Genomic DNA, 61,867 nt, shown 5'->3' with positions numbered 1-61,867 from the left:
TAGGGTGGACGCCCAAACCGTAGCCTGGACGTCCAAGCCGGACGCCAGAACCACCAGAATGGCGTCCAGACGCCTTGACCACCAGACTGGCGTCCTGGGCAGACGCCACTCCACTGGGTGAGGCGGCCCTGCCAGGCGCCAGTCCAGTGGCTGTGGCAGCCCTGGCAGACGCCACCTTTAATAATTATTTTTTTTTCTTTTTTGATTTTGTTGTTGTTTTTTATTTAATTTTTTTGTAAAAAAAAAATCGAAAATGATTTTTTAAAAAAATTCGAAATGGGTTTTTTGTAAATTAAATTTGAAAATTCGAAATAGGTTTTTTTAAAATTAAATTTGAAAATTCGAAATGGTATATTTTTAAATTTAGTTCGAAAATTCGAATTGGGTTTTTATAAAAATTAAGTTTGATTATATATAATTATGTTTTTTTGTGTTAATTCTGTGGAAATATAGAAATTAAATGTATTATCCGTTAAATGTATTTATTGTAATATATAATTGATGCAGGAATATGGTGGAGACGGAAATGATTACAGTGGGATATTTGGACATGATGGTCCATTCGAAGAAGCTCAACAGGCGATTGATTGGGCAAAACAGGTTGCAATTGCAGCTGGATTTTGCTTGGTAGTAGCAACTCATAAATCTCAACGGGATGGTAGAATGGATCGCATTTTGAGATGTGACCGTTATCGCAAAAGAGAAGAAAGAGATTTTCGTACAACCACTCGGTTTGACACAAAGCGGAAAGGTTGTGGGTGTGAGTTCAGAGTAAAGGTTCGACAACTACGGAGTCGTGACGGTTGGGAAGTGAGAGGTTACTCTAAATGGGGGTATCACAACCATGAGATGATAGTATATGAAGAGGGTCATCGACAACTGAGCGGCTTAAGTCCTGCTGCGAAACTAGTTGTGAAAGAAATGAGTGATGCTCAAGTGAAGCCTGCTAAAATATTAGCATCTGTGTTAGAGAAATTTCCAGAAGACCATCCAAACCGAAGACACATCTACAACGTCAGACAGCAACTCAGGTTTGAACGGTCAGAGGGAAGGAACCCTATACAGCAGCTGCTACACCAGGCACAATCACGTGGTTACCTGTTCTGGTTTGATTTTGATGAAGATACAACGGAGGTGACTCATCTTTTCCTTGTGCATCCTGATTGTGCTGATATGATCAAGTCTTGGCCATTTGTGATTTTGATCGACTCAACGTACAAGACAAATAAGTACAAGTTCCCTCTGGTTGAGATGGTTGGGATGGCTCCAACGAACCAGAACTTTCTGATTGGTCATGCAATCATCAGGGATGAGACGGCTCCAAGTTATTATTTGGTGTTGGAGAAGCTGAGAAACTACATCGGGCCTAATGTTCATCCAGCAGCCATCGTCAGCGACTGTGAGGGAGGTCTCTTTGCCCCCATAGCAGAGCTGTTTCCCGAATCGAACCACTTATTGTGCACATGGCACATCAACAACTGCGTGAAAGTGAAAGCCTACAACCTTTTCAAGAAGAATTTGGAAATGGCAGAGAGATTGGTGAATGGTAAGTGGCGGAAGATCCTACAGGCTACCACAGAGGAAGCGTATGAGCGAGCATTGGCTAACTTCAGGGATTCGTACCAGTGGTGTCCGGCACTGGTGGACTATGTGATGCATCAATGGGTCCCTCACAGGGAAAAGTTTGTCAAATATTGGACAAACCAGGTACTTCATTTTGGGAACACTACAACATGTAGAGTTGAGAGCGCTCATAGAGCTACCAAGGAATGGATTGATTCATCGACCGCTGCTTTGGATACACTGTTCGCTAGACTGAACAAGTCAATTGAAACTCAGAAGAACGACATCAGGAACTCTCTAGAGGACTCCAGACGATGACATGGTACGATGTATAGCCATTTTATATTTAAGATTCTCCAAGGTCGCGTGTCGCACTACTGCTTGGGTTGATTCTCACTGAGCTGAACAGGGTGAGGGACTTGGCTGACGAAGTGTATACTCGGTGTGGGTGTACTATTTCAGTAACTCATGGATTACCTTGCGCATGCACCATTCACCGCGTTATTACAGAAGAAAGGGCGTCGTTACATGTTGATCAGGTCCATTCATTCTGGAGGACGCTTGTTATTGGTGAGCATGCAGACAATCAAACGGCCGACCGTGAACAGGAGGAGTTGGAGCAGTTCCGTTCGATGTACGACCGAGTGTCCTCCAGCCATCCTTCTATTATTCGTGACGCTACTCATGTACTTCATGACATGTTCCACCCGTTTAACTTAGATTATGAGGAACCAGAAGGAGTTGACCGTCCTCGAGGTCGACAACGGCGGAACAGGAGTGCGTTTGAGTATATCCGTGGTCTTGGTCGTGGTCGTTCTCGTGGTCGGACATCGTCATCTAGTCGTAGTCAATCTTCATCGTCTGTGAATATGCCCCTGAGAACTGGTACGTTTTGGTTGTTTTTATTGCACATAGTTTTAAAGTGTTACTCTTGCCTTCTAAACTGTCTATAATTAATTATATGGTGAATAGGAAGAAACGATGTTGATCAGTTTCCGTACAAGGAAAGGATACCTGCGATCATCATGTCGTACTTGGAAGGGTGGAATGATGTAATCGGAGATGGTAACTGCGGATTCCGGGTCGTGGCTGATGTTTTTCAAATGGGCGAAGACAACTACGGTTTGGTGCGTGAGTTGATGTACAGCGAAATTGCCTCTAACCGAAATGTTTATCGTCATGTGTACCAGGATGACTTGGATGGCGCTCTGCGGCGTATCCGGTGGGGAGGTGGACCTTGCGGCGAAAATCATTATTTTGACGCGCCCCTAGATCTGTTTGCCGTTGCAAACATTTACAAATGCGCAGTCATGCATTTCGGCCTGGGAGTGCATAGTCAAGCTTATTATCCTTGTACCACGGTTCTCCCTTGGCGGTCGCGTGAGACTGTCACCACACCGGTCAGAGAGCTAGCTATTGCGTTTCTTGGGTCGTCATACAGACATTTCATCCGACTAGACATGTCAATCGATTTTCCGGTGCCACCGATTATACCTTGGTGGTACAACATTCGCACAGCGAGCGTAGAGGGTTGGGATGCGCTATATAATGACCGGATCCACGAATGGAACACCCTAGCTGCATTTTAGTTTTTCATGTTTACATTCTTTATTTGTAATCTTATTTGTACGTTGCTCTTTTAATGAGAACATTAATATTTTATATTGTATTGCTTACTGCATTCTATATGTTGCATGGGTAAGTTGCGCGGATCCACGAACGGTTATATCAAAATTTAAAAACAGCACTGATAATATGTTTAAGTTGGAAGCTAAAAGAACAATCTAAAATGTTACAATTTTACAACATAATGTCCAACATAACTCTCTATAAATAAAATACAATAACCATCAGTAATCCCTCCTCGACGACGACTCCCACTGCGCAAGGGTCTGTTCCAGACTATCAACAACAGCTCTCCCTGTTGCACTCATGCTGTCCTTCTCAAGAGAGAGTTTCTGTACGTCTTGCATTATCTTTCCCATCCACTGCATACAACAAAAAACAGAAGATGAAATACAATAACAACAAATAAAACTTAATTAAAAGACAACGATAAATATAATAAAAGACATACCGCTTCCGTGGCTGTAGGCGGTGGCACATAATCATCATCGCTGTGGTCGAGATCAGCGATCAACCTCGGGTGCGAATACCGGTTGAACCATTCCATGTAGTAATGGTCACACATGGGAGTAACCCCAGAGGGCGGCCGCTGCAACTCCGCAGTCCATAAGCGGGCCACCATCGGAAACTGGTCCCACGTCCCGGTCATGATATCCGGCCATTCCACGACGTAGTCCCTCGACGATGCAGGTCGGACCGCCTTCATCGGGCACGCCGGGGGAGGAGGGACAACTTGGACAAATCCAAGCTGGCGAAGACAACGCTGGGGCATGTACGCCTCGACGATGTCACGATACTGAATGAGTCCCGTGTACAGGTAGGGATGTCAGTGGGGCGGGTCAAGTAGGAGACCCGCCCCATCCCCGCCCCAGTGGGGCGGGGATGGGTCTCGGTTTGGCGGGTGGTGGGGCGGGGATGGGGATGAAAACGATACCCGCCATGGGTGATGGGGCGGGGGTGGATTTTAAGTTGTACCCGCCCCATCCCCGCCCCGCCCCACCCGCCCCACTTCGTACCCGCCCCATCTCCACCTCATACCCACATCTATATACTTTTATATTATTTTATAAAATAATTACGTGAAGTAAATATTAATTATAATATTTGTACTACACTTATATTATAAACAAAAATGTATGTAATATTAAGAATTTTTTTTTAATATTATAATCCGTATTAATTATGTAGGATTGTGTATTTGAGACACGGAAATTTGGTGGGTCTTGAGTGGGGATTAGGCGGGTATTTGGTGGGGATTAGGCGGGGATGGAAATCCAAGTGGGGGGGTGGGGCGGGGATGGTTTTGGAGTTGTACCCGCCGGGGCGGGGATGGGGATGAATATTAGACCCGCCGCGGGGATGGGGATGGGGATGGGGATGAAAATGTTAGGTGGGGATGGGGATGGGAAGGTCAACATCCGCCCCGCCCCGCCCCATTGACATCCCTATGTACAGGGTCCTGGGTACCCTAACACTAGGGTTCGGGCCGAAAGGCATCCAGTTCACTAGGAAAGTACTCGTATATCCAGGTCTGCAATAGAGTCAGACACCCAGTGATACCTGCCGCGTCAGCCCGACTCACAAATCCTAGTTGGCGATACAAATACGCCAACGTAGCCGATCCCCAGGAAAACTGGCCTACACTGTCGGGGTCACACGCCTCTACGATGTCGCGTGGCCTGAGCTTGTTTCCGCCGCTCTTATCCGGAAACAAGGTACATCCGAGGAGTAGAAAAACATAAGCACTCAGCTGTGCGTCGGGCGTCCTACGTGCACTCGGGTACAAACACCGCTGCAACACGGATGCGATCTTCACACCTCCGTGTTCCCAAACACCTAGCGCCTCGGTGTACAGTGCAGCCCTGTCCACCGCCAACAACTCCGCCAACGAATCTGCCTGATCCGCATCAGCCACAGCACAAAGTCGTTTACCCTCAACACGAATCCCCAGAATGGCCTCGACGTCATGTAACATGATCGTCATCTCACCGAACGGAAGGTGGAAAGAGTTTGTATCCGGCTGCCATCGCTCAATGAAAGCCTTGATCAGCGTACTGTCAATCTTATCGTGCATGGTGGCAGGAACGTGCTTCACCCCAGTGCCCTCCAGTCGCTCGAACATCTCGCTCTCCGCCGGCCAGGCCTCAGCCCATGTACGCAAAAAGCTACAAGTCTTTTCCCGGGTATGACATTTCAACAACCCCGTAACTGAAGGCCTCTCCTGGTCCTCCCAAATACGGGCAGCTATGTGTCCTAGAAAGCTAGGAATCACACTCCCGTCAACAGGCCCACCGGGCACCTCACTCCTAACAACCCAAGAATCATTACCGGCCCTCGACCGTTTCCTGCTTGCCCCAGATACAGTGGACGCAGATGATGTGCCAGATCTACTAACAAACCTATCACCCCTACCCTTACGCACCTCCACCATATGCGTCTCGTACATGTCATCAACCCTCTGACTGAATGGACCGTAATCATCATACGGTCCACTGCCATCGTCCACATCCTCATCCTCATCTGCGCCCTCCTTCTGCTCCTCCTCCTGGTCACCCTCCTCAGCATCATCATCGTCATCCTCATCCCGACGGTGGATCCGTTCTCTACGAACTGAGGCCGAAATACCACGGGATCTGACATGTCTATGCCCCGACCTCTCCACTGAATAACTTCTACTAAGAAGCTCTATATTCTTCCCCGCACCATGACGACCCAGTGAATTCTACACAAAATTTTAAAATATATAAACATACAAAAATTTATACGATAAATAATCATCATCGCAAATCAAATAAACTAAAAACATACAAATAATTGTAAACAAAATATAAACGTAGAAAAAATACAACGAAATTGAAAAAAATTTATAAAAATAAACAACAAAATATAAAAACAATTCAAAATTATATTACAAAAAAAAATAAAAATAAATTAAAAACAATTTTTTAAAAAAATAAAAAAAAAATGGGGGGGGGGGCGCCCTGGCTGGACGCCCAGCCAGCGGTGGTGGCGCCAGCTGCAGACGCCGCCACCAGTTGGCTGGCGCCTGGGCTGGACGCCACAGCCACGGCTGCGGCGCCTAGAATAAACGCCACAACCGTGGCCGTGGCGTCCAGCCCAGGCGCCAGCCAACTGGTGGCGGCGTCTGCATCTGGCGCCACCACCGCTGGCTGGGCGTCCAGCCAGGGCGCCCCACCGCGTTCACGGCGGTTTTTCCCTTTTTTTTTTTTTTAAACAAAATGTACCTTTCCTCCTTGGGACATCCTTCCCTCCGCCGCCGCCGCCAATTCCTTGCCTTGCCGCCTCGACATTGCCGTTATTTGAATTTTTTTTTTTAGAGAGGTTGAAAGAAGATGAGCAATGAGAGTGTGAGTGATGAGAGTGTGAGTGATGAGAGTGTGAGTGTTTTTTTTAAGGTCAAGGGCAATTTTGGCAAACCAAGTGAATTTTGTGGGCTTTATGTAGTAATTTGTGGGCGATGTTTAACAAATCCCAAATTTACTCCTTGATAAACATTTATCTAGAGGAATAAAAATTCAATTACAAGCAGTAAAAATTCAATTATAAACATTTACCATCAAAGTTTATGTTTGCAATTACAACCATAAAAGTCACCTAACATTTTAAATTACATAATACCAAAATTTGATTTTTGGCCACTTTTACCGGAATATGACGTCATTAATCAACTATTATATAAAAAATAAAGCCAAGTCAATACTAGTTTGTAATTATCTATTGGTATAAAAAATAACCCCAAGTCAATACTAGTTTATAATTTTTCAATCAGTTTTTTCAATTGTTTTATTTACTTATTTTATGAAGAAGAGGTTGCAATTTACAAGTACCAAATAAGTTGTACTTCATCCATTTTTAAATACTTGCTCCACTTTTTATTTCCGGTCGTTTTTAAATATTTATCTCCTTATTAGGAAAACTTTTACAATATTTAATCATTTCACTCAATTACCCAACATAAATAATATTTTATTAATTTCATATTATCTGTCCTAATTCTATCAATAACTTTTGTTTTTGGATGCAAATTGTAGCCATTTAAAGTTAGTATTTTGCAAATTGCGGTCATTTAAAAAAAATTGCAAAGTGCAGCCCAAAAGTTCTTAGAATTTGTGAATTGCATCCTGATTTAACTTTTTCATCGGTTTACGCATTGTAAATTATTCGGTTAAGGTTTTAGGGGTCATTTTAGGTCTTAAGAAAGCGCATCGAGCTTGAAATTAACAAAAAAAATAACGTAAGTGTCTTGTTTTGCGTAACAAAAATGTATTGATTTGTGGGCAACTATTTTTTGCTGTATAAGCAAGGCACTTACGTTATTTTTTTTTCTAATTCCGAGCTCAATTCGAATATTTTTCGACATGTAAATCGATGAAAAAGTTGAATCGTACTACAGTTTACAATTTATAAGAATTTTTGGGCTGCAATTTGCAAAATACTAACTTTAAATGATTTTAATTTGCAAATTTTCCTTTTTTTTACTATTTTTTATTCTTCCATTTATCCCACTACTTTCCTATTTTATTATTATTATTTCAAATTTCTTCTAAAATTTCGCAAATAGAAAAATAGAACAAGTATTTAAAAATGGAGCAAAATGGTATGAAAGGAGATAATCGTAGAAATCCCTTTCAAATAGTACAATCAAAATATTACTCCTACGACTCTTGTGTCGTAAGCTTAGAAACAAGAAGCTAACATGGCAGACGATAAGCCAGAGACTCTGATATGCACCATTGTAGCAGTAGACACCACCAACGACTTCTCTTACTTGGTTTGTTCAGTCTGCGAAAAGCCCCTTCACAACCCCATTTCACCCTGCAATTTCTGCAATCGTAACGCCTTCAATTCCTCTTCTTTTCCTTCCAAACGCCTCTTTCGCCTTCTTGTAAGTTTATCTTCCTGCAAATTTACCAATCTGATTTTGAAATTTCAGAGATAATTATGTGTCAGATTACATACGTTTCGTTTCCGGGTTAGGTTCACAATGTAGGAATTGTAGCGCCTAAACCCGGATCAAATTCCGTCTACATCACTACCTTTGCGAATGTGTGTGTATTTTAATATTTCTTGGTGGGGGGGGGGGGTTTATGGGTTTTTTTCAAATTTAGGCTTGAAATTTGGAATTTTGTTGAAAAATGTCTAATTCTTCAACTGATGATTATGGGTTTTTGGTGAATTTTTTGGCAGATGTCAATAGCATCAGATACAAAGGTATTTAGGGTGATATGCTTTGATAGGGCTGCTAAAGTTTTGCTTGGTTGTTCTGCTGGTGAATTTTTCGATTTCGCCAAGCTTCATCCTTTTGCAGGTACATTTTTCCCTTGTTAGCTAAATTTTGAGTTCATTCAGTTGTTTTTAGTCATGCCCTTCTTATGATAATGTTATTGTAGTTGATGTTGCATAGTAATTGCAAACTTTTGTATTTAGTCATGTTAGTAGTGATCTGTGGTTCGGTTCTTACAGCTGCAAATGCTGGAAGGATTCTTGAAGGTGAAATGTGTCGGATGACATTGGCGAAACCAAAGAATGGTAATGCTCAACATCTGCGCGTTGCATCAGTTGTTCCTTTGAGCTCTGGCTTTCAGCCAGTAATTCAGTCTTTGAAAGAACACTATGGAGTGCACTAGTTCTTGATTTCTCTACGTGGTATATTGGAGCTTAGTTACTGACTTACAGATGTATTGAAAGTCTTCTTGTTAGCAATGGATAGTTGTGGGAATTTGAGTGCATTTAAGGCTTATTACTGTCCTTGAGACTCAGAGAGTTTTAACAGATAGGGTTATCCTGTTACATAATAAAACAGACGATGCTGGTCTCTGCAAGTTTTCTACAGCTTTTCTTATCCAAACTTGTTCGCGGTTGAACTTTAGTTGTACCAATTTAGTGATGAACTTGTTATTGTAGAGAGTTGATGATCGACAGTAGCAACGGCCTACAGATACATATGTGTGGTTTGTGGTTAGAAGCCACTTTTGTATTACTGTGATTTGCTAAGTGAAATGAATTTGTGTATTTTGAACACTAGTACGTGAATGGATTGCTTAAACCAGTTTGGGTTTTGTCAAAAGGGTTATGTTTGAAGTTTCAGTGATGGCTTCAAGTTTCAATTGTTGTATGACCTGGAACTTTGTTTTATTTTCCTGTCATAGTGTTAAGGCTGAACACTCTTTCTTATTCACTGTTCCTTTGAAACCTTTGTTGTCCATCTTACAAATTAGAAATCTGAAGCTTTGTGGAACACAGGGTAGTATAATTTATTTGTATGCTTAAAAAGAATTAACTTGAAAATTCATGCCTACATAAGATCTTAGGTACTGCACACTGATGTCTATATGGGTCAAAGTAGTAGCTCGTTCATATCAGACTGTACGTTTGATTTTACTACAAGTGCTTCTGACCCATCAGCAACGGGCAGAGTATCAAACGGGTGAAATCTTATCTGTAATATCTGCTGAAGCCAGAGTACCTTTAGTCCACCTCTTGAGCATCTCTAGAGCAGCCTTAGGCTGGTCCATTGGGACCATGTGTCCAGCATCATGCACCTGTCTCATAAAAATTCCAAAGTTAGCTACTACATTGTAGTAAAGACGAAGATTAGGTTATGGTTGATTAAAAATCAGGCTCAAAATTGAGCAAACTTAGATAATTGGCACCATGTTTAAAGGATGCAATGCCCTTACTCTTTTTCTCAGTCATCCTAAGACTCCCAACAGTAAGAACATAAGGTAAATTTATGCCATTATATAGAAACATAAGTGCAAGAGCTAGACCTTGAGGAAAGCAAGGGAACCATGACTTTTCATTTGTCCTGCTTCTTTGTTATCAACAGTGAAGGATACAGTAGGAGCTGCTGTAAAATCTTTCTGTCCAGACCATTCCACGGCATGCACCCACCTAGAGTTCCCTGCAGCAGATAGAAAGACAACTCATTTATATGATGAAGGTTAATGACTGGTAAATCTGGATAAGATTAAAAAGCTTCTGGTGAGCAATAACTTACCAAGCCAGTTGCATATCAGATCATACTCCCCAGCATAAACCAGCAACTTGATTCCATCCTCCAAAAGGGCAGGGATACCAACTTCGAGATTCCTCATCCAGTCCATTTGCATGGCATCATAAACCTCGGTACTACATGATACGAAGTCAATGTCCCCAACACCAAGGGCTTTTCTTACTGATTTCTGATTCAGTAATGTCTCCATATTCGAAAAGTCATAACACAAGCTGGTCTCACACTTCTTCCTGATGTCATAGTACTGCATATAGAAGAAATAGATTTTTCGCAGTTAGTCCATGCTCAAGGCAGGCTTTTCGAAATGTTATGTTTCCATTTCCATTTCTATTTCTAAAATGTAATACAGTGTTACTTACGTTTGTATCTCCTGCATAGTCCATGATTTTGTTGAAGATGTTGGTGCAAGCAAAGTACGCATTCAAGCAAGAATCTTTACCATCAGTACCTGAAATCCCCAAGGACGAGAAAACACTTCATATACGACTTACAGAAGTCTTAATAGCTGCGTTTAGCAGGAAACAGGAAGACACAGGATAAATACCACACTGCTTGATTGCTTGTTCACAAGCAGGAACCATTTCGCTGATACTTTTGTGCTCTGCCTGTTTGATGATCCCATTATCCAAAGCAAAGTCCGGGTATGCTTTGTATTGAATTTCTGGATGGGTGAGGCCGTTACCAATTGCAAAACCCTGATTACAAGGAAAACAGATTGAAATTAAGTCCTTGCAAGTAATTCAAAGATCGAAAAAGAAAAGTAAAGGGGAGATTGAAGTACCTTGAGATTTATGGGAAGTCCTTCTTTAGCCTTGTTTCCGTTGTGAACTCTAGCAGCAAAGGCAGGGATGTAGTGCCCAGCATAAGATTCTCCAGTGATATAGAAGTCATTCTTGGCATACTGAGGATGCGCCTTAAAGAAAGCCTATAAATTTCCAAAAATATTTCGATTTAGAACTGGATTGTAGTCCCTTACTAGTACGAGAAATCAATTTGAACCAACAGCAGCACACGCACCTGCAGGAAGTCGTACAAGTCATTGCTAACACCATTCTCGTCGTGTCGAATGTCACCAGAATTGGAAGTGTAACTAAAGCCTGTTCCTATTGGCTGGTCGACGTAGATGAGATTAGAAGCCTACAAAAGTATCAACAAATCTCATGTCATGAATCATCACAGGATCAAGACTAAAAATTCAAAGAAGTTGAATGACCAAGGATTAGAATGATACCTTATCCCAACCATAATCATTCCAAATCAGAGACATATTGTTGGCAATTTGATAAGGTCCATTCTCATAGAATAGAGCTAGCTCACTGCTGCACCCTGGTCCTCCTGTCAACCAAATCACGACGGGATCATCCTTGCGATTTCGTGATTCAAAGAAGAAGTAGAACATCCTGCAAAGATTTTTGTTCATTAAGTCATCAGAACTATGTCACTTTGATTTAGAATTTTTTTTTAAAAAGAAAAAAAAAATCAAAAAAAAAAAAAAAGGTACATTTACATTTTTTTTTTTTGAACACAAAATAGGTACATTTACATTGATGGGCTTAAAATTAACTTTTGTACTGTAAATCTATCTATCTATAACTAATACTAAATAGCAAACGCTGATGTCATATTTATTCAAAGCTGTACACGTGGCACTATTTTATGAAAAAATTCCCCGCTCAAATGTTTTTTTTTTTTTTTTTTTTTTTATAAAAAAAAAGGTACATTTACATTTTTTTTAGCACAAAATAGGTACATTTCATTGATGGGCTTAAAATTAACTTTTAAACAGATTATAGCTATTTTTTAGGTAATTAATTTAAAATAAGTACCTAAAACTTTGGTGATTTATGTTGATATTAGGTTGTTGGAGTCTTTATAGGAATAGTTAGCATAATTGAGGTCAATTAATTGAACTTTTGAACATTTTAAACTCAAAAAAAAAAAAAAAAACATTCAAAAATTCAAAGATAAAATACTGGTAAACCTGTGCATCGCACGGGTGCTAACCTAGTTTTTCATTAAAAAGATGGCCTTTTTGTCCCAGAATTAATTTTTAAAGAGACTTGTACGTATATTGATAATTACAGTAATAAAAAAAATTGTCATCTTTACAAGTTATTCCAAAACAATAAAAAAAACCAAAAAAAAAAAAAAAAAACATTGATTTCCTTTTTGTGTATGCAACATTGTTTGATGCTTTGTATTATTAGCAAATTCTTTATTTCTGCCTATTCTCTTTTTATGTAACATGTGTTTATGCTTTGTTTAGCAAATACACTAAACCTTGAATTGTGACATAAAATGACTGTTTTTTCGTCTCATAATATAATTCCTTAACGAAAAATATAAAAATCACTTTGTAACTTCCCGAGGAGTAATTTAAGGAGAAATATGACATTACTTTGTAACAAATAAAATTTCAAAAAAAAAAAACCAACTTAAAATAACATAGTACAAGTTCTTTCAAGGATAAAACTAGTATTAAAAATGTACCGAGTAATCAAAGTGTAAAAGGTACACAATTGCATTATCTAGCAAAATATAGAATTCAATCATTTCAACACAAAAACAACCAAACATTGATTTCCTTTAATTATCCTTTATCTCTTTTTATGCAACATTTTTTTATGCTAGCTTAGTATGGCCGTCAATTATTCATGCTTGCATATGCAGAAACCTTTAACGAAATATATATCACACATAATAATCACAACATCATGACTCATGAGTATTCTTTACTATATTATTATATACAATTAAAACCTCTATTCAAATAAATAAATATGTATACAATTAAAACCCATTTAATATATTATTAAGTTAATACATGTATTTAGTTAGGCTTAGGCATGAACTTCACTTTTGTTCTTAAAAAAGAAACATCTTTTTCTTTACTTTACTGTCTTTTCCTTGCTTCTTAGAAAGTGTACCATTAATTTACTCCATAGATTAAGGCAAGCAATCACATGTAATTACAAGGCTTTGCGCGGTAACATCAACTCAACATTAATAATATTGATCAACGCGTAATTTAATTTAATTTGTACCAATATCGCCAAACATATCAAAACCATAATTATTGATTACGTACTCCCACGCAATTTTATTTCATTAAAAAATAACATAAGTCATTTTATATATATATTCTGGAAGAGGATAAAGGATATTTTATGCTTAATTGTATATAATATGACCGTTGTATATAATTTTATTTATCGTATGATAATTGAACGCCACAAAAACAAAATGAAAATTATATATGATCATGTGTGAATATGCGATGTAAACCACTATCGTGCAAAAGTATAGTATCCATAAAATTCAAGCAAATAGTTGAACTAGGATTACAAAGTCAAAAAAATCTGGTAAAACTAATAAAAACAAAACCAACTCTTGAAAAAAAAAAGATAGAAAACACAAAGAGCACAAAAACACACCTGGCATCTTTAGAATGAGGAAGACGATAATACCCTGCATGATGACCCAAATCCTCAACACTAGTACCCGGGTCACCACCCAATTCGGATATCTTAAACCTCTTCTCTACCAAACCCGATTCCGAAACCGATAACCCGGTTTCGACATCGTCGTGGTGGTTATAAGGGTGTTTTGGGAATAAGTTAAGTTGCCTTATAAGTCTCTCTGCTTGAAGTTTTGGAAATGTTGTGGTAGATGATAACTTAAAGTGTTCTTGTTGTTTATGGTTTGGTTTAGCATTTGTTAATGATTGTAAATTCAATAGACAAAAAAGAACAACAAAATAACTAAATTTATGAAAAAACTTAAACCCCATTTTTGTTTTTGTTGGTTTTTAATTTTTGAAATTTGAGATAAGAAAAAGAAGAGAAGTTTGAAGGCTATTTATAGAGTTTGGAATTTAGGTATAAAGTGGGGGGAAATAAAATGTGAGAAAAAAGAGTGCCTTAACGGTCTAAGGGTTGTTCAGTTGTTGCACTAAAAGTAATGTATTTCTTACTTTAAAGCTATTTGTTTACAAATTAATATTATGTATTATTATATTTTGGCTCTTTGTTTCCTTTGTTTTTTTAGTTGTCATTCTTTTTCTTTGTCTTTGCTCCTACTTATCTTTTGCTTTGATGTGCCATCATTCCCTTCCCTTGTTTGGATTTCTTTACATTAGGTGATATATTTATTTTATTTTATAAAGGGATTTCAAAATTTAGGAAATATATATATATATATATATATAAAAGTAATGTTATGTAAATTATTTGATGCAATTAAGAGAATGTAATTACTTACACACTATGCAATGAATGTGGCTATAGCGTTTAAAGCTAATTAAGAAAGGAAGGCTATTATCTTTAAAGCCATATTCTTTTGCCATGTTTTACTTCTCTATTTAGTGTTATAGTACTAGTGAGATGTAAATCAAATTTAATGTTTACTATAATCTTCAAATTCAGGGAATAGTAAGATATCGATAAATCATTAGATGCATTTGAGAGAATGGATATGTATATTTCAATATTTGCAATAAATGCGAACATAAGTTTGAAGGGAAAAAAAAATCTATGTAATCCTTACTTTTATAATTCTTTCTTATGTTATCTCATTATTGGGGGATAAACAATCTTTGTCACACCTAATAAGACATTTCTTTATTCAAGAAACTTCTTACTTTAATTTTTGTCCATGTCTCTTATAAGGACTTTTATAATCGAGTTAAGGAACGCTTAAGGGCTTTCAATTTTACATCCACAAATTCTTGTTTAAACTACGTATACTTTGGTGTTTTATTGCAAAACGAATGGACTATATTATGCTTCTAATTAATCAAGTGAACCTACACTTTTTTTTTTTTTTGATCATAGGCTCTACACACTGTTGAGCCACAAACCACCCCTAATGTTTTGATAAGGTAAATTAGTTGACATCTACGATACGAGTGTGTAAGAAATATAATCAAAGAAAGGTAGAGTAATTTACTACCTCTAGATCATAATATTATATGCAACTTTGAAATTTTTTATATTTCACAAATAATACCCCAAAGTTGCATATAATACGATCCGGAGGTAATATTACTTATGTAAGGAAAATGTCACTTCTTAAATCTAGATAACTAATTAATAATCCCATGACAAGGTAATTACGGAAATTAGAGCAAGTACAAAAATTTGCTTTGAATCATGGCCTTTTCGATCTTTTTTTTTTTTTTTTTTTTTCATATTTGAAAGATTAGCTCTCAAAATTTTAAACATCAAACACCCACACTCTCCAACGCCAAAAATTGGAATGCTTTACTTAGCTTTATTTATCAACTTTGTAATATATAATATACTAGGTAAAATGTATAGAGTATTATTATTTTAAAAATCACAATATAATCAATACTTAATTAGTCAATTTTTCTATCTATTAGGACAATGCTTAAAGTCTATGCTAGTTTAGAGCCACCGAATAAGAGAATCTCCCTTTCCAATAATTACAATTGTTGGAGTACTCTTCTAACAATGGTTTTTTTTTTTTTTTTTTTTTTTTTTTTTTTTTAAATGTTGGCCAGTTGGGTGTTTGTCCTACGCTGGAAAGAAAAAGAGTTTTTACTTACTTTATACTTCGTATACATTGACTTGTGGTGTAAACATGAATAAGTTCCTAATAATATAGAATGTATAAATTAAATAACCTTAATCTTTTTTTTTTTTTTTTTTTTTTTTTTTGTTATTGAAAGGAATTAAATAACCTTAATCTCTAGTAGTGTCACAAAGTACTATTCCTTAATCTCTACTAATACTTTGTATTAAATTAACATAATTATTTGTCATATCATGAGTGAAATTTTAATATGTATGTTACATACTTCCTCCGTTATAAATTACTCATAACAAAGGGATATTATTTGTGAGACATAAAATATTCCTTTGTTGCGAGTAATATGTAACGGAGGGAGTATATTATTGGTACATGCATGTATTAATTACGTGAGCGATCACATTTTTGTCTACTACGTAGAATTCGTTGTGTGAGATTAATGCATGTAGAGAGAGTGAGGGATAACTCAAGTGGTTAGAGCTCTCCTCTCGTTTCCAGGTGATCTTGGGATCGATTCTCATCACCCGCCTGGGAGTCTTTAAAAAAAAAAAGATTAATGCATGTAGAACTTGCCCTTCAATGAAGTTTTTGACTAACATACCAACCCAAAGTGGAATTAATAGCTTCCTTAATTTAATAACTTTACAACATGCTTAGCTTCTGATATTTATTGTAGGTTTTAGTGTTTTGGTGAAGTCAAACACTATAGTTTAAACTTTAAGGTAATGATTAGCCTTAAGTAGTAATAACATTATTCAATTCGATTCCAACTTTACAATAGAGTAAAATAAATCTTAAATTTCCTTAATTACTTATCATATAATATAAGTAATTTATATATCTACCTCGGCTCTAATACAGGTTAATAATAGTGAAATCCAACCAACGCTACGTAGTACGTACTACCCTATATATATTATGCACTACTAGTAATTAGTTTTATCGAATATACCCTATCTACTAGTTTGATGATGTGAAATGGTTATTTTTTGTCCGAGTGTTAAATCTGTTGAAAGGTAAATGACGAATGAAAAAACGGCTTGAAAAAAGTACCAAAATGAGCTAGCTAAGGAATACATACATAAACCGTCAACGTCATATTAGAGACAGTTTGATCCCTAAAACATGGAATATTGTTGAGTACACACAAAAGATGCAGAAGATAGATTAAAGGGTATGTTTTGGTAAGCAATTGCGTAAAAGGAGCCACCTTTCTAAACTAATTAATTTAATACATACATCACAAAAAATAATGGCCTTTTTTTTTAATAAATTAAGCAAGCTTAACAAGCCAAAAAAAAAAAAAAAAAAACAAAAAAAGTGTAGTTGTCAGTGAATCGGTAATTAAGCGTGAAGTGAAATATAGGTGGACCTTTTATTGTTTGTTTAATGACGAGTTGATGACTGATCTTCCATACTTAGTTGACGTAAGACTACCTAATTATAGAGCTTATACTAGAATACTTGTTTTATTCTCTCAACACTACTACTATATGTTCAATTACAACAAGATAAGATTATGTCTTGATATTTAAAGTTTGCTCATTTTCATTGTCATTTTGTATAATATTGCCATACTCCGATCTCTAAGCTTCCTCCTTTTTGTAAGGCCTTGTTTGGTTTGATGTAAAAGGTTTTCATGGAAAATGAATTTTTCATTTTTTCCCATTTTCCTTTGTTTGGTTTGTTAAAGGGTGGAAAACAATTTTTTCAAGGGTGGAAAATTCCATCCTTAATGATGACAAACATTTTCCTTCCTAAAATTAGGGAAGCCACATTTTCCTCTCTGCTCCTTACCTCTTTTTTTACTCCCCTCTCATTCATCCTTAAATTTTCACTCCTATTTTTTTTATTTTTCTTGGACTTTTCTTGTATGCAACCAAACAAAGGAAAATTAATTTGTAATTGTGTTTTTCCTTGAAAATATATTTTCCATGAAAACTAATTTTTCATTGAAAATTTTTACATTAAACCAAACGGGGCCTAAGTGACACACTAGTTTTCCAGCGGAGTGAAGTTGCATATATAGGTTATCAGATGAGATAAATATATAAGTGGTGACCACAAAGTGGTTTTAAATAATGTGGTACTGGACGCCAAAAGAAAGATATAGTAAGTCCCTTTAAAATAATCTTTTTGTATCCCCTTTTTTAAGATGTTCACAAAATACTTATTACCTACATTAGAATGAAATTTGTTTTACCCACACATATAAAACATGTGATTTGGGTCTCTCCACTAATTTTCTTTCTCTCACGACTTACATAACCCTATTAAATTCCTTAATTAATTTGCATGTCCCAACATATCTATAACATGCCTTATTCATTTAGTAATAATCGCGACAATTTCTTTTACATTCATTTTATAATAATTGCAAGAGTTACCCATCTAGTAAGGACTCACTACTGTTGTATTAATTAATTTCTTCTCAGGGATGAAAGTTCGGTTTGCGGTTTAGATTATAGCTAAAATCAAATCTTATATATCCGAATTAATTCGATTTTGGATTTCTCAAATCGAATCCAAACCAAATCAAGATTCAGTCCAATCCAAACCAAACCGAATTAATTTGGTTTTTCTAATTAGAATCCAATCCAAATTAAAATTTAATTTGTTTTCTTCTTTTGCAACAATCAAACCCAAAATTTGAACTTCACTCAGAATTTATTGCAATCATTCAACCTTTTTTTGTTGTTAAAAATAAGTTCTCTTTTTAATATCCACTACCAATGTTGATGAAGAAATTGAGAGAGGATGGAGAACTGGAGAAGATGTGGCTGATGAGGGTGGCTGGTAAGCCAATTGAAGTGTGAAATGAGGGAGAAAAGTGAGAAGATGTGGCGTGAGGCCATGAGCGATGAGTCGTGACTTTTTAAGAGAGTGAGTTAGTACTGAGAAAGGAGAATTGAAAATCAGATATTTTTATAATTTGGGTTTATATATGAAAGAAGAAGGGGTTGGGATATATACTTTGTAAAAACAAGCAGGCTTAATGACTTAATGTAATGGGTCAAAATTTCGGTTTATAATTCAGCTTTCTGTTTTTTAAGGGCTATTCCCAGTTAATTCCTCAGATAAACAAAATTTGTTTATCACGGGGCATAATTGTACGTCTTTTCAGGTACTAGTGGAGGGGTATATGTGTCTTTTCATGTACTAAGCTAGTTGAGGGGTACATGTGTAATTTCCTCACCAAACAGTAAAAGCAAAAGGCAAACAGTAATTGGACAGCTCATCAAAAGTATTGAATAAATGACCTTACTTTTTCAATATATTTACAAAAATGCCATCACATTAACAAAATTCGTTTATCTAGCAGAATAACTTGTATTTCCATTTTTTAAACCCCAAATCAAATCCAAACCCTAATCCATAATTTTTAATTTTTTCCAAACCAAATCCAATTCGAATTCAAAAGAAAAATCAAAACCGAATTAGTAATTTAGGGTTCGTTTGGCATTGCTGTGGTTTTCTGTTTTTTAGTTTTTTGTTTTTTAAAAGTATATTATATATGTCACATAATGAATCAAAAATTATTTAGACTTATTAAAATCATGATGATTTTGAAAACTGACAACAAAAAAGTGGAAACACCTTTTTCTTGTTTCCTGTTTTTGGTTTTTAGTTTTCAAAAAAACAGGAAACTAAAAACAAAAAATGATGCCAAACAAGCCCGAGTAATTCGGTTTGATTTTTGGTTCGGTTCGATTCGATTATAATCCGAATTACTTTAACCATACCCTCTCCTAATAACTCCACTTGCACATTATTTCTTGATCCTATCAACCTTACTTATAATACTTTTTGAAATGCTTCGTATTCTCTTTGCTACTAATTATACTTAAGAAACTCTATATTGGGTGAGACTTGCTTTACTAATGACTTCGTCCGTAAGACAAGTCCAAAATAAGAAAAAAAAACCTTCAAAAATGCTAAATAAACATATGAGATAACGTATATATATACACTTAATCATATTATCTAGCCAATTAGCCATGTTATTTAGCCAATTAATCATATCATCCAATTTAAATGCTTGAAAATCGATATCATCCAAACAATTAATCATACCATCCAAACAATTAACTATGTCATCCAGTTAGCCAACCAATCATATCATCCGATCAAGGCAATTAATAATATCATATAAACAATTAATTAATCATATCATTCATATCATTCGGAATAATCTCATCAAAACAATCTTTTGAAATTAGTTTATTAAACAATTAACTTTTTGGGTATTACAAACACTGAAATAACTAACGATTACCAATGTTTACCATTTACTTTTTACAAAATCACCTATTAACAACTGGCTAGTTAAACCAACTAATTAAACCTGTTAACACAACCAGATATATCAATTAGCAGCTAATTACTTCCTCCGTTTTTTTAAGTGCCCTATTGGGGATTTTTGACACACTATTCATTAAACATACTTTGACCAATGTTTCTGAATTATACATAAGAAAAATATAGTCTATTATAGGTACTTGTTAGAATCTTCTGGATGAGTAGATAATTAATATTCAATTGTTATACTTCCTCCGTTTTCTTTTAGATGCAACACACCCTTTAGCGTGGTAATTAAGAAAGGTGAGATTTACATGATATAATAAACTTTAAAATAAGATGAGTGGTTGTTAGGAGTGTAATTTAGTGGGCCATGTGCTTTAAATAAGGGAAATAGTATAGTTTTTCCCTAAAGTAAGTTTCCTTTTATAGTGTGTTGCAAGTATTGTGACATTTCCTTTTTAGGGAAGTGTTGCAAGTAAAAGAAACGGAGGAAGTATAATTTATAGTTAATGATAATTAATGATATTATTAGTCAAAATTTTGCATCGAAATACGTATCATATCACTATAGGGTATGGATGGTAATTCGGGTTAGCAAGTCGGGTTCAAGCCAGATTTCGGGTTATGCTTGAAAACAATAAAAAAAAAATAGTGTAAAACTTAATATTGTTATGAAATAAGAAATTTTGGTCAAATCGGGTCAAATCCGGGTTGTTTGGGTTCAGATCGAGTCGGGTTTGGTTTTCTCTCGATAACTTCGGGTCGGGTTAATGGGTCGGGTCAGGGATTGCCAGCCCTACTATGGGGCATTTAAAAAAAACGGCGGGAATATCAAATAGCTTAAGGCGATTTAATTGTTAGTAGGAAAGAGAAATAATAAAAAGATGGTGCAAGTGGGTTGGAAGGAGAGAGAAATAATAATATAGTAGTGGTTCCACACCAAATATGAAAATGTTGCAATTATTATGAAATGATGAAAATGTTGCATTTCTTACAATACGGATGAAGTACTCCTAAAACTCTGCGTCCGAAGAAATGGAACAAGTACTAAAAAACGGATGAAGTATTAAACTCCCGCTCCGACCCCACCCTATGATTTTAACAAAATTACGTGTCATGACGATTACTATGAAACAAAGGCAACACATTATTACAGACTTGTTCACTTCAGCTTAATTTCAGTTCAACTCCAATCATTTCAGTTCAGATCCTAATTTCCTTCGTTCATAAAATATTCATTTCACCTCAATTCAATTCAGTTCAGTTCCAATCAATTCAGTTCAATAAATATGAACAAAGCCTAACTCCATAACCCCTAACCTTTACCCTAAGTCCCTAACAACATGCTCCGTAACGGTGTAATCCTGTAACACTAACGACCTGTAATATAATTTTCATAAGTTTTTAAAAAGTTAACGAACTTTCAAATATAAAACAAACAAAAAAAAAAAAAAAAAAAAAAAAAAAAAGGGTGATTCATGAATGAAATTAAAATGGCAATCACCAAGTACCAAAATTCTGCGTTGTGCATACATTGCAGGCTTGCAGCAATGCACAGAAACTCTCTCAAATCTCTTATCTATTCTCACACTAGTTTCCACACTTCATCTTCCTCAATTTCCGTCGATTTAAACAACCAAATTCCGACGCTTCCATTTTCGTCGCTTCAATGTCGAGCTATCCTTCAGTCCCTTACCAACTCCAAATCCTTAAAAACAGGCAAAGCTCTTCATGCCCTTATGTTATCTTCTGGTATTCTTCATAAAAACACAAATTTAAGCACTAAACTTGCTGCATTTTATGCAAATTGTGGAAAAATGTCAGAAGCCCAGAAATTTTTTGATCGAATTGAGTTTAAATCTTCGTTTTTATGGAATTATATGATTAGGGGTTATACTGGATGTGGGTTTTATCTTAAATCTGTGTTGTTTTATCGTAAAATGATTAATTTTGGTGTTCAACCTGATAATTTTACATACCCTTTTGTAATTAAGGCTTGTGGTGATTCTTTGCTTGTTGGGTTTGGGAAGATAATTCATGGTGAGGTTGTGATTAGTGGGTTTGAGTCGGATGTTTATGTGGGTAATTGTTTATTGGCAATGTACTCGAAATTCGGGGAAATGAGGAATGCACGGTTAGTGTTCGATAGAATGTCTAAGAGAGATTTGACCTCTTGGAATACTATGATCACTGGGTATGCAAAGAATGGTTACTCTAGAGAGGCCTTGTGTATTTTTGTTTTGTTGCTTAGATCTCAATTAATTCCTGATTCGACTAGTTTTCTCGGTCTCCTTTCGGCTTGTTCTGATATGCAAATGGTTGAGAAGGGTAAGGAAGTACATGGCTATGTTTTACGGAATAGCTTGTTTAGTTCTAATAGATTTTTGACCAATTCTCTTGTTGAGTTGTATTGTAAATGCAAGACAATGTTGTACGCAAGGCGGTTGTTCGCTGTCTCATGGAAGGATTCTGTTACTTGGAATACAATGATTTCAGGTTATGTACAAATTGGCAAGGGTTTTGAAGGTTTAAAACTTTTCTGCCAAATGGTTTCATATGGTGAACAGCCGGACTTAGCTACGATCATTGCTCTGCTGAGGGCTTGTGAACAGGTCACTGCCATTGATTTTGGCATGTCTATTCACTCTTATCTTGTTCAGAAAGGGTTTGGATGTAGCATTATGGCTGCAACTTCTCTTATAGGTATGTATACCCAATGTGGTAGGCTGTCTTGTTCACAACGTGTTTTTAATGAAATAGCAGAGAAATATTTGGTTTCTTGGACTGCTATGATTTCAGCATACGGGCACCATGGGAAAGGAAGGGAAGCTATTTCAGTTTTTGACCAAATGGTAGGAAATGGCATTGTTCCTGACGAGGGCGCTTTTACTTGTACATTGACTGCGTGTAGCCACGCAGGACTTGTTGAGGATGGGAGAGAAATTTTTAATCAAATACAACAGAAGTATGGCATGAAACCTGCACTGGCTCATTATGAATGCTTGGTTGATCTTCTTAGCAGAGCAGGACACTTAGAGGAAGCATATGTAATCATTAACAATATGGCAGTGGAACCGACAGATGATGTATGGGTTTCTCTTCTCTCTGGTTGTAGGCTTCATGGTAATGTTGGTCTAGCTGAGGTGTCTGCTCAGAAAGTTTCTGAACAAAATCCAAATAGAGTAAGCAGCTACATTTCTTTATCACATGTATATGCTGATGAGAAACGGTGGGATGATGCAGAGAAGCTACGAGTTAAATTACAAAGTAAAGGACTGGTTATGCCTAGAGGTTCTAGCTTCATTGAGTAGTATGACAGCGAAATAATTATTGTAGTTGGGACATTTGGGATTCTAAAGATAGGGCTTTCACTCATTCAATCACCAGTGAATTTGATTGTGATTGCCTGACCGTGAAACTTATGTCGTAGTAAGCAGGGTATGAAATGATCTTCATTCTTCAATGATATTGTATGCCACCCATTTAATGACTTGATTGTATGTACAATAAGTGACTGTGACTACAGCGCGATCATATAGCAAAGGGAACTTATGAGAACTATCCGGCAAAAAGAACATGATCTTCTGTTTATTGTTTGATGAAGTGGTACTGGGTGAACTGTTGAGGGGTTAAAAGCGATGTATATTACCAACACTTGTACAGTTAAACAGCAAACATTTTCTGAGACATCCTTCTCAGGTTTTATTTCATTCTCGTAAGTATCCTTATGATGAAGGAAACTTCCTTATTGGAAAAAACAACAGCGGAAACATCAACAACAATTAACAACAAACAACGACCAGTGAGGATTCCCACAGATAGGTTCTGTGGCTTCCTTATTAGCCTACCTGGGTCTTATTAGCCTATCTTAACGGAAAAGGAAACATTATTTTCTTGCTTGACAATTGCATGTTTGCCAACTGCCTTGGGTTAACTCTATTATAAAAGCTTCTCAAACTTTCATATCCGTTTCATTGTCAAAGGGAAATGGTTCCATTGGTTTAGTTGCTTCTAGAAGAACCTGCAGAGGAATCTTTGGCTTTGACTGCTCCAGTGGAGTGATGTGCCGTCCATAATTTTCAGGGTTCGGACAGTACTCCTGAACATAATTTTAAGAATATTATAAGAATGAAGCATTTTGTGCCTTTTCCATAGAAGCTCAATTACATTCATATATTGTGATGGTAAATCTGGTCACTTACTTGATCAGCATGCATTTTCCTTACAAATGTCTTGAATGTTCCAAAATTACCCCCATCCAGTAGCTGATTGCACAAACGAAGATATGTCAAGCCATACATTTTCAGTTTTGGCGGACCATCTCTGTTCACCCCATTTGGCCTGGCATTCAGCAGCATCTGATCATAAGCGTTGGGATCATATCTGGGAAGTGCATTTTCACCTGCAACCTCAATGCTTTCTCTCCAGCTACCACTTAAGACCTGCACATAAAAATTGTGCACCATGTCAAAGGTATGGAAATTCACATGGAATTAATTTTGTAGCATACCTTACTAATCTTAGTATGATTGTTTTTGAAAAGAATATTGTTAGTGTCATGTGCATTCTGATATCATCATATTTGTTATGTAACAACAACAAGGAATTGACAAGAGTTTTTGATGGTTTGAACTTGTATAGGTTTTAATCAAAGATCAATTATTAGTCAATAATTTGCAAGGTCTCATGAGAAATCGTGTAGTATCCCGTGCTACACTGTTTTGGATGCTATTGACCTGACATAGTAGAGAATTATTTGATCATCAAGCTCTCATGCCCTCACCTGTTTCACAAGCTCTTGTGGAGCACTTTTAGCATAACCAGGCTGTTCATAGTCCTTCATCTCCAGACATGTAAAGTCTAAAACCCCATAGTGACGAGACAGCATCCTTGCTATTGGACGATACCCGTCTCGGTCTTTCAAGTTGTAGTATCCTGCAGTAACCTCAGCAGCATGACTTTCATCATTGTACCACCAATGTATTCCAGAAACCTGGTTGTCAATTGAAAACAAATAAATTTAGTCACCTTGTGGACAATACTTTCTCTAGCAATTGATGCTCCTATGACTATATTTACTTACCTTTGCTGCTACTTTGACTTTGCAGCCACAAAATGCTGTATTTGCTTCTTCCAGGATCTGGTCACCATGGATCAACAGCTTGTTTGAATACCAAGTCAAGAAGAATTTTCCACTTTCAGTAAGGTACGTCCCGTTGTTTCTGAAAAACTCTGTGGCTTCTGGTCTGTCATTATATTGCCCTGCATTTGCAGGTAATTCCCACTCAGGATGGCCAGCCTCAGTTGCTGCTTTTTTAAAATCCTCCTTTAAATATTTGTCATAGCACTGCACAATAAAAAAAATCGAAATTCAGTTAGCTTCTAAACATAAGCTATTTTTATCAGTTTAGTTACACATAAGTGGGCATGTCGGATTAGCTGGCAGAGCCCATTTCATTTAAACCTGAAATTCCCCTATTCCTGGGTAGCTCCATCCTTGATTTTGTGGATAAGAAGGATAACGTAGTTCTCCAGCTGGGCCAAGACCTACTTCAATGTCAACTATCACACCAGCATCTAGAAAATCTGACATACTCTGTCTGAAGCTCTTCATGTAATCGCTATAGATCTGTGAAGTTATAGGAAGAAATTAGTGCCAACAAACTATTGAATTTAGAGAAACCTAGGGATTTTAAACTCCATTTAATACTTTGTGTAAAAATTATTTGGTAAAACTGCAGGCTTTAATTGGGAAGGATAGTTACCTGAACCGGAGTTCGTCCTCCAATGATAGCTTCATTATCAACACCAATAGTCAGATATTCTTTGTTTCTAGTACCCCTTCTATTAGTATAGAAAATATCAGGGTTTGTATCTCCAACTTGTAGTACCCAATGAGGAAGTGGAACGTTCACAGCATCTCCTACATTCCCTCCACATTGATGAAATGACATTATGGCTTGTACTTTCAGGCCACAATCCTTTATGACCTGAAATAAGCTTCTGTAAGCATTCCAATTGTATTGCTTAGGTCCTTTAGCTTCTATTATTCCCCACCAGACGTCAACCATGACTCCATCAACTTCTGCTTCCTTCAGTTTGTATAGTTGTCTCTTGATGTCATCCTGGTTCTCAAAGTTGTTGTCATCTGTAACCACTCCCAACTGTTTCCATCAAACAAATAAAGGATTTGTCATTCTGTGACTCTGTTATTCGAGTATAAGTAGCTGATGCTTGTGTTAATTAGGGCTTACCGGTAGCATTGCATAGACGGGCACATAGTTCAGAAGAATCTTTGCCATATCTCTGACTCTAGCTGGGACCTGCATCATCTTATTGAACTGTTATAAGGAATCAGGAGGAAGATTGGCGTTTTTAATGGGAATAGACAAATAGAAGATTCTTTGAGTGCATTGATATGGGTCTGATCATAATAGATGTACATTTAACTTTAATAGCCAAACAACCAACCACATGTTTCTCTAGCTGAGATCCACATTGTTAGTTGCACTGTGATGCATTCTCATAACTACACATAGAGTTCCTTACATTATTGGCAACTCACCATGGAGGCCCAATTTCAGAACTTTTTTTATGGTCACTTATAAACTTGAACTATTCTATACATAGGTGGATTTCAAGTTTAAATTTTCAATCCTATACAAAAAAATCGTTAATGATCAATACATATTTAAAAGAAATAAATAAAATATTAAGTAAATAAATAAGAAAGAAAGGAAAAGGAAACATAATTAGCATCAAGATATAGCTATAAAATGTGTTATATCTGATGATATATTGCTGTATAGAGCACATGATTTGCATCAAGATAGCTATGAAACATGATAATGACTTGTAAATCTCAAAGAGGATGGATAAATAATCTCTTACAATGCACGCTAATCAAAGTGATTAATTGATCCTTGTTTCTGAAATCAGGTTCTCTTGAACAATTGAAATCCTAGAACAGACAGTACAGTTTCTCTCTCTTAAACAAAATGATCCTTGTGTTTTGCTGTGATTCTTTCTTGCACTTCGATTGATGCTATTTAAACTAATTCTCTCTGAATCTGTTACATATATAGCCAACTTAATATGTCACGATTGAAAATCAAGACTTTACTGACTTTTGCCTTTTGATTCTAAATGATAGCCACCCCTAAGTTCTGTGATCATCAACTGCTTTTTATGAAATCAAAATCAACTGTGGAGCTTGAACCTTACATAACAATGAACGGTCTATTTTAGTATATCGAGACCAACTGCGGAGCTTGAGCCTTACATAACAATGAACGGTCTATTTTAGCATATCGAGACCAACTGCGGAACTTGAGCCTTACATAACAATGAACTGTCTATATTATGATGTTTGGATCAATTGTGGAGCTTGAGCCTTACATAACAATAAACTGTCTAATTATCCTATGACGTTTTCAGAGATCCTTCCAAAGGCTGTGAGTAATTCAGTTCTGCATGGGGATGCACAATCTTCTTCTGCAGCATATTGCAGAGATAATCTTACATCTTCATGGAATTGATTTATTCAAGATAGTATGAAACATTGAAAATAATGGACACTAGTTGAAGTAGGGGAATGCCTTGGTGGCTAGTTGGTGCATCAACTTCACGGAGAAAGATTTGCTAAACAGGTAATAGAAAGCTGACCAACAATTTGCTAAACCTTGTAGGCCTGTACTACCTTCTTTTCTGGTTTTCTGTTCTATGCTTATGATTTAGACTCGAAAATATCTTGGTCTTTATTCTCTATGTTAAATAACGAACTCCGTTTACATTTGCATTCCTTTATTAAGTTTAAAGAACTTGGTGTTTTCTCTTATATTGTGAATACAGAATCACTGCTGGATTGTAGAATATCAATTGCAAGATAGATTATGTATCAGTTTTCTAATGTAATTGCAAGGTTAAATCTGAGGTTCAAAGTAATTACCCGAATGTTACTCTTTCTAATTCTTTTGCAAAAATGACTTTCACTATCTTTGCTACCATTGTCCGTATATAAACAAAAATTATTATGTGTTTTAGTCTTTTAGAGTGTACCCATGCTATGCTAATACACAAGAAATTTCGAGTTTAGAAAGAAACTAGTTATTGCCCGGGACGATGCCCCGGATCATTTTAAATTTGTAAGTTTGATCAAAATTAAAGTTAGAAGGTTAATGTTCAACAATATAATATTTATAAATGAATATAAATATAATTGTTTGTTCACCACGGCACGAAATCATGAAGAAGCTAGAATGACTCAGAAAGAGAGTGGCGCCTATTGGATGAACATATATATATGTGTGTGGGGGGGGGTTGTATGAAATTTTTATTATTTCATATCCATACTACTAAATATTACAGCATTTTATAACTACATTATATGGTAAAAATGCATATAAAAATGGGATGAAAGTGACTCAATTTTTATTTTTTATAAAACATCATAATTGTGTACACTTAATAACAAAAAAAATATTTAATTAGCTAACCACACTCAAAACTAAAGTTGCAAAGTGGTAGGTTTTATTCATTATACTTCATATATTAAGTAATAATAATAATAATTAATTTCTTATAAATTAGAGGGTAGATTATTGTATATACTAAGGAGTTACATATTATAGATGAAAATTAAATAGGGATGTTATATATATGAAGAGTTTTTTAGTAGGTTAAAATAATCACTATAAGGAGGTTATGCCTAAGAAGAGTTTTTATAGAAGATTAAACATTAATTACTTCAATAATGTGTGTGCGAATAGTAATGACACGTAAGGTGACATATAAGTTCATGTGGTGCCAAATCATCTTGAGATAAGGGGTGACACATGGCAATCCCATGTAGTTCCCTGTTTTAATAATATTATACTCTTAGATACTAATAATACTATATTAGAAAAAGAAGTGGAACATATGAGAAGTTATTACTACGTATATGGTGTCTTTTTATTTTATTTACTATCTCAGTTACATATTATTTGCAACGATTTGACATAAAGTAAAGAGGAAAAATGTTTAATCGTTGTAAATAATATGTAAAGGAGGTAGTATTTATTTATTCTTTTTTTTTTTTTTTTTTCTGAAACGTCTGATTTTGGTTTCAGAATCTTACGTCAATTCAGTCCTGCTGCAAACTGATTTCAGTTGCAAACAGATTCGTTTTGCCTGTGCACTCTTTGTTTTTTATTCTGTCGAATTAACAGAAACTGTTGTGAAGTAAAGACTATCGTCTGAAGTGGTTGAATAAAGTGGTAGCCGCTTTGCCTCCTTATTTTCAGCTTTTCTAGCTTCAGAAACAGCTACTGCTGCTACACCTTGCTGTAATTTGCGCACCTAGTTAATGCTGTGAACTACGAGTAATTAAAAATAGGATCTTCCAAACAAGCGCCTCAGGGTATTAGATAAGGATTTAATATATTATTTAAAATAATATTAAGTTCGAAATGCATGACAAAATCAAGCGTTGATCGATATAATTAATAGTAATTTTAGTATAATATTTTCACATTTAGCTCTAGGGGTTTGTTAGCTTTTGCCTTAAAAATAAATGATACGCATAAAATAATCTACTACAATAGAAGCCACAGATTTTTGTTGAACATGAAGGGCTTTGGGGCTGTTGTGGGAGCCATATCCCGGCAATCCCGCAATCTTGCAGATCTCCAGGACAGCAAAGGAAGTTATGTATCAATATATGACCAACCAATTCCTAATATCCAGGCCTCTCTTGAACAACTGCTTCGTATCATTTAGTGCTGCTTCTTCATTTCATGCTAAATTACCAGATATTCTCATATCATAGTCTTCAAGGAAAAACATAACTTACCTGCTGAACCTTCTCTAAAATTTTCTGAACAGAGGTGCAATGTGGCCTCTATATTGACTTTAATAGTGTATTGTTTGCAGGATCGGTATAAGGTAGCTACTATACACCTTAATGTAGAGGTGCAATGTGGCCTTTCTTGACTTTAATAGTGGTTGGAAAGCTAGATCGGTTGAGAGGTTGGTCTTTATTTTCTTTGTATATCATCTTTGATCATGGTTAGTTTCTTATGTGATTCTAGCAATAAATGTTCAAATTCACCTTCAATTTCTTGTTTGAGTGAAATGATCAAATGTTTTTTTCCGTTCAGACTGGATATTAATGAGTATGGTTTGCTTTGTATTTTAGTTAGATAGACGTATGTTTAATTGTCAGATATCCAACATAAATATGCATATGAAATGATGAATGTGTGTTATGTGTCTTTGTTCAGTTGTGTATCAAGTACAAAGTCACAAACTATGTTATAACAGTATTTTCTGACTGATGTGGATCTGCTTTCTAGCTTGCTCATTTCTTTTCATGAGAAAACTTGCATATCCAATGCTTAATATCCAATGCATTTATTCTAAAGAAGTGGAAAATGGGTGCATTTTTTTCTGCTAATATGTATTTATTTTCAGATCTATTTGGGGATAAGCCTACTTTAGATTGAAGCAAGCGCTTGCATCTTGCTCAGGGAGCTCACCGTGGACTTTGTATGAGCAGTGTAATTCAAAAATTATTCATAGATGTGAAGGCTGCCAACATCACACTGCACATATTGCTCAGGGAGCTCGCCGTGGAGTATGCAATTTGTCGCTCATTACTCATTGTTAGTGAGGAGGAAAAGTTTATAGCATTAGTGAACAATTTTATAAGCTTTCTCTGTAACATACAATCATAATACATAGTGATTAAACGTTGTGATACAAAGTGTTAATGTCCACCTCAGATAATAACAAACAAATTGAACACATTGGGAGAAAGAAGATCCAATAGCAGCTCATAACCATCGCTAAGCGCTAACATGTTTCTTGTTGTTTTTGATCCTTCTAGCAATCATTTTACAAAATTAAATATCAGTTCTATCAAAGCATCAAGTGTTGCAGCTTGTTTGGATAAGAAGAAATGGAGAGAAAGGAAGAGAAGGGAAAGGGAGGGAGATTAAATCCATTGTTTGGATAACAAATAAAGGGAGTGAGGGAAATGGAGGGGAAGGAAATGAAGGGAAAAGTTTTGTTTAATTGTTTAATTTATCTCTTTCAATCTCTTGAATTTTCAAGGTAAGGCCAATTAATTTCACCAAGTTATACTAAACTGCTTCTCACGAATTATATCCTCCAATTTCTAGGGATCTGCTGCTCTTCTTCATTGCTAATGTTTAATTGATTTTCAATTCGTTTTTTTTTCTTTTTTTTTTTTTTTTTTTTATGTATTTCTTTGTTTTTTTTTTTTTTGTTTGAAAATCAGTTTTGGAAAATTTGTTTGAAAATCAGTTTTGAAAAATCTGTTTGAAAATCAGTCTGATGTTTTAGATTAATTTACATAAGATTTTTTTTTTTTTTTTTGAAGAACATAGGATATTAAATTATTTGTTTGATTTTAATGACGTTTATCAATATATTTTTTTTAATCAGGTTTATATTATAAAACAAATAACTACAATTTTTCCCTGAAAAAATTAGTATAATGTTGATTGTTGAATGCAAGCAACCCACAGATTAAGAAATAAAAAAAAAAAAAATGGTGAATGTCCCTCCCCTTCCTCCCTTTTCTCCTTTATCCAAACAAGGAAGGTTCAATTTCTTCTTTCCTCCCCTCTTATTCTCTTCCCTCCCATCCCTTCCTTTCCTTCTTGCTAGTGTATCCAAACAAGCCGTTAATGTATCTAAAATCGACATACAATCTTCATCAGGCTAACAGAGTAGACTATAGAACAGTAAAATTTAATATCACCAACTCTGAAATTCTGCAAATTCTATACAAACTACACATGCTGAATTGTTGACGAATTTAAGACGGGTGACAATGCCAAAGATAATTTGTTGGTATTATCTCTCTTCTCGTTATTATCTTAAATAAACAATAGAATTTAAGACTGGTAACAATGTCAAAGATAATTCAGTCTTATTAACTCTATCCACGTTATTATCTTAGGGCATGTTCACATTTACTGAACTGAACCGATTGAAGCTGAACTGATCGAGCTGAACTGAAATGAATATTTTATGAGAGAAAGAAATAAGGAGCTAAACTGATCTGATTGGAGCTGAACTGAACTTAACTGATTGGAGCTCAACTGAACTGAACTGAAATTAAGTAAATGTGAACAGTCCCTTAGTGTTATTATGCCAACAAATTTCTTAAATGTGTTTTACTCTTCATTGCACCTTCTCTAAAAAATCATTGAAGGTGTGAGAAAGTGTGATAAATAAAAAAAAAAACACATTTAAGACCATTTTTTAGAAAAAATTGAGGAAGAGTTATTGAATCTTATTTTATTTAAAAAAAAAAAAAATCGTACATCCGGTTTTTTTTTAACACCGTTCACAAACTACCATTTGACTAGCTATTTTGATTTATAAATACGATAAAACATAGTCAAATGAAATCTTATTTAAATCGTCTCAACATATATTTTATTAATATCTACTTTTTATAATTTTACTATGTCAAGAATTAAAGATATTAATCGTTAAAATAGTGCTTTTGATAAGCGTGATAAAAGAAATGTGTTAATTAAGGTAGTAATAATAAAAACCGGTTTGCTTCATAAAAAAAGCAAAGTCAAAAGCAACAAAAAAATTTAGAACTCTACAGTTATATAAAACTATAATAGACGAGGAAGAGGAGTGAAAGGAAGAGTAGAGATCAATTTAGATCTGATCAAAGTAAGCCCGAACCGTTTTTGGACAGGTTTTGGTTAGATTTTTCTAGCCCGACCCAAATTTTAATGGGATGTTATGCATTTTTAGTTGATTTTTTTTTTTGCCCGACCCAGAAATGGCCGAAAAGCCTGTACGGGCCAGCTAGTTTGGGCGGGTTAGGGCACATATTTTTTGGCCTGAAACTTGACCAGACCTTGTCCGTATAATGGGTTTATTTTTCGATCTCGGCATGGCCTGAACCTGGCCCACCCAATCACCTTTAGATCAATTTAAGAAGACTTACTTAAATCTGCACAACTGTAGAGCAAGGGATAGAACTTAGGGGCGGAGAACTAGGGTGGAGAGGAATTATGCACTCAATGAGTTAAAAGAGGCAAAGAAACAAGCAGATGAAGCTAATAAGAAGCTTTAGAAGTCTTTGGTGGCTCAAGAACAAGCTGAGGAGGGTTCAGAGATCGAAAATTTTGAAAATGTATACTAAGTATATAGATAATCACTATATATACTCGTATTATAAACACATGCATTTGAATTTGTATCAACTATCTAAAAACAAAATTACCCAAAACATAATTATGTTTTGAATCTTAAAAGATAATCCAAATTAAAATTAGGTTGTGTTTGGAAACATGATAATCATTTTAAATTTTGAAATTGAATTTCAAAGTTTAATACTTCCTCCGTTTTTTTAATATTGCACCACTTGCCTTTTAAGGATGTATCACAATATTGCACCATTTCTATTTTAGGAAAAGAAATACTTGTGTTCACACTACAAATACCAAATATACCCTTATTTTTGAACACATGATTATTTAGTTTATGTGTACCATCACATGGGCAATCTTGTATTTTTACCTTTCTCTCTCATCATTTTTTCCACTACCAAAAATCTTGTGTCAACCTCCTATGGTGCAATAAAAAAAGAACGGAGGAAGTATTCAATTTCAATATTGGGTATTTGGGATGTTTCGAAAAAAAAAAAAATGGGTATTTGGGAAATATCAAAATTTCATTTCCTGAATGTCAAATTCTAACCTATATTTTGAGATGAGTGAAATTTTGAATTTAGCAAATGAAACTACTCTGTTAAGTCACACAAATTCCCATTCTCTCTCCTCCTCAATTTTAAATTCTCAAGTTTTCATCTTTTCCTTTGCTTAAATTATCAAATTTTTTTCTTCAATAAACCTTAAATTAAACCAAAATTTTCCAATTATTCGGTAAATTACTACCAAAAAAGTTCAAAAATCCCCCAAATTAGTTCAAGGATCCTCTATTAAGTCCAAATTCCTCCGATTTTTCAGTAAATTAGTGCCGAAGAAGTTCCAAATTGGTCGAGCAAATTTCAGCCATTTTAAATAGGGTACACTCTAATGGTCGAGGATGAAATTTGAAGCTCGCTTTAATAGAGGAGGGGTGAGAGAACTTGTGTATGCTTCTATGGTGAAGAACCCTAGGAGTGAGAAAAAATTGGGGAAGAGAATGAAACTTGTGTACGACATAGGAGAGAGAGAGAGTTGGGATTTTTTTAATGAATATTAGAATTTGAAATGACAGATTTAGGATTGAAATTTCAATATATCAAAATATACCCATGTCTTTATAATCTTGGATTTGGGCTAATTTTAATTTCCAAATTCTAAGCATATCCAAACAACTAAATTTGACCAAATGAAATTCTGGTTACCAAACAAGCCAAAAGAGAATCTATTATATAATTTAAGAGTAAGTTAATAAGGTTTTTCTAAAACCCCAATCCTCAATTTTCATGCACTCCAAATAACTTTCATGTTATTTAAAAAAAAAACAAAAATAATCCTTCAAATAACTTCCACTTCTTTCCTAAAAAAAGACTTCCACTTCTACTATTTTTATTATTTTTCCTAATAACAAACCCATCCATTTTAAATAATATTGTATAAAAAAAAAGTTAGTACACAAAAAATTACTCTACCAATTTTATTAATTTAATAAGTATCAAAACAAAAAGAGTATGTTCTCTACGCGTGGCCAATTAAAACACAAAAAAAAAAAGCTAACCCGATAACTTCTGACCGAGTTGAGTAACCCTTACCTGACCAAGTATCCTCTGACTGATTAACCCTTGTTTGACCGAGTAACACCTTACAGACCGAGTGACCTTGGATCGAGTAACCTTTGACATTCGAGTAACCCCTGACTGACTAAGTAACCCGTAAACATATAACCCAACCACACGATGTGGCCAACCACATATGAAACTTTGTGAAACATAAAATGTATACATCATGTTTTGTATGCAACTAGCCACAACGTATGACCAGTTGCAAAAGAACAAAGCAACATTTATAACATTAACTAATATAATAATCGTTCATCGGTAACTACCTTATTATTAATTCAATAATCATCAACGCAAAAAAAAAAAAAAAAAAAAAAAAAAAAAAAAAAAAAAAAACACATTTTTCTTGTGACAAGGCACCAGTGTATGTGGCTGCTTGCAAAAGAACAAAATCACTCCTATAACACTATCGGGGTAACCTTTATAACACTCAGGGCCGGTGATGAGGCTGTGCAACCAGCCCCACCGCACAGGGCCCCTAAATTAAAAGGGCCCCAAAATCCAATTTACAATATATCATATACGTTGCATCAAAATTTCACTAAAGTTGTCGTAGCGTAGTGGTAGAGCGGCACATCACAACAATGGTTATCACCTAGGGTTCGAATCTCATGGGAACCATTTTTTTAGTCCAAGGTCCTTTTTTGTGTTTAATTCTAACTTCTAAGTCCTTAGTAACTCTTTATGTTCTACGTGCTTAGCACCTCAATAAAGCTTAATGTATTAGTCCCAATTAATTATATGAAGTCTGAATGTCTATTTATTTATTTATTTATTTATTTATTTTAAACTGATTCAAGTCTTGATACGTAGTTTTTTTTTTTATCTTTCATGAATTAACTATATCTCCCATCAAATTAAAATTCATCCTCCTTTCACTTGTTGCTACGTGTATAAAAATTCACCATTATCCTTAATGCTAAAACATTTCACGGTTTATATCACATACGGTATAATCATTTATATTAGCTTCCTCCTTCGAAATTAAAACTTGATATATTATTTTATACTTATCCGTAATTTTTTTTAATAGCTATCCGTATTTTTTTATTAGCTTCTTATTTAGTTTTCCACAAGTGAAAATTGTACTTTACCTTACAAGGAAAAAAAATAAATAAAAAATTAGAATTTCACTCTATCTTATTGTTAATTTTTTTTTTTTAAAAATAATATCAATTTTAGGGCCTAATTTTTAAAATTAGCACAGGGCCCCCAAAATATATGGGACGACCCTGATAACACTAATGGGATTAACTCTAATAACACTAAATGGATACCCCCTATAAAACTAACAAAGTAACTCCCATAAGAGCTGGGCACATGGTGTTATAACAATTAGTTACCATATCAAAATCTCCCGTATTTGAAAAACTATTTTTGTTATTAGATTTATTTATAATATCATTTTACGGAGTATAAAATATATATCCGTGCATATTGCACGGGTGCACTCTAGTTTACTAAATGGAGGAGCGATTAAGGGTAGGCTTAGTAACACTTCCAAACCAAAAAAAGAGTTAGCAAAGAAAAGGAAGAGGGCATAATAAGATGGAACAAAGAGGTGTATGAAGAGAAAATGACATAGGAGAGAGAGAAGTAAGATAAAACAATTACATAGTACGGAGTAGTAAGGAGAGAGAAAAAGAATTTTAAGATGAATGAATGAGGGAGGGGGGCGTGCAATTGTGCAAGCAAGAATTGACATTATAATACTAACAAAACCATTAAGATGGGAGAAAGTATGAGATAAAGTGAAAAACACTTATACATCCAATTTTAAAGTAGAAATGAGAAGAGTTATTGTGTCTTATTTTAAATAGCATTATATTAGAATATGGTTTATTTCATAAGATAATAAATTCAAAAACAAGAAAAGAATTAATGATTTTTCGGAATAAACAAAATTATAATAGGCGAGACATAGAGGGGGTGAAAGGAGGTATGCATCAATTGAAAGAAGACATTTTCAAATTTGCAAAATCGTATTTCCTACCTTATAAAAAGTAGAAGATTGCGCTTATGAATAGTGCCAGACGTATATGCCCTTCAAAATGTTTGTTTACGTTTTTACCCACATATATAATTTCTTACATTTATGTCCTTTTATGTGTACATATTTAATAACTAGCATAGTGCCCGTGCGATGCACGGTTTATAAATCAAATTATTAAAGTCGTAGGAAAAATAAAAACAAACAATTACTAATAAAGGACTTGGTTACTAATAGTCAATAAAAAATATATTAAAGGAACGTTATTTGAATAGTATTTTATGTTATTTGAATTTCTTTTAATTTTTTATAATGTTATTTTAATTGAAAAATAATTGAATAATACTCCACATAACTATATAAGAGAAGTGCTCGTAAAAATTAAATAAAAAATTAAAAAAAATAATAATAACTATATAAGAGAAGTGGACTAATTCATTTATATCTCTCGTTGACAAAAAAACTTAAATTATATTATCATACCAACCACATCAGTAGCTACAATCAATCTAATATATACATGTTTTATTTACCTGTCACGCACTCACCAAATCTATAGACACAATAATATAATAACCCTATATCTGACCTACAAGTACATATAATTTCCTAAGTTAAGCATTGTGCCAAATCTATATATTACTTTCTTTGTTTCTATTTAGTTAACGCGTTTGATTTAGGCACATATATTAAGGAGAGGAGAGAAAGTGAGATAGAATGAAAAAGCAAGTGGGGTAGCTCGTAAATGTAAGGTAAAAAAGTTACCCCAAAAGGAACGTGTCAACTAAAAAGAAACGGAGGTAGTATATAATAGTCATATAACCAACATCTGATTAAATATACTATACAACACAAATACTTCGTATATAGGTATGGATTTATATAAATAAAATATACGGAGTATATATTAAGATTTATCACTACCTTAATTATAAAAAGGTTAAAAAAAACTCTTATAATAGTGCATGAACATTTATATCTCTGAAAATGTTCTTTTACATATATTTCTCCCATTTAATTTTAAAAGCCTTAAAATTGTCTCTTGAATTCGCTAAATTGATTTAAAAGGTTATGTTTAATTCAATATTTAAAGCCATTTACTATTTTCATTTCCTTTTGTTTTAATTTTTCTATTTAGAATTTATTAGACTATTATATTTCAAGATCGAAGTCAATATCTTTTTACCATACAATCACTAAATCAAAGTAGCTCAACTAAAGTTTTGAACATTGCATAGCTACACAACATCCAACACATTTAATGACTACATGCAAATAATTTTAATAAAATATGCATTTGATATAAGTTATTAAACAATTGAACTATATATACATTTTTGATAGGTTTATATCTTTCATATTAACAAAAATTTACAAATGTTATTATTATATTTTGAAAAAAAAAATATAGACTTTGGAGTTTTGTATAAGATAGATAAAGAATAAGTTAATTTCCGTCATATATGCATTGAGTTGCTCGATCATTTTTTTTGGGTGTTCTATCCGATTCTCCCTTTGGGCTAATCCGGATTCGAGGATCAGTTATGGATTGTTAGGCTCCACCCCCCTCCCGATTGTTGTTGCAGGGGATTGAACACGGGTCCTCCATACTAAGTGTAGTATCAATCACCACTACACCAACAACCTGTACACTTGGTATGGAGGACCCGTGTTATAAAATATTAAATTATACACATATACTTTTGTATATTATAAAAAATATTATATTATATACACATACTATTTTACACGAAATATATTAACTTTCATGCTATACTTAATTACATAGAATGTAAAGTACATGAAAATAGTATTATACCTACATTTCAATAATATAATTAGAACTTTAACAATATGACTTATTATATAATGTTTAGGTGTAATAAAAATGACATGTATATTTTTTTATTATAAAATGTTGATTTGAAAGTCTAAATTATAGTTAAAAGAATTATTATGTATAAAACAACATAAATTATTGAACATGATTGTTGTATATCTAGTATAGTACATTAACAATGAACAATTAAATCAAAATGTTAGTTTTTCTAAAAAAAAATCATAAGTAATAGCATTGTTAATACTTAATACGAATATTACAATTTTAAACACGAGTAATAGTTATAATACATTTTATACCTATTCAAATGTCTAATTCAATTTAACTTTTATTCTTCTTGTTTAGATTGGTTTTTGGTTCAATTTTTTTTTATGTAAGAAAAAACAAAGGTCATTGTAAAAGGCATTGTATAGAAAATGAAAGGCCGATTAAAAATTAAATTTATGTTCAAGATTATATATTTTTTTTTTGCAAGACAACATTTCGGCTCAGCATTCAGGATTTGTCAAGGAGTACAAAAAACGATAAAAGTAATTTTTACACTATTTTGTATTTTTATCAAAAACTTTTGTATTCATCTGATAACTTGCATTGAATATAGGATAATTTGTAGACTATTTTGTGTAACTTTTATCAATCAAGCATAAATAACTTTAATTTATTACAGGGTAGCTTTTATAATAGGTGCACAATATTTTATTGTACATCTGATTTTTTTTAAAAAAAAATATTCGTATTGGTTTCATAATTGACGTCAAACTAAATTCTATTGATTTTATTTAATTTTCATAAAAAAAAACAATATTAGACTTTCAAAATACGAAATATTTGTTTCCTTAATTATGCTACTTTAATCATATTGCTTCAAATTAGTTATTATTCTTTAAATTGTCTACAAATAAAGATTGGAAAGACGTTATGGATTATTTGTAGTATTGGAAAGTATATATTTTATTATTAAAAATTAAATCAATATTTATGTTAGGAAATCATGAAAATCTTATGCATGTATAGAAACTTGGTTTTATTGTTTAAAGTTGAACAAAAATAACTATACTTAGATATGTAAACAGTAATTATATAGATATATTTTATACATATGACAAGCCAATGAGAGAGTGACATTTGTCAACCTCACATTGAGGCGCTTGTCTTTTAGTATAATATATAGATAGATAGATAGATGAGTGTTGAGCTTTCCCTCTCCTTACATTTATGCACTTTTATATTATTATTTATTTATATTATAGGTAATTATATTATAGGTAAATTTAAAGTTCACCTATATTGCAATATTTCATTGTTGAATAATTACATAGATGTTTCCTGAAAAATAAGTTGTAAACAATTGAAAAAGCCGTGCTTGAAAAATAAAAAGTTCAAACACAGCGTAATATACACATTTCATTAATTTATCGAGCTATTTACTGTAAAACCCAATGTCGTAAAGTGTTTAAACACAACCCAATATAAACGCCAAGAAAGGGAAAGTCACTCCACGCGCAGTAAAGAGAATGTTAGGAAATAAGGGTGTAATTGTGTTTGATTAATGCGGAACAAGTCAATGAAATTAAGGACGAGAAAAACAATAAAGAAGATAAACAAAAAACACAAGGATTTACATGGTTCGGTTAAAATAGACCTACATCCACGGGTAGGGGATTCGAGAGCTTCTTCACTATAATGGAGAAAGAAACAAGAGAATAATACAAGAAATCCTAAATCTAATGGCTCAAGAAAGGTATGATCTAATTGATCAACTAAAGGGTCCTTTTATAACACAAGAAAACCCTAATAAAACCCTAAGATTGTTCCACAAGTATACTAAAATAGCCGTCATAAAAAAGATATAATTTTAGGAAATATTCCATAAATTATCCTAGAATAACCTAATTACCAAGCTATAGCTCGGCAGATAGCTCATACCTGCCGCAAGTCTTCATAGGGCCGAGCTATAGCTCACTCGCATAGAGCTATAGCTCGCAGCCTCGTTGCAAATTTCTAGCTTCGTCAGGTTTTTGTAAAACGGTCATAACTTTCTCATTTCTTATCGGAATTGGGCATATAACCTATCGTTAGAAAGATCTTGAACCAAGATATCACCTTCAACTTGAATCACCTCAAAATCAGTTGTAGTTTGAGAGATGTAAGCATTCAAAGTCAGCCCTACTAGATTTCGAGTCACAATTTAACAATCTCCACCTTGACTTGAAATCAACCAAAAAACAAGGTAACTCCACCTTAAACCAAAAACCAAGAAGTAATGCTCATAGTAAAACATAAAACCTCCACCTTAAACAAAACTCCATAAGCCTACTCACATTAGGCTATCACCAAACGGACATCTTCCATAACTTGTGAACCGGTGCATCTCCGAACACAAAATTCCGTACACAAAGCCATCACATGGCCTAGATTGAGAGTATAATGTCCCAACGCCAAACATGCTTATCAAAATTGACCAAACTCTCTTCAAACACTTCTTCATCTCAAAAAAATCAAACTAAAAAACTTAAGCAATTCTAGAAAATTAAAAATTACATCAAGAATTTCTAAATTGCAATTGTACTTAATAAATCACAAAAGTACCAAAATTGAGATAAGAAATAGCATAACTAGAACAAAATCTAATGCATAACCAAGATTTCTACTTATTACAAACGAAAATCAAAAGCAATCTATCATAGACTCCGTACCAAAAATTCACACGGTTTCTCGTTTTACCAAGAGATCTCAAAGGTGAACTTATCATGAAGAGATCGTAGAAACCGCAACCCCAAAACTCATAACCCTAAAGTGCATAATCATCATCATCGTCGGTATTGGCAATATTTGCGGATTTGTCCTCGTTGGACTTCTCCTCATTCTTCTTCTTTAATTTCCAACACTCGGCTTTGATATGACCCTTCACATGACAATAGTTACAAACTTTTCCTTTACCAAAATTCTTATTACCACCATGAGAAACTAAAGAATTATTTTGAGCAGGATAATTAGATTTATTAACCAACTTATTGTCAATTAAATCTCTCTGGGTTAAGGCATCCTTAACATCCTCCAATTAAACTAAAATCATCTCTACCATACAATAAAGTATCTCGAAAATGCTTATACTTAGGCGGTAAAGAACACAACAACCTAATAGCCATATCCTCATCATCGATCTCAACATCGATGTTTTGCAAATCCATAATAATAGAGAAGAATTCATCTAAATAAGACTTAAGAGGTTTACCTTCTTCTAGACGAAGATCATGAAGTCTAGATTTGAGTAGTAGACGGTTGATCACGCTCTTTGTCATATAAAGTGACTCCAACTTCAACCACAAACCCGCATAAGTCGTCTCCTTGGCAACCTCTCTCAAAACATCATCAGAGAGACATAATTGAATTACCGAAAGAGCCTTCAAATCGATCTCCTCCCACGTATCCACCGTCATGCCCGAAGGATTGTTGGATACACCTTCAAAAGCCTTGTGACAGCCACTTTGAACCAAGATGGTTTCATCTTCAATTTCCACAGGCCAAAGTTCACTTGCCTATCAAATTTCTCAATATCAAATTTCACTGGCATAATTTAATCAAACTAATCTATAAACACCTAAACCTTAAGACCTTAAAACCTTGGATCTAGATACCACTTGTTAGGAAATAAGGGTGTAATTGTGTTTGATTAATGCGGAACAAGTCAATGAAATAAAGGACAAGAAAAACAATAAAGAAGATAAACAAAAAACACAAGGATTTACGTGGTTCGGTCAAAATAGACCTACATCCACGGGTGGGGGATTCGAGAGCTTCTTCACTATAATGGAGAAAAAAACAAGAGAATAATACAAGGAATCTTAAATCTAATGGCTCAAGAAAGGTATGATCTAATTGATTGACTAAAGGATCCTTTTATAACACAAGGTAACCCTAATAAAACCCTAAGATTGTTCCCCAAGTATACTCAAATAGCCGTCATAGAAAAGATATAATTTTAGGAAATATTCCATAAATTATCCTAGAATAACCTAATTACCAAGCTATAGCTCGACAGATAGCTCATACCTGCCGCAAGTCTTCATAGGGCCGAGCTATAGCTCACTCGCATAGAGCTATAGCTCGCAGCCTCGTTGCAAATTTCTAGCTTCGTCAGGTTTTTGTAAAACGGTCATAACTTTCTCATTTCTTATCGGAATTGGGCATATAACCTATCGTTAGAAAGATCTTGAACCAAGATATCACCTTCAACTTGAATCACCTTAAAACCAGTTGTATTTTGAGAGATATAAGCGTTCAAATTCAGCCCTACTAGATTTCGAGTCACAATTTAACAAAGAAAATATGTTATGTGAGTTAGAAAGCGAGTCATTGAGGGGGTGAAAGGAGGTATGCATCAATTGAAAGAAGACGTTTTCAAATTTGCAAAATCGTAGTAAAGGGAAAATATGTTATGTGAGTTAGAAAGCGAGTCATAGAGGGGGTGATAGGAGGTAGGGATCAATTATTTGTATAAAGGTTGGCACGTGTGAGTGACTTGTGTCAGCGAGCCAAATTTTTCCAAAATTGGGCTGCCCTACAGAAAAATAATGTGTATTGAGTATTGACCATGTTAAAAAGTTTGTCAATAAAAGTACCTGATAATTAAATTTTCTGCTATAATACTTAAGACTGGAAAAAGCTAACTCAATCCGTAAACTCCACCCGAATATGATCTTAAAATAACGAGTTTGGGTTAACATTTTTGACCTAATATAATGGATCGATACGAGCCCAACCTGAAATTTCATGAAACAAAATAATTTATTGATAAAAAATTATACGACATGTACAAATGAAATCTAAATTAAGAAACACATAAAATCAACCAAAACATTTTTTTTTGAAACAATTATATATTTATATATAACAACTCTAGTGATCAAAAGTTCAAAACCCTTACTTCCATTTCTCTCTCTTTCGATCAATACTGAGCCGCGCCTCCTCTTCTCTTTTGTTACTGAGAGTCTCATCTAGAGTCTCTTCTCTTTCGAAGTGTGTATTAATCAAAGACAACAAGCAGAGCAATACTACCTTAAATTCAACCATATATACATGCAGTTAGGAAGAACGAGAAGAAAATCCTTGGCAAAATACATTTTCATATTCTAAAAGATTCTTAACACGGAGAAAGGACCAACCTAATTTTTTATTCAGCCTCTCCTATAACCCATCTCCCCCTCCTCCATCCATTACTTTGCTTTCCTCAAAGGTTATAGATTAATAATCAAGCATAACAAGTAGCCTTGGCAGAGTAGTAGCAGTTGCAGCCTTGCTAAGGATGCTGCAACAGCAGCCTTGGCAGGGCAGCAGTAGCTGCAACCTTTCGAGGCCAGCAGCAGCAGCCTCAGCAGGGCTGCAGTAGCTGCAACCTTGCCAAGCCAGCTGCAGCAGCAGGCTTGGTAGGGCAGTAGTAGCTGCAACCTTTCCAGGCCAGCTGCAACGGTAGCCTCGGCAAGGCGAGAGTAGCTAAGTAAGCAAATTCACCGAATGATTTTAGTATAACGAATTCAGCAAAATAATTTTTATTTATTTATTTTTTTTACCAAAAACTGAAGTAGCAAGAATTAGTATCTTATCTCAAATTACAGTAATTTCCACAAAACTTAATAGAAAAATCAACAAAGCTAACAGAATTTCAAAATGCATCATTAACATATGTAAATAACAATAAGATGATAGCCCAAATTGAATATGATATTGGCATTTACTCAACTCAAATTATACCAAAGCATAACCAATTCAATTTCAAGAAAGCCAAATTACACCAAGCATAACAATTCAATGTGATACTGGCTCCCTTTCTACTCAAATTACCACCCCCAAACAATATAATCAAAACCTATTTTAAAATCCACTTTGAAATTAGTTCCTTTCTACTCAAATTACACCAAAGCAAATCAATCCCACTTCAACACAATCATAGAATTAATAACCCAACAATCATAGAATTAACACCAAAGCAAAGCAATACAGCAAGCTAAGCCCAATCGACAAATCTGCAACATCAACAATCAAAACAACAGGAGTATTTGTAACCTTAATTCCTCTTTCTTTAAAAATAGAATTAATAATCCTAACATAAAGAAAAGAAACAAACCAATATTCACCATATGTTAACCAAATTCGCTTAAGCTATAAGTGTCTCAAAGAAAATCAAGAAGACAACAGCAAAGAGATTTGATATTGTTTTAAGATACTTGTATAGATTAACAACAAAATCATTGTGATTAGGAAAATTTTAAAGGGACCAAGCTCATTCACAATATGTTAACCAAATAATACAAAATAATTGCTTCAATGGAATTATTGCAGTTTCATGATTCTCATCAAGTAGCTCCTACCATTGGCTAATAGTTCAATTTATTTATGCATTTCTAATTAGTGGACAAAACATGAAGAACTATTTGATACCTAACTAAGGAAAAGAGAGTAAAGTTATTGTGCAAACTTGAGCTGTGCCTTTCCAGGAGCAGATATTGCAGGTCTTCCAGGCTCTTTATAATCAAGAGGAGGGGCAAAGTCCACCTCACAGTCTGTCTTGATTATACTGATTGCATGAGAGGGCTTTGTTTTAATAATGTCAACGTAATACTTCTTGTTGTTATATGCCATCATGATGCTGTCTCTAAAGGTCAAGCATGAATAATTTCTCAAATTAGTCTCCAAACTGCACAACGATATAAGTGCAACACATTCAAGCAAGCAATAATTTGAGTCAAGAAGCATATGGATGCATGAAACTAAAAAGAATCAATATAGCATTCTACTGACATGCTCAACCTCAATCTGCCAATTACATTCTCAATCTGCCAATATTCTAATAGTACTTCAACTTCCTACAGCTTCGGTAGAGAATTGGCTCCAATATCCACCACAATCAAATTTCAATATCCAAATCAGATATGACAGAAACTGAAACTATTCAATTAATCATTAAAGCTTCAATTGTTCACTCTATCAAATTCATGATCTAAGATAGTTTCTGCCAATACTCCACTTCGATATGCATGCTCAATCCAATGACAATGAAGCCAATTTCTCAATAAATAAAACAACATAAGACCAAAAACAAGCTTAATTCAGAATATTATTCACAATAAATCAAACAATATAAGATTTCCACCTTCAAATAAATGCAAGCAGCATAAAGATTATATCTTTAAATAGACATACTAACCAAATTTCATACAAACAAATGTACAGAAACAACAACTTAATTCAGAATATTATTCAGAACATTTCAAATAAAATTCAAAAAAGGCAAAGTTAATAAATGTACCTTCAAAATCTTCAACATCTTCAATAGGAGATGAGATCGAAAGCAGTTTAAAAATAAAACAACCCAGAAATCACCTAAAATCCAAGAAAATCGATTAAAACCTATCTAACCCAGAATAATCAATTGCTCAAAGCAATTTTGAAAATCAATTATATTAAACCCTAAAAAGTACAAAATTGAATTAAACCCAAAAATTAAACCCTAACCTCGAAAAACACCCAGAAATTGTTGTTGATGTTGATGTAGATCGAACAAGAAGGGGATGAGATCGAAGGTGGTATTCAACTAATTGGACGAGAATCGGGGAAGAACGAAAGAGAAAAGGAGAGAGAAGGAGATGAGAACGAAGGAGAAGAACAGGAGACGAACAAAGAAGGAGAGAGAAAGAGAAGGAGGAGAGAATAGAAGTAGAGCGGCTGAGGAGAGTAGGGTTTATTTGGGTATTTATGGGGCAGTTTTTTTTAAAAAAATAGTAAAGCCACCGGTTTGAACCGGTGGGTTTAGTATTTTGCCCACCGGTTCTCTTTGAACCGGTGGCAATTCCCTTCCCTCGTTTTTCCCACTTTTTTTCCCCACTGGTTCTTAAGAACCGGTGGCCTTAGGGCGGTGCCAATTTCGTTTTTCACCTAGTGTAATTTGTTAACGTTGTCTCTCATAGTACAAGGATTGTAACATCTTAGACTATCCTAGTTGACTCGATAATAAAATTATTTAGGTAACTTAGGCGCAGAAGCTAAGTACTTCATACTTTGTGATGTAATGATGATTGATGTTGATATGACAAGGCATGCTTCAGCGTTATGTTAAGATTTCATGACAAAGGGTTCCTAAGGGAAGTATATTTTGTCATGTATCTGTGCGGTGTGTGAAAGTGACACTAAAGTTAGGCCGCAAGGGCTAAGTGTGTGGGAAAATATTATTTCAAGAAGAGTCAAATGATGGTGACTCTTTAGGCTAGGTAAGCTAATGATGTAAGGATCAAGCCCCCAAGTCGAGCTCTAAATGGATAGGGATGAGCATTGGATATCCCTTGATATGATCATGATGTGTGAATGTGAATATGAATGCATGTTTATTACAGCCGCACCTCGATGTGAGATTGACTACGTATCCGTTAGGAATCAGGCCGAACGTAGCTCTAGCCGAACCTCGCACAAGTGTGTGTATACCTCAAAAAGGTCTTTTTAAGGGTTGTAACGTGGTTACGCTAAAGGTTATAGAATAAAGGGATAAAAAAGGCTCAAGACCCTAGATAAGCCCCCAAGGTGTGCAACCTTGCTTTTGAATCTTTAAATTTTTATGCTTGAGATTTCTCACTTTTGAGCTCTTTCTTTTGCTTTAGCATTTATTTTATTTTTATAAGTGTGGGCAATCTGGTTTATGCGGTCTATCACTCACTTGGCATTCATGTTTCTCGGGCACGGTACCAAGCACTCGATAAGAGACACAATCTGAGATGTGTTCATATCGAAGACAAGTTCATGTCAAAGACATTGGAACACTTGCCCTTTTGTACACTTTTATTTATTATTATTATATTTTTTTTATTTATTGAATTCACTCAAGCTTTTGAAGTTACATAAGTTACACACCATCCCATCCCAAGGTTAGGTAGATGCAGGTTGAAAAATGAAAGGTCTGTCGTTAAACGAGAATCAAAGTGGTTTATCTAAAAAGGATTGCATATTTGAAGGGTGAAAGGTGATATAATGTGGCTACAAGGGGTGCCTCAAATTATTGGTATTCCTTGTGCTTAGTTTGACAATGATTTTTTTTTTTTTTTTTTTTTTTTTTTGCAATATAATGAAATGATCATATACAAGGAAATAAATAATCATTTTATTAAAAGGGGAAAAAGAAAGAATCTACAAAATTAATTTTAGGGAAAAGAAAGGTGCCTATGCTAGACTTATTGGGGAAAGGGTAAATAAAAAAATAGAAAAAAGATCATGAATTCTTGTCGTTGAAGCTTGCCTCTTGTCCCTTGTCTTTATCATCACTTGGTGTTCTTTCCGATTAGAGGTATTGGAAGCCCGTTATTGTCGATCAAATATTGGATTGCTTCTTTTAGCTTCCAACAGCTCTCAGTAGTATGACCCCTACCTTGATGGTACTTGCAGCGTACATTTGGGTTCCAACTAGGCAATCTCTTCTCAAGTGGGGGATCTTGAATGGGTCAAATAGGAGTAATGAGTCCCTTTGCATGGAGTCGATCGAAAGCATCATCGTAGCTAATTCCAATAGGGGTGAAATCCTTTGTTAGTTGCATTCTAAATCCTCGATTATCCATGGCTAAGATTTCATTAAGGTCGAAAGTACCAACACTGTTACTAGAGTAGGTTTTTTCGGAAGAAGAAGGATAGTCGTTCTTCTTTCCTTTACAACCACTATTGTTATCGTTACTAATCTTGGCCTTCTTGTCGCGCGGAGGAACATGAAGGAGATTTGAATCAATGAGGTCTTGAACACGATCTTTGAGGGCGAGACATACCTCGGTGGTGTGACCACGACCTCTATGCTATCGGCAATAAGATTTTGGGTCCCAATTGGGATACCGTTTTTCAGACGGAGGGTCTTGACTGGGACCAATGGGGTGAATGAGACCTTGATCGTGAAGACAGTCAAAAGCTTCATTGTAAGTCATTCCTATTGGTGTGTATTCTTCAATGGCCCGTTTCGCCTGTGGCTTAGGAACATTGAGTTTTTCATTAAATCCTTGGTGAGAATTTTGTTCAATAACATCACCCGATTTGCTAATCCTTCTACCATATTCAAGATTATGGCAATGACATCTTGCAATTTTCAAACGTCCTCTTTTAGACTTGACGAGTTTTCCCTGGTATTATCTAAGAAAATACTTTCATCCTCCTCAATCATGGCCACTTCATCAAGAGAGGTTATATAAGCTGTCTCGATCATGAGCTCACCTACAGGTGTGATAAGGAGTGAAGGATCGAAGGATGTTTGATCTTCTGCGATGGCTAGAATCTCGGAAGTTTTATTGTCATCAATCAAATCTTAAATAGCTTCTTTGAGCTTCCAACACTCCTCAGTATCGTGACCCTTTCCTTGGTGATATTTGCCGTGCTTATTAGGATCCCACTTGGGTGGCCTGGCTTTTGGAACTGGATCCTTGATAGGTCCTATGGGCATGACTAGTCCTTTGTGGTGTAGTTTTTCGAAAGTTGTTTCATAACTCATACCAAGTAGAGTGAACACTCTTTTCGACATTTGGATTCGTGATTTAGAGGCGTTCGTAGCATGTACTTCATTGATGGGAGAGGAAGAAGAAGGATGGTCGTTCTTCTTTCCTCTCGCACTATTATCTTTCAGAAGGTCATCTTCAATGTCAATGCCTATATTATACACAGCCTTGAAAGTATTTAAGTTGTGTTGATATTTTAAGTGCTTTGCATATTTTTCATGAAGGTTTTTGATGAACATCCTTACATAATATTTTTTGGTAGGAGCCTTAACCATATTAGCATAAGTTTCCCTCCATTTGTTGAAGAAAGAAGTGAACCCTTCGTTTTCTTTTTGTGTTAACATCTCAAGTTGTCTGTGGTCTGTTTCGTCTTGAATGTTGCACTTATATCTATCTATGAAAGTGTTTGTAATCGACTCCCAGGAAGAGGTTTTCTCTTTGTCAAGAGAAAAGAACCATTGTTGACAAACAGTCTCAAGAGATAAAGAAAATAAGGAATGAAAGACTTTCCTATCAATCCCCTTAATGTTCATTATAGTTTCAAAGGCTCTTAGATGAAAGTAAGGGTTATCTGTTGCCTTGAATTTTGGGATGTCGTTCGCATCGAACGTATGCGGAAGAATTTCCTTGTCCAGCAAGACCCCTTGTGAACTAATGCCTTGGAACTTGTAGTCACTAGATAGCTTGCTCAAGCTTTCTTGCATGAGCTACATTTGTTGTTGCTTCACAGGATCATCAATTTTGAGGGTTAAAGCCTTCAATGCTTCATTCACGGTAGTCAGTTGATTCCTAAGGTCGTTGACTTCTTCTTGAGTTGCCATTATCTTCTTAGCTTTCCTCTTTTGACGAATTGGTTTATCAAAAAGTAAGACTTGAACAAAGGTGTTGTCCTTGATTAATCGCCCTTCTCTCCTTGACCAAGTACTGTGGAAAAGGAAATTAGGGATATTCATTGTTAATTATTTGACTCAACTCTATTCAACATGCAAAGATGGAAGAAGGTACGAAGAATGAAGGTTGTGATGTGAAGAAAGATGATGTAGATGGAGGGATATGAAGAAACTAGGAATAGACTGTACCCCCAACTTAAATGACGGAAAGAACCGACTCATGCATGAACCTAAGACATGGACATGGTGACATATACTCCAAGTGTGTGCTGAGACTAGTGAGTGTAGGTGATATATTAAGACTCTTGTGTAAGACCATGTGGCTAGAATATGTGGCTAGACTCAATTAAGGACATAAAGAGGTATTATTATTAATAAAAATAATCGAGTTGTGAGCGCGGGGAAATTAGGTCGTTGACTAACCTCCTCACGGCCAAAATTTTTTTATTATAATCCTAAACTAACCCCTAAACAAGTCTAGTGGTAAGTTCGGAGTCGAACCACAAGGAACGGTAATGTTGGATAGTTCTCGATCTAATGCTTAAGCTACGCCGAAGTCGGTTTATGTATAGTGGACACTACAACTACACTAACACACATATAAAGATCAAGATATTACAAAGTCTACTAGGGGCAAAGATCCACTTTGAACAATTAACAAGTTAATGGGAATCGATTTGATAATCAATCATGCAAAGAAAGAATTAAAATGGGAATTAATTACCATCAAGAGCAATCTCTCAAATTCCTAGCCTAGATCCCTCATTGACTAGGTGCATAGAAGAAATTTACTCAAAATGCAATCAAATATATAAATTCTAATTCACAATCCCTTGTCAAACTAGAACTAACATGCAATTAAGTTCGCTATATTGGGAGATCAATCCAATATAAAACAAACAACATGCCATCATCAATTCAATCAATTTAATCACACAATTATCATCAAATTTATCTCAAATAACTCAATTAACCATAACAAAGCTTCACTCAACACCTAGTAGAAGGAAATCTACTCAAACATGATTAACAAAGCAATTAATAAAGCATAAAGAGAGAAGAGAGTAAGAAATTCTCATTGATGTAAAATGGAGATCTTCAAATCATCAAATTCCTCCTTTGATTATCCAAAATCCATGAAAACCATTGTTTCTCTCACTTTCTCTCTCCAAAATTTGAGAGTTTCTCTCTCTAAAAACCTAAAACTACTGAAAAAATGAATTTCCCCTCTAAAATGAGCAAAAAAATCTATTTATAACCCTTACTAAATTGCCTAGGAAGCTTCGCAAAAAGTCGAGCAGCGCGTAGAGGAGCGGGCGTGCAGGAGGCGGAGCGCCCGCACCAGGTCTAGGAGCGGGCGTGCAGAAGGTCGGAGCTCCCGCTCCAAATCTGGAGGAAACAATCTGTTTTTTTTATTTTGGATTTCCTGTGAGGAGCGGGCGTGCAGATTTTGGAGCGCCCGCTCCAAGAACCGGAGCGCCCGCTCCTATCGGACTGGGCAAACTGCTCAGCTTCAAATGAGCATATCTCCCACGTTTTAAATCGGAATTGAGCATATGACCTGTCGTTGGAAAGCTCTTGAGATAAGATTTCATCTCCAATTAGAATTTCCCCAAAATGTTTTGTAGATCAAAAGATATAGGCGTTTGAAGTATGATCTTTGCAAATCAAGTGCACATTTCTTCATTACTTGTTCTTTTATGTTTTATATTTCTTCAATCTTGAGCAATGAACTTATCCAAGTGTTCCTAAACATAATAGTAAACCAATAAAGTTTAATCTAATGTCATAGGCCACCAAAATATGCAAGAAAAGCCAAAATTGAGCAATAACGACATTTCACACACAAACATGACAAATGTAGTAAAACGCTATTAAAACCAAGTAAAAAGATAGAAAAACTATGAAAAACTAACTACAAAACTCCTAAAAACAGCAACATAAATGACACTTATCAAGTTGATTAGCAAAATGTTCAATTAGACACAAAGTGATGACTCAAGCATAATATTGAACTGTCGCCAGAGCAACAGGACTGGCGCCACACTGTGTAGTGTAGCGCCAGACGACAGAGTTGTCGCTAGGCGCTGCAGTCCAAATCGCGGCGCCATTGCTGGAACGTTGATCTGGAACTGATTTCGGTATTATTACTTTACAAGGTATGCCTAAAGTCATACTAAGTCAACTCTGATTAAATTATTAGACTTTAATTACTCAAATTAATTATTTAGGCAAAGTTATTTTAGTCATTAATCAAGTCAAATAAACGGTTAGGAAGAAACACATAGAGTATACACAATAAATAATGCACAATTAGTCAATTAGGCACAATATGATGCAATGAGTTTGCAACCTAACCATGGATCTAGTTCTCTAAAGTTCGGAATATGGGTTAGTTAAAGAGGGTCCATGGTTAATTGTCCGGATGCACCGCGCGAAAGCCTAACCGTGAAGGGTTGGCGCGAGTGGATGGGACACCTCGAATTTAAACAAAAACTCGCTTCCATGGTTTGGTGAATTCAACATTCTCGGATATACCCATTGTTCACAGAGCGTTCAATCAGGTAGATGGAGCATGAATTCCCAGAGGGTTATGTCCATATGTAGAACACATATGGGTTTCAGAAAAGTGAGAAAAACTCAATCAGGAAGTAGGATCGAGCAAACAGTGCTAAAAACTTTCTGGCTCGGTATTGGAAGAACTTGGCGCCAGTAAACAAAGGTCAGGGCCAACGATTTGGCTTTGGCGCCTGGCAACAGAAGCTGGCGCCTGGCGCCAGAGTCAAATCAATGGCGCTAGACTCTGTTTTCTGACGCTAGTTCCTACATGCCTCAGCAGCTTTCTGTGCTCGATAAAATTTTCCAGTTTCGCGCAGCATTATTTCGATCTTAGTTGTGAAAGATATTCCTGAAATTTCCTACGTGTAAAAATCCTATGTTTTTAACTCATTACGGATGGTCTTTCCAATGAGATCTTTTTTATGCATATGACAATAATATTAATCAAAATTACGCACATGAAATACTTAGAACTTTTCGAGTCCCATCCACTCATTCTAAATCATTGCCAAAATAAATTTTAGGAATTAAAATAAAAATCCTCCCCAGTGGAGTCGCCAAAAAAATGAAGGGAATATTTCAAGCATTTTCCATAGCTTTAACCTCACTGTGATCATACACTAAAGTACGGTGGCGTCCAAAGGGAAAAAATATAGAGCAAAAGAGTCGCCAACAAGTTTTAGGAACTTGTAAACCGTTCACGAGGTGAAGTTTACACCCCTTAACGATCTAGCAGATCGTCAACTCCAATAGGCCGGTCTAGAACCATGACTGGTAGCTCAGGGATGAAGGTACAAATTCAACCTAAATGAGATTAAACCTGCCCTAATAATAGGCCTCTACTTTATTCTGATCGTATTCATGTGCGCTTTCTTACTAACATGCAATCATTAAGATTACCCCTACCCTGTTTAATCTATGTTGGTTGAATATTAATGCACAAATAAAACTATTATTGGCGATCACTAAACGAGATTATTAATTATCTTATTAAGCGTGATTACAAGTACCAATTCCCTTTAAACATGCATAAAAGGTGTGACCAAGCAATAACAATAAATATAATCAAGCAACATAATAATAATTATAACAGTTATAAAAATATTAATTATAATTAAAATAATTATACCAATGCTAAAGCATAATAATAGCAAGATCCTAGGCATGATACTAACAAGATTAATAACAAACCCTAGCATGTCACTAAAAATTAAAATTCAAATCTTTAACCCTAACATGATACTAACATGAATATTAGGAAGAAATAAAAGGCATCGCAAGAATCATAATAAGCATATTTTATATTAGAAATTATAGTTATTACCCTAAACATGATACTAGGAAGATTAAAACGCCCTAACATGACACTAGGAATCATAATAACAACTTAAGCATGATTTCTAAATCATAATATCAATAAATCAATTAAAGCACTTACTTGGATGCCTCGTATCTCTTTCTAATAACAAAATACACGCGTTAGTAACTTCAAGGGAAACAATAAAATCAAACAATTAAATTAAATAATTGAAATAGAGATTTGGGACCAAACCCTCAGAAATTAAAACATTTCACGTCTAGGCCGAAGGCAACTTCAAACTTGGCTAGGTGTGTCTAGATCTTGTGAATGCGGAATTTTATATGCGAAAAGCTAGAAAGAAAAGAGATCTTGAAAACTAGAGAGAATAAGAAAAATAAAGAGAATTGATAGTTGTTGATGAGAATTGATGGAAATTGATTATGCAAAATTGAGGTTTTAGGAGGCAATTATAGAGAAAATCAGCCAGACAGATAGAAAAACAAATCAGAGTTTCAACGAGAATAAAACACACTAGCGCCAGACGCTGGACATTAGCGTCAGGTGCTGAAGGTTAGTGACAGGCGCTAATAACTGGCGTCAGGCGCTAATAGCCGTTTTCACGTGTTTTCTTAATTTTGATAAAATTTAGCCGTACAGAAGAGCAAAATTGTATTTTCCTTAAAAACACTTCTTTTATTCTGAACAAAATTCTAAAAAATAAACCAAAGTCAATTTATCAATGCTAATTAAATTAGGAGAAAGAACCTTCTAGAAGAATTTAGAAGACTAAAATCAATTCTAATTGCATTAGGAATAATAAATCAATATTAGGCCCTCCTCTAGATCATTGGGCCTCATATAAACATTAAACCGGGCCCAGTTTAGTAATTTGGCCATAACTTCCTCATTATTCATCGAAATTGGGCTTATAAAATATCGTTGGAAAGCCTTTTCAAGCCCTATCCAACTACACTATTATTGGACCCTTGCTATGGACCAAACAAAACTGGATTGGCTGTTTTCTTAAAATAGGTTTTCAAAAACAGAGAGAAAGAAAAAGAATTAAAACTATCCGCAACACTAGACTTTCCACACTTTCACTTCATTCGATTATGATTCGACGTGAAAGGTACTCATCACTGGGTTTGGTTTTTGGGAGACACAAATGGGTGTCTACAAGTATGCTCGGGTTCCGAGCTATAGCAAGTGAAAAGTTTCATAAACAAGATAATAATAACGGCAGCCGCCCACAAGCGGAAAATTACAGCTGCCGAAATACGTACAAGCCAAAAATTAAAGAGTTTGTACATCAAGGCAAGCTGAAGCAAAAACAAAAGGCAAAAATTCAAAAGCGGCAAATACAAAATTAAGCGCAAGTTAAACCGCAAGATTCTGAAGACAACTGCCCGAGTTCCTAGACTTTAGTTGAGCGATAAGGCTAATCAGCAGTGTTGGGGCCCTTACCAGCTTCGACTCCAGCTATAGAGGAGGCGGTCTTAGCTGTCGCCTGGGCTTCTTTCTCTTGGTTTTTAGTCTCCTTTCTCTCTATAGCTTCTGCCAGTTCAGCAGCATCAAGACGAGCCAAAAGGTCAAGTTTGACCTGACTGGCATACATCATGTGAGGGCCGTTGAGGTCTTTAGTCCAAACCTCACACTAGTCCCAGTTCATCCGGGGTTCAGCGTGAAGGGCTAACCTTCTGGCCACCCTGTAGCCATTATTATATCCCATTTCGTATTCAGCCATGGTGTAGACCCTAATCTTCAGCAATGCATCGGCATCGGCCAACTTCTTTTGAACTTCCTCTAAGATTTTCTTAGATTACTCTAGCTCTTCAGTGAGCTTAGAGGAAGACTCTTGCTGTTCTTTCAGCTGACCGTTGACCTCATCCAATTGGTGTTGGACCCGGGAAGCTTCATCATTTTGGACCCTCAGCTGGCCCCGAACAAGATCCACATCAGTCTAGGCCTAAGACAACTCAGTTTCTTTTGCGTGTAGCTGGTAGTCTAAGTATAGTACTCTGTTGTTCATGGCCTCAGCATTAGTTTAGGCCTCAAGGAGCTAAAGGTCTCTATTTTGGACAACCCGGTTGAGACGTTTCACGCCTTCTCTAGGCTCTCGGCCCTCTTCATGAGTCTTTTCTCTCGGCCCGCCATCCGAGCATTGATCTCATCTTCAATTTTCTGTCCAATTCGGGCTCAGAAACCAGGAATATCAACTTCTCCATACTCGTTCAGAAGCTTCTCGACTTCCTTCATGGTGGGAAATACGTGCTCTTCCATTTCAGCGTTGAAAGTGCGAATAGCCTCGGTGGCCCTCTTTTCGCACTACTTTGCATCAGCGTACTTCTCCTCCGCTTCCTCGGCCTTTAGCTTGGCAAGTTTTTCCCCTGCTTTAGCCACTTCAAACTTGTGTTGCAGTGTGCCTATCATCTCCACAGTAATAGTATGATTCTGCACCACCTGAGAATCCAAGGTACAAGTCCGTTGAAGTTTTAAAAAAAGAAATAAAAAAAATAAATAAATAATAAAAAACTAAAGTAGAAAGTTAGAATTACCTGCATTAGCAGCCTCTGATTCTCAACTGCAGGATCTGACATCCTTCGGTTGGGATCGCCAATCCCAACAGCCGCCCAAAGGGACCACTCCTTAGCCCAGTCCGCCTCAGACAGGTTAGAGAGGTCCCCGAAAAAAAACTATAACCTCCTCCCAATATTGTCCCCAAAAAACTGTAGAGGCTGGGAAACCCATGTCTCCGGACTGTAAAGTCCGAATGAAGGGAGAGAAGACGAAGGGGCTTCTTCAGTTTGGACAGGTTTAGCTCCGTCTTTTGTCTCCTCTAGGTTGATCAATTCAACCTACTCTTCTTCGGGCTGGTTGATGAACGCATCAGCCTCCCGTCGAATGTCTTCTGCAAACCCTCCGTCAGCCCTAATTGTAGCACCAGTCACAGCTGCGATCTCGGGAGCCTTTTTTCTGTTTAGCTCCTCCTCATGGACCACCTCCTTCGGCTCAGGAGTCCTTTGGTCGATCTCCATGTCTTGGGTTACAGGAGGTGGTGGAGGAGTCTTAGGAGGGCTCCTAGGTGGTGGAGCAACCTTCGGTGATCCCTTTCCGTCCCGGGGCTCTTGAATTTTGATGCCCCTAGTAGGCATCGGTGTTACCCTTGATGTTTTGATGATAACACAAGTCAAATAAGTGGACTAATGATTTATGTGAGTCTTGTGGTTTATTTATAAGTTGCAGGAAACACTCAAGGCAAAGGAACACGAGGAGCTAAAAACAAAAGAGATCAGTTGCAGAGTTCTTATAAAGGAACTAAAGCTTCGGAGCAGAAGCTAAGGAAAGAAGACTCGGAGCTCAGACTTCTTAGAGAAAATAAAGTCTGAAATATTTTCTATTTTAGAGTTTATGTAAGTGAAAATTAATTAGAAATTAATACTTAGTGGAATGCATTTAAAAAAGATAAGCAGTATTTACTTGCTAAAAAATAGGAGTGTTTGTTTGGAAAAAATATCTTTTTCTGATTTTATCTTTTTAAATTGATATCTTTATTTTCAGAAAAATATCTTTGAAAACTAACTCCCTAAACTTACGTAACTGACTGTTGATTATTCAGTCTTCATCACTTACGAATACACTGCTTCCTTAAGGCTCAACGTGTCCTAATTTTTAGGACATGATTTGAGATATTTGGAAGTGGTGGATAGTAGTGGCGTTGATATGCAGCAGTGGTGGATTAAGTAGTGGGAGGTATGGCGTTTTCTCCAAGCAACATTCTCTTATAAATATCGAAGTTATTTTATGGATAACTTCACCTTGCTCAAACACTTTTATCTTTCTTTCTAGCTTTCAAAAGAGACAAGAGTCGCATTCCACTTAAGTGTTTTTCTTAATTACTTTCACTAGAGTTTTATAATTGAGTTGTATTTTGGGAATTGGGAGTTTGTGTGAACTCTAAGAGAATTCGGTAAGAGAAAGAGAGAGGAGAGAATAGAGAAGAGAAGAGTAGCAAGTAGAGGGACTTGCTGCTGGGAACTGCAAGTTCATAGAGGAACTTGAAGATTGATTCTTTAGTTTGTAATAGGTTGTTTGCCCTGTTATAGTGAATAATCTTTCCTAAAATTTCAAGTGGTCGTGGTTTTTCCTCTTGTCAGGGCCAAGAGGTTTTCCACGTAAAATCTCTCTGTGTTTACTTTGAGTTCCTGTAGCTTAGATATTTTAATTCCGCAAAAAGTTAGCTCAATTCTCTCAATCTACAATTCACCCCCCCTCTTGTAGTATTCTTCTAAAGTAACAATTGGTATCAGAGCCTAATCCTCTCGAAATCAAGACACCTTGAAGAGGAGAATCTTGGCACAAAATTAATACGCATGAGAAACTTGAAGAAGGGTACTCAACTCAACGACCTCCTATGTTCAATGGGAAATTATACACATACTAGAAGAATAGAATGGAAATCTTCATCAATGCAGAAAACTATCAAGTTTGGAGGGTTATCGAAGTAGGAAACTTCGAGGTAACTAAAACCAACGCTCAAAACGAGGTAATTCCTAAACCTATGTCTGAATATGAGAAGGAAGACTTTGATAAAAATGGAAATCAATGTTATGGCTGTCAAATTGCTTCATTGTGGCCTTGGACCACATGAACACAATCGTGTCATGGGGAGAAAGAACGCTAAGGAATTTTGGGATCTTCTTCAGATAACTCATGAAGGAACTAATGAAGTAAAATGTTCTAAAATTGATTTAATCATGTCTAAGTACGAACGTTTTGAGATGCAACCCAAAGAATCTATCCAGGAAATGCTTACTAGATTCACTAATATTATTAATGAACTAGTTTCTCTTGGTAGAAAAATTCCTACTGATGAGCAGGTTAGAAAGGTGCTAAGAAGTCTTCCTCAAGATGATCATTGGAGAGCTAAGGTGACTTCCCTACAAGAAACAAAGGACTTCACAGCGTTCAATATTGAACAACTCGCAGGTTCTCTAATGACACATGAGATTCATTTAAGAACTGGCAGCAGTGAAGGCATCAGGAACAAGGGCCTAGCTCTCAAGGCTGATCAAGAGGAATTTGAAGTGGATGAAGAAGAGGCTACAATGTTGGTCAGGCATTTCAAACGAATGTTCAACAGAAACAATCGGAACTCCAAAAACTTTCAGAAAAGAACCTCTAACTCCAAACAAGAATATAGCTGTCACAAATGTGGATCAACAGACAACTTCATCAGAGATTGTCCTCAATGGGACATCGAGAAAGGAAAAGGGAAGATCAAGGAACAAAGTAAAGAGAAATACAAGACTCCCTTTTCAAAAACGGATGTCAAGAAAGCCATGATAGCTGCATGGGGAGATTTCGAGAATGAAGAAGATGAAGATCAACCAGAAGAGGAGGTAGCAAATCTAAATCAGATGACAGGCGTGCATACCTCAAGGAACTGGAAAAGGAGGTAAGTGAAAGTAATTTTGATAATACTTAACTCAGATCTTTACCCAAAGATGCTTTAATTGACTTGATTGTTGAATTAGAGATTAATTTGAATGATGAATGCATGCAAAGAAATGAATGTCAAAAGGTTCTACAAATCTGGAAGAATCACAGTGCTTGGCTAGAAACCGCACGAAATGATATCCAAACCAGATTCGGAGAAGGAAAAATTGTCAGAAACTACACGCTTAATGGGGGTATTTGGAAACAACTACCCACTAAAAAAATTTATCAAAAAAACTACCCCCTAAATTTAAAAAGTTAGAGTAGCACTACCCATTTGCATTTCCCGATGAGAAAGCCCGGTGTGTGGGGCCTACTTTTTCAATTTTTCTTCTTAAAATCCCTAATTGAATAAGTCAAAACAAGTAGGGTATGTAATTTATAAGTAATTCTTCTCTTTAAATCCATTAATTATGAATTTTGGTGTTAGGTGTAATGATTAGAAAAATTAGGGTTCTTAGAAATTGGGGATAATTTGTAATTGGTTGAACTTGCTGCTAATAATTTAAATTGGTTATCCTAGGGTTATGAATTTGTCATTGAATTGTGTCTTTTCAGAGAAAAATTGAAAAAGTGGGCCCACGCATCGGACATTTTCGCCGGAAAATGCAAATGGGTAGTGCTACTCTAACTTTTTAAATTTAGGGGGTAGTTTTTTTTATAAAACTTTTTAGTGAGTAGTTGTTTTCAAATACCCCTATTAAGTGTGTAATTCCTGAAAAATTTTCCTTCGGAGAAATACATGATAAATTCCATCTTATGACTGAGGTGCTTGAAAGAATCAAAAGCAAAAATGTTATGCTAAATGCAAAACTTTCACAATACAAACTAGTAAATACCGATATTGGTTCTAGCAGCTCCTCTAATGATTCTATGGTAAAATTTAATGCTGATTTTGAAAAACTCAAGCTTGATCTTGATAATTTAAAGTCTCAAAAAGATAGGCTATAAAAGGAACTGCAAAATAGAAAGAATAGAAGTATTGATCCTACTGTTACTCCTAATTGGATTAAAGATGCCCAAGTCAAGATAATTGAAGGACTTGGGTATGAATCAAAAAGGAAAGGTAAACAGAAAAAATATGTAGATCTACCAAGTAGCAAAGTTTGCACTTTCTGTGGAAAAACTGGACATTTACACTTTGATTGTAAAAAGAAGTTGGAACATGATAAAAGAAATGTTAAGAAAGTATGGGTAAAGAAAACTGACATTGCATCAACATCAAAGGAACCCAAGGATCTCGGGGTTCCTGAAACTAACACTTAAGTTTTCTTGCAGGTCCTAGTGAGGGGGAATAACCTATGGTACCTCGACAGCGGTTGTTCAAAGCACATGACTGGAGACAAATCAAAATTCCTTTCACTAGAGACCTATCCAGGAGGAACAGTGACTTTCGGAGACAACAAGAAAGGAGAAATCATTGCTAAAGGAAAAATTGGAAAGTCAACCTCCCATGTAATAGAAAATGTGTTCCTGGTCGAGGGTTTGATGCACAATCTACTCAGCATATCACAATTTTGTGATAGAGGAAACTCGGTAAGCTTTACTTATGATGAATTACATATCTTCAATAACATATCAGGAAAGGAAATTCTAAAAGGAAAGAGAAGAGGAAACACCTATGTGGTTGATCTTGACTCAATCCCAAAGAGTAGCCTTACATGCTTGAGTGTTATTGAAGATGACTCTCTACTTTGGCACAAACGCTTTGGGCATGCTAGCTATGCTTTAATTGATAAACTCAGGTCAAAGGACTTGGTTGTAGGACTACCCTCTATCAAGTTCCTAAATGATAAAATCTGTGATGCCTGTGTAAAAGGATAGCATGTCCGAAGCTCATTTAGATCCAAAAAGATGGTCAGTACCACTAAGCCATTAGAACTAATTCATATGGATTTATGTGGTCCCATGAGAGTCCAAAGTAGAAGTGGCAAAAAGTATGTGTTAGTTATAGTTGATGATTACTCTAGATTTACTTGGGTGATTTTTCTAACAAGTAAAGATGAGACATGTGATGAATTTGTAGCATTTGCCAGACATGTGCAGAAAACAAGTGGATTCTCAATAATCCATCTAAGATCTGACCATGGTACAGAATTCAAAAATTCAAAATTTGATGAGTTTTGCAAGGAACAAGGTATGAATCATAACTTCTCTGCACCTAGAACTCCTCAACAGAATGGAGTGGTTGAAAGGAAGAATCGAACGCTGGAAGATATGGCAAGAACCATGTTGATTGCAAGCTCACTACCAAGGAACTTCTGGACTGAAGTTGTTAACACAACATGCTACATAATTAACAAAGTAACCATCAGAGCCATAACTAACAAGACTCCCTATGAACTATTCAAAGGGAGGAAGCCAAATATCTCTCATCTCAGAGCCTTTGGATGCAAGT

The 61,867-nt window shown here is 35.4% G+C and overlaps 4 protein-coding genes and 1 long non-coding RNA gene across 7 annotated transcripts; 3 read left to right on the top strand and 2 right to left on the bottom strand.

The window, feature by feature from the left end:
* The first annotated feature begins 7,798 nt into the window (after positions 1 to 7,798).
* Positions 7,799 to 9,269, top strand: LOC110730913. Its single transcript, XM_021910740.1, has 3 exons — positions 7,799 to 8,095; positions 8,398 to 8,518; positions 8,674 to 9,269. The coding sequence occupies exons 1-3, from the start codon at positions 7,907 to 7,909 to the stop codon at positions 8,835 to 8,837; spliced, it is 474 nt and encodes a 157-aa protein (XP_021766432.1). The 5' UTR covers positions 7,799 to 7,906; the 3' UTR covers positions 8,838 to 9,269.
* Positions 9,270 to 9,443: 174 nt separating this feature from the next.
* LOC110730912 (serine carboxypeptidase-like) lies at positions 9,444 to 14,242 on the bottom strand. The gene is made up of 9 exons (XM_021910739.1): positions 13,660 to 14,242; positions 11,457 to 11,625; positions 11,243 to 11,362; positions 11,007 to 11,150; positions 10,770 to 10,920; positions 10,585 to 10,673; positions 10,211 to 10,469; positions 9,981 to 10,114; positions 9,444 to 9,752 (listed from the first exon to the last, which is right to left on the bottom strand). Exons 1-9 carry the CDS (start codon positions 14,013 to 14,015, stop codon positions 9,630 to 9,632), a joined length of 1,545 nt encoding a protein of 514 aa, XP_021766431.1. The 5' UTR covers positions 14,016 to 14,242; the 3' UTR covers positions 9,444 to 9,629.
* A 7,331-nt stretch (positions 14,243 to 21,573) lies between these two features.
* On the top strand, positions 21,574 to 23,009 carry LOC110730789 (pentatricopeptide repeat-containing protein DOT4, chloroplastic-like). The gene is made up of 2 exons (XM_021910611.1): positions 21,574 to 22,932; positions 22,992 to 23,009. The coding sequence occupies exons 1-2, from the start codon at positions 21,574 to 21,576 to the stop codon at positions 23,007 to 23,009; spliced, it is 1,377 nt and encodes a 458-aa protein (XP_021766303.1).
* Positions 23,010 to 23,704: 695 nt separating this feature from the next.
* LOC110730910 (beta-amylase-like) lies at positions 23,705 to 46,555 on the bottom strand. 2 transcript variants are annotated; one of them, XM_021910736.1, is made up of 9 exons: positions 46,226 to 46,555; positions 46,020 to 46,093; positions 26,335 to 26,403; positions 25,846 to 26,244; positions 25,545 to 25,709; positions 25,164 to 25,427; positions 24,864 to 25,073; positions 24,283 to 24,522; positions 23,705 to 24,179 (listed from the first exon to the last, which is right to left on the bottom strand). In XM_021910736.1, exons 2-9 carry the CDS (start codon positions 46,035 to 46,037, stop codon positions 24,033 to 24,035), a joined length of 1,512 nt encoding a protein of 503 aa, XP_021766428.1. In that variant the 5' UTR covers positions 46,038 to 46,093; positions 46,226 to 46,555; the 3' UTR covers positions 23,705 to 24,032. The 2 variants fall into 2 exon arrangements, with proteins under 2 accessions (XP_021766428.1, XP_021766429.1); XM_021910737.1 differs by lacking the exons at positions 46,020 to 46,093; positions 46,226 to 46,555 and adding an exon at positions 26,972 to 27,507.
* Positions 24,365 to 30,903, top strand: LOC110730911. Of its 2 annotated transcripts, none has more exons than XR_002513176.1 (5): positions 24,365 to 24,553; positions 25,189 to 25,286; positions 27,518 to 27,729; positions 29,993 to 30,088; positions 30,533 to 30,903. It is a non-coding gene; the product is annotated as an uncharacterized LOC110730911 (long non-coding RNA). The 2 variants fall into 2 exon arrangements; XR_002513177.1 differs by lacking the exon at positions 24,365 to 24,553 and adding an exon at positions 24,945 to 25,060.
* Positions 46,556 to 61,867: the final 15,312 nt, after the last annotated feature.

This window comes from Chenopodium quinoa, unplaced genomic scaffold (assembly GCF_001683475.1).
Source record: "Chenopodium quinoa cultivar QQ74 unplaced genomic scaffold, ASM168347v1, whole genome shotgun sequence".
In the NCBI taxonomy this organism is placed as follows: Eukaryota; Viridiplantae; Streptophyta; class Magnoliopsida; order Caryophyllales; family Amaranthaceae; genus Chenopodium; species Chenopodium quinoa.
This window is presented reverse-complemented; position numbering and strand designations above follow the sequence as displayed.

Excerpts from the sequence above, each read along its gene's own strand:
- LOC110730913 (XM_021910740.1), top strand. The coding sequence starts at position 7,907 with ATGGCAGACGATAAGCCAGAGACTCTGATATGCACCATTGTAGCAGTA. Across the intron at positions 8,096-8,397 it reads AACGCCTCTTTCGCCTTCTT|ATGTCAATAGCATCAGATAC; the intron begins GTAAGTTTATCT and ends ATTTTTTGGCAG. Across the intron at positions 8,519-8,673 it reads CAAGCTTCATCCTTTTGCAG|CTGCAAATGCTGGAAGGATT; the intron begins GTACATTTTTCC and ends CGGTTCTTACAG.
- LOC110730912 (XM_021910739.1), bottom strand. The coding sequence starts at position 14,015 with ATGGGGTTTAAGTTTTTTCATAAATTTAGTTATTTTGTTGTTCTTTTT. Across the intron at positions 11,363-11,456 it reads ATGATTATGGTTGGGATAAG|GCTTCTAATCTCATCTACGT; the intron begins GTATCATTCTAA and ends ATACTTTTGTAG. Across the intron at positions 10,921-11,006 it reads GACTTCCCATAAATCTCAAG|GGTTTTGCAATTGGTAACGG; the intron begins GTACTTCAATCT and ends CCTTGTAATCAG.
- LOC110730789 (XM_021910611.1), top strand. The coding sequence starts at position 21,574 with ATGGCAATCACCAAGTACCAAAATTCTGCGTTGTGCATACATTGCAGG.
- LOC110730910 (XM_021910736.1), bottom strand. Across the intron at positions 26,245-26,334 it reads CCGTCTATGCAATGCTACCG|TTGGGAGTGGTTACAGATGA; the intron begins GTAAGCCCTAAT and ends TGATGGAAACAG. Across the intron at positions 24,180-24,282 it reads GGAAAATGCATGCTGATCAA|GAGTACTGTCCGAACCCTGA; the intron begins GTAAGTGACCAG and ends AATTATGTTCAG.